This window comes from Equus quagga, chromosome 3 (assembly GCF_021613505.1).
Source record: "Equus quagga isolate Etosha38 chromosome 3, UCLA_HA_Equagga_1.0, whole genome shotgun sequence".
NCBI classification, from domain to species: Eukaryota; Metazoa; Chordata; class Mammalia; order Perissodactyla; family Equidae; genus Equus; species Equus quagga.
The window spans coordinates 20,102,109-20,174,197 of record NC_060269.1 but is presented as its reverse complement, the minus strand read 5'-3'; the positions used below and the strand labels follow the sequence as shown (position 1 = coordinate 20,174,197).

Below are 72,089 nucleotides of genomic sequence, written 5' to 3'. Positions count from 1 at the left end.
GCCATGCTGTGGTAGTGATCCATATATGAAATAGAGAAGGATTGGCACAGATGTTAGCTCAGGGCAAATCTTTCTCAAACAAGAAGAGGAAGATTGGCAACAGATTTTAGCTCAGGGCAAATCTTCATCAGAAAAAAAAAAAAAAGAGTTTTACAGCAACATATAGCATTGGGATCCAGGTTTCTACATCTCATTTCTCTTTGCAATTGGTATGACCCCTGTGTAAACTAACTGGCTCAATTGTTTCAAGCTGTCATTTCAAGCTTCTGTGAGCTGCAGCACATCTTATTCAAATAAAATCTTAGTGCTAGCAAGTAACACCTAAAACGCTGACTTTCTCTGGCTGGCATGGGTGTGCAAGTCCCTAGTCCCCTTTGCCTTTCATTCTCATCACCCTGCGGGATTCTGCAGAGCCTCAAGGTTGGAATACCACTGGGTTAGAGCACATTCTAATGAAGCCCAAATGGTAACTGTCACACCATCGAGCCAGGTTTTGCCACAAGCCATGCGATATCCTGGTAAGCAGTGTGACAATGATTATGTGGGCCAAATGCGGAGAAGACTTCCAGGGTTCAGAGTTCCACTCCGCCACTCACTAGCTGAGACTCATTGGGCAATTTACTTAACCTCTCTGTGCCTAAGCTTTCTCCTCTGTAAGACAAAGATCATAAAGATCCCTGCTTCTTTGTTTATTAAGATGTTTAAATGAATAGGCAGAGAGAGTTGTAAGAATGCCTAGCTGACCCAGAGATGTGGTAAATACATACTTGCTACTATTATCTTCCAAAATCATACACTGTTTCCAAAGAAGACCTGGGGGCAAAATGTAAGTGACTCAGAACAGTCTCACTGTCAGAAAACACAGCCTGTGTCAGCAGTCAGCAGTCAGCCCTGTCCTCCTCAGGCATGAGGTGTCACAGCCTGTCCCTTTGCAGACTATGTCTTGCAGGACAGGGAATGGTAACTCAGGGCCCTAAAAGGAGACATTGGCTTCATCCCAAAGAGTAACTGACTCCACAAAGAAACTTACCTCCCAAAGTTTACTACAGATTTACTTAAAGTGAAAGACTATACACAGTGCACAGCTTTTCAATGGAAACGGATTGGGCCATTTGATTACACTTGTAAATCTAAGGTTAATTGGGAACTGAGCATTGCAAGTCTAGGAAATAGGATACCTGGCATGTTTGTATACTTCTGAATCTGTCCTGTTTATAGCTACAAACATATGCCATTAATTTATGATTTTCCTTCTACAGGATTCACCAGGGTAACATAAATAGAGATTAGTCATTAAACCCAGAAGGAATTGGAGAGTGGGACATAAAATTTAAAGAAGGTTATACACTGAGAAAAAAAAAATGATATTAAAAGTAAAGGCAACAGAAAATTAGCTGCTAAATCTTCAGAATAATGCATTTTTACAGGTTGTTTTTAATAATACTCACTCTATTGTACTTTAATCTGTAGTCCTCCAAGCTAAACTGAGTAATTCCCTAGAGAAGAAGGGGAGAAGCCTTTCCAAGTAGTGTAAATAGCTCTTTCAAATGAAAAAAAAATCCGAATCTTTTCTTTCCAGAGTTTGTATTTTCTTTATTGCTTTTTCCTCACCAAACCTGCAGGGAACATAGAGGGTGTACATACTGACTACTTCCTGAGTGCCTACTTTCCTGACTAAACCCTGGAATGAGATCGGACCTGAGGTTCTTCAGGCTTAGCTGAGTCAGACTCCTTCCTGGCCAGTGCAGGAAATGGAGGAATAGCTTTGTCAGCATCTTCACGTCCATGCCTCCAAATAATTGGTGATGATACAGGTCTCACTTCCTTACCCTCAATTCCAAAATCCAAAATGCCCTGCAACCAAAAGGTTTTTCCACAAATTTGCCACAAAAATTTGTTTGGTGGCAAAATCTGACCTCCTTGACATGGAGCCTAGTAGAGTCATTATTCATCTCACTTACAGTGAGGATGCATCCCTTTTGTGGTGGAACTATGACTGAACTTGTTTATGGGGTGTGGACTCAGACCCCACTAGACATATTATACAATATATGGGATATATACCTCTTTACCTTTCTAAAGTCTGAAAAATTTTGAATTCCAAAACATATCTGGCCCTGTGAGTTTAGATAAAGGATGGAAGTTCTGTCCTAAGTATTCTGAGGTGGGAAGAGGTCTGAAAAGAAAGAACACATTCTGACTCTGCAGGAGGAAATGTGAACCACAAATCCAGAAAGGTGGTGTGCTTCAGAACGATGGAAACTCAAAGGGAGCTGTCAGTGTTACCTATCTCAGCAGGAGGAGCAGGAAACCAGTGCAGTAAGTGACAGAAATCAGTCAGCAGCCACACTCGTTGACTGACTGCCCATCATTGCCCACCAGTACAGCCTGAGGCCCAGGTGAGCACAGAACAGAGGATATTGCCACACCTATCCACTGAGAATCCTCATCTCCAGACCTGCTAGTGCTTTTGCCAGCATTTTTCTCATTTTTCACTCTCTTTCACCATCTCTCTACTCTAAGCAATTCCTCTTCTGTTCTTACAAATTCTGTACTAATCACCACTCAGAATTCACTGGTGATGGTAAGTTTAGGAAATCTAAAAAGACCAGAATTCGTTTCATTCTGCTTATACTTGCTTCATTTTTTATTCTGGATTCAGACTGCCTGGGTTCAAATCACGGCTCTGTCACTTCCTCGCTAGGTAACTATAGATGAATTATTTAATCTCCTTGTGCCTTAGTTTCCTCATCCATAAAATAGGGGTAATAGTACCTAACTCACACAGTTGTTGAGAGGATTAAATTAGCTAATACTATGTGAAACACTTAGGACAGTGCTTTGCACGTTGTGAGTGCTCCATAAGTGGAAGCTACTATTATTTCTGTATGTGTTTGCGACTGTCTTCTAAATGAGATTCATACACTGATAATACGTTTTTTCTTATAGAATTCCTTACAACCAATTTCCTAAGATGTACCAAAAGGACATTTGGTGGTCAGTAATTATTTGCCAGAGATGAAGACAAAGGAGAAGACACAACAAAAATAGATGCAAGATCAAAACCTCAGCCTGAAAGACTGAAGCCACAACCTGCCTTCATTGCATGCTGACTGTAACATTTTGATGGTGTGCACAGTTTTTCTCGCTCCTTTTTCCTCCTCTTCCTAATTTGTTTTGAAATCTAAGAAATAAAATGAAAGAGGGTAATAAAGCATTTGATATACAAATTTCAAAATAAAACCATCAGCCAGGAACAAATCTTTGAGGATGTACTTCATATTATATTCACACTTTTGTTTTCAGGTAACCCATCCCTTAAATATTAATGCAAACAATGTTAATCATGTTGTCTAGGCTGAGAATGCACTAAGAATAATTAATTCTGCATTAAACTGAACCCCTATTACTTAGGCATTGTAACTAGAAATCTTTCCGACGATACCCTTCCCCGACATCCCACAAAACTGCTCCCTTCAGAGTTAGACCTTGGAGTAGATGCTCCTTGATCTTCCCTAAGACATCAAAAGAAACATCCGTCCCACCTGGCATGTGGATCATCTCCACCAGTAGATTCATAATTTTCAGGTTTATATTCAGTGCCTCCCACCCTGAGTGCATGGCTGTACTAGAGAGACTGGGAACCCCACATACTCACCCACTCCTCTCTCACCTCCAGCTCTGACTATGAAATTAATGTTGGGGCTGCTATGACTTTTTCTCTAGAATCAGCCCTAACGGGATCAACCCATATTTGTCTCAGTCGAATTCACCTCCACCCTATTTTATTTATCAAAAAAGTGTTCACCAAAAAGGATGTCCAACTTAAGGTGAAAAAAATATATATCACAGCTAAATGTGGGTTTAAAGCTGAAGAGACTTGAGATTGAAAAACTGCCAGTTCTTACTGTTCACTTACTCACAGGAGGGTTTACAGCTCCTGAAATCATGCCAGGACTTTGAAAATGAAAGCTTGCAGTTATAAAACGATGGCTCATGACAGCAAAGATCAGTCATGTGATAGGCCAAGCGTTTTCCGTCACTGCCTTCCTCAATCAGACAGAGCTCAGAAACAGAGGTTAATCGGTCAGATAGCATCCACAGAGGCTGAGGGCAGCAGAATCCGGCTGCAGCAATTAATCATTTAATTGCTTTCTGATTCACTTTAAATGTCTTTTAAAAAGAAATTAAAGAAAAACATTATTGAAAGGACATTTTAGACTATTTAATAAAGATCCAATATACCCTTTGTGAACCAGAAAATGGATGGATCTCTAGGCCAACTCTGTTCAATGTTTTCTTGGGCAACATTTTCTTATATGGAGGAAGAAGGGACACAGCCTCTGCTCCAGGCAGGAGGAAAAGCATGTATAAAAGCTCTTAGAAAAGAAAGCATGGGTGTAAATAAAAATAGTTTTTGCTTGTTAGGCTGTTTGTTTTTTTGGCTAAAGAGCAGGATCTGTGAGAGGGGTTGACAGGAAAGCCTAGAAACATAGTAGAGTAAATTTTTGAGGGTCTTGAATGCCAAGGTAAAAGAGCCTGGACTTGATCTATTAGGCAATGGAAGCCAATGAAGATTTTTGAGCAGAAAAACAGCATGAGTAGGGAATAGCATGAACTGCAGGGTCCATCAGCCCTGGGTTATGACCCTCACTAGCTGTTATGAGCACATTGTAACCTTTTTGGCGCCTCCCAAGCTATACAAAGGGAGTGATAATACCATTCCCAGGGTTATTGCAACATTAGAAATAACACGTATACTACCACACTCTCACCCCAGTGAGTGTGTGTTATGTAACACATATATGTAACACATTCACCCCAGGGCTTGGCGCAGAAAAAGCACATATTAAATGGCATTAGCTGTTACTACTGCTGTGCTCTGGGTAGGAAGGTCAAAGGGGAAGAGATGGGAGGCAGGAGACCAGAGAGGTCCAAGTAAGAGGTAGAGAGGCTGGACTAGGCAGAGTACATATAAGCAAGGAGAGTGGCAAAGAGAAAGTAGCATAGAATGCAAGGGACACTACAAAGGGAAAATCCAAAGAAATGGAGACTAAAAACATTAACTTGTCCAAAGCCATTTGATGATGACTGGACATGACCAAGGGAGGAGAAGAAGCCACAGAGACTCCAAGAAGCAGGCTGAGATAAGTACCACATAAGTCAGAGAGACACAAACTTCTATGAGGATCCAAAATAAATAATAAACGTATATAAATGCCAAACACTGCACCTGAATTTCTAGAACGACTACAGAAATAACCAAAACCATATTCCTTTCTGCAATGATCCCATCTGAATTCTTAATAATAAGAGCTGCCCTGAGAACAATTTTCAGATCCACAGGGCTAGAAGATTTGGGCCATCACATTACTCAGTGTCGTACACCAGGCAATGTCCTCTTCCCAGACACCATCACCATGGCTCACCTCTTCACGTCACCACCGCCACAGACGTCTCCACCATTTCCTTAGGCACCTCCTCCAGCTTCATTGTCATCACTCACTTTATGATCCTCTCAACACAAATACCCGCTGATATTCTCCTCAGGCTGGAACTGCCTTCCCCACAAGACTCGCCTGTTTGGACAACAGGTAGAGAAATACCTGGCACTTCAGAACAGCTGCGCAGCACCTAATAACTCACTGCACCTGACATTTTCATTACACACTGAAGTTTCTTCAGGAAGGAGCCTTAATGATTTTGTACTACTCTGCTCAGTGGGGATTAAGACTACTTGCTTACACATAGGGTCCGCAGTCCCTCGTCCAGCACAAGCTTCTGTCCTTGTCTGGGTCAGTGTGGGTTTCAGCCGTGTCAGCTCCATGTAATTCACAAAGGAATCAACCCACAGAAACTTCCCAGCTGCGCATGTGCCTGCCAGAACACCTAGGGGAAACTTTATGCATGTATAAATAGACTTTAATATTGCAGTATACCTTTTGGGATGTATGTCTAATTTGTTAGAACACGCAGAAAAGCTGACAAGCCACTTTGTGCCTTCTCGGAGGCCTTTGCTTTGCGCTGGCTGCCCTGGAGAAGCACAGGATTGCACTGTCTCCCCACTCACCATCCTCTGAACTCTCCCAACAGGAGCGCTCTCACCTGAGCTCTGGAGCACTTAGACATTCTAGTTAGAAGACTAAGAGGGGGTTGTGTTCCTGCCATCACTTTCCTCTCCTTCCAGTAAAGTTGTTTTTCTTGACATCTCTGAGAAAACACTGAATAAGATTCAACTTTATTTTATCATTAACTTCAGAACAAATGTCATGCTGACTTACCTCTGGTTAATGACGTAAATCCTGTGCAACCTGACTGGCTCCAGAATAACAACGTTCAACATCCAGTGTTTTGTAGGTAAAAACGTTTTATGCTTTACAAAGGGAAGTGGGGCTTGGGGAGGGGGTTGATAACAATGTGAGATGAAAGGATGTTTAGTAGTCAACTCATCATAGATAGGAAATGGTCCTTCTGGATTCTTCACAATATTCTTAATCTGGGGCACTTGGCACTAAATGGGGTCTTTACATGGCTGATTCTCTGGTGACATGCAAGTGTTTCTCTTTCCAAGTTACTCTTGTTCAGAGGACTGGAGACTGATACCTCTGGTTAAGGTTTCTACTCTTTTATCTCTTGTACCTGAGTGATATTAATGGTAAACATCTACTGTTCATTGAGCGCTACCATTTCTATTTTACTCCTTTGTCACCACCACTCTGAGATAAGGTACCATTATTACTCCCATTTTACAGATGAAGAAACTGAGCCTTAGAGAGTTTAGATAACTTACCCAAGGCCAGACAGCTGGAAACTGGGAAAACTAGAATTCTAATACCGGTCTCTTTTATGTGAGAGTTGGAGGTAAAAGTCATTATTACTCACTGGAACAAGAGCATCTACAAATGATATTACAAGAGCACTTACTGGAAAATTCTAGCTTGATACCCACAATAAAGAAAAATAAAAGCCTCAGTACTTACTGCTATAAGTTTGCCTCCACACATACTTATGAACATATAATAACCTTAACCACTTCAGGAAAAAATGCACCAACTCTGTGATATTTACTGACTTCTTACTCTATAAAAGATGCACAGCTAATTAATCACGAAATGGGGGAGGCTGGATGTTGAGAAGAGTAAGATATCAATTTCTCAGGGTACCTATAATCTAGCTGGGCAGACATGCCCTAAACACAAGCATTTGGTAATGCTTTTAGGTAATGTCAGAAAAGGGATTGCAAAACTAGATGAGATTCATTACTAGCTTCACAACACAGAGCAGAAGTCCTAGGGTGAGCCAGGCGACGGAGACTTCTCTCCAAGCAGGAGGATTTGGGGAAGACTAGATCAGAGAGATGGGACTTACGGTGGGAACTGACGGAGGGGTAGCACTTGTTGAGGCTGGAGATTGCTGGGAAGTGGGAGGGGCATCCAGGAGAAGTGAGCAGGAATCCCTGGAGTGGGTGAGAGGTCTCCACAGTCCTGCGTCATTCACTACACAGTGCTCGATTGGAATGCAATGTGAGCCCAGACAGTTAAAGCACAGTGACACACTGTTATAGACTGAATTTTGTCCCCCTAAAATTCACATGCTGAAGCCCTACCTCCAAAGTGACTATATTTGGAGATAGGGCCTTAAAAGAGGCAATTCAGATTAGATAAGTTTATAAGGGTGGGCCCCTAACCCCATGTCCTTATAAGAAGAGGAAGAGATACTAGAGATGCTCAAGCACAGAGGAAGGACCCCGTGAGGACAGGGCAAGAGGGCGCCATCTGTGAGCCAAGGCGAGAGGCCTCAGGAGAAACCAAACCCTCCGACACCTCGATCTTGGACTTTCAGCCTCTGGCACTATGAGGAAATAAATTTGTGTTGTTTAAGCCCCCCGGTCTGTGGAGTTTTGTTATGGCAGCTCTAGTAGACTAATACACATACCTTCAGCTATTTCACATATAACTTCCCTGTCCTGGCTGGACCTGCCACCCCTCTCCTATGCTATCCTTGATCCTAACTGTCTTAGAGAGCTTGAAACCTGGAGTAGCAGGTTCCTAAACCAGTGGGCTATTCCATTTGGTTATCATGAAGACCTCTGTTGGAATGCTTGGCCTCAGAAACAAGCCGAAGATGATCTAAGGCAGTGCATTTCAAATTCCCTATGGTGAAAGACCAGTTTTCCCCCATTCCTTTGCCAACAGATACATGAACCTACTGTGCATGTTGAGCAGACAGCAACAGCCACAAGCAGCTCACTGTGCAATTTTAACAACATCCTGTTCAACAGTGTCCTCTGTTCAGTGCATGGATATGGCAGCCAAGCAGTGGTGTGCTGGTAAATGTTCAGCACCTGGTTCTGAGGGTAAGGGGAGGGGTCTCCTGATTTGTAGCATTTGCTCATTTATGTGATAAAAATACCTCCCACCATGGTTGATTTCAAGCTAGCAACATGAAGTCGAGTAAGGCACAGAGATGGGAAGAAATGCCCACAATCGGCTCTCTCCAGCCAGCACCACCCACCTCCGGCACATCACAGTGGCAATGTCCAATTACTACAAAGTTTCTAAATACTTCCTGTCATTTTTGTACTCACCTCCTTGCAGAAGGCAGATCACACTTCGCATAACCCTGACCTAGTTACTAATCTCTCTAGTGTAAGAATCCCCAAAGAGGTCTCCTAAAGTCCATTAGCTCACTATTTCAAATACTGGACTCACAAAGTTCTAAGAAAACATTTTCAGAAAGGGGTTTACCCAAAATTAGCTATGACAAAAAGGCAGGAGCTCAGCTCTTGCCTTCTCTCCCTCCTTTTTTCTTCTCTTCTAGAAATATTATCTCAAAGACCTCCCGATCTCCTCTTTTATTTTCTCCCTTCTCTTGACCTCCCTTTCCTAAAGGATTGTTCTTCCATTTCCTTTGCCTCTCTTCAACATCATAGTCAAGCACAACCTTTCCATGGTCCACTCTCTTCCTCCTACAACTCAGCTTTATTGTGGGATGGGATCCTAGTCTTTGTTATAAGGCGCAACGAAAGAATAAACTCACTCAGGCAACTCAAGGGTACAACTCAAAGCAGCCAGAAGATTTAAAAGGCCTGCAGGATTAAAGGCAGATAATGGAGAGTTACATTAGCCTTCTTTATCCTTGCTTTCCCAGAGCCAATTCAGCTTTGTTCTTTTTTTTTTTTTTTCAAACACAGAGCCAGCCATTAGTAGAAAAGCCAAAGACTGTGGCACACAGAAAAAGGATAAATGGCGATTGGAGTGGGAGTGACCAGCACTGAAGTCCAGACAAGAGGTAATTAGGGCTGACCTTGGGAGGTGGCCATGAGAATAGAAAGAAAAACACAGATACAAGCCATAAAGCCATATTTTGAAGTAAAATCAACAAGATTGGATCACTGATTAGAGATGGAACAGCAAGGGCAAGGGAAGAAGATGGCGCAAAGTTTTCAACACTGACTGCAGCCAAATGAGTCATCCTGGAGCTCAGCTCCAATTGAATTACTCAAATCAGAAAAAGCCTTCAATGGCTTCAAGCCCACTACACACAAAATAAAGTCTAAATTCCTATATAAGGACTGCCACTATTTTGCACCAAGTTATCAGCAAGCTGGATTGATTCATTCACTCAACAAACATTTATTGAACAATTACTATATATTATGCTGGATCTGGGAATCAAAAATGGGAAAAAGTCAGCATTCCTGACTTTGAGGAGTTCAGAGCCTAAAGGGGGTAAACTTTCAAATAAATCAATGCGCATATGCTCAAGCTCTATTCACAATGTTCTCTTCATCTGAAATCCCTTTTATTTACTGAGTGCCTATTACATGCCAGAGTCTGTTCTTGGCCCTGGAGACCCAGTCAAGTTATTTCCATTCATTTCTCAATCAGACCTATAGATATATTGATTTGGGATTGTCTGCATAACGAGCTGAAGCCAAAGGATACCTCTAAGGGGAAAGACTGAAGAAGAAGAGAACCAACACCAGACTCTTGGACTAATGCCTACAGTTCAAGGATTGGGAAAAGGGAGAAAAGCCAGAGTGGCCAGAGGAGTTACCGGAGAGGGAAGAGAAAAACAAGCGTCACAGAAGCTGGGGGTGGAGAGTTTCCAGAATAAAGGAGAATCTGAACTGTGTTCAGTGCAGCTGAAAGGCCAAGAGAGAGAAGGCTGAGAAAGGCACCGCACAGCCAGTCAATCCAGGTGATACATGGCAAGAGTCATGAACAGGCCGAGGGAAGGAAGTTGGTGGAGAGGGACAGATTAAAGACTCACAACTGAGCAACAGAGTGCCTTATACAGACTCTGAAGCAGGAACTGGCAGGGCACAGAATTCATGGGCACAGGTGGAAAGGCTGGCCTTAGAGAGAGGAGAGACCAGAGAACAGGAAAGGACAGATGAATACGCAGAGACATGGGGTAAAGCGAGGTCACAGAGGCCCCAGGGGAGTTGAAGTGGACAATCTCATGTTTGAATCCCAGATACACCACTTACTTTCTGAATCATATCAGGCAAGTTGCTCAAGCTCTGTGATCCTTAGTCTCTTCATCTAGAAGATGGATATAAGAATGCCCTTCTCATACAGTTGTTGCAAGAACACACTGAGAAAATATATGTGCTACCAGTTTCCCCTTGCCTAACCAGTCTAAGGTACATATGGGGCGGTCACATAATAAAGTCTACTGGCCCTTGCTCCTATCTTCTCACACAGGACGGCGGCCTTCTGCAAAGCACTCTAGAAAAAGTGCTCACAAGTGAGTCCCTGTCACTGAACTCCAGTGGGTCAGCCAAGCCTTTGGTGTCCCCAGACTGCTGAGCTGAAGTCCTGGAACAAACGAGACCCCACATCCAAGCGTGCTGCTTCGTACCACAGAGTTCTGCTGAAGCAGCCTTTCCAGCTTTTACTTAGAGCCTTTCCCTGACCCATCCTCCACTGGTCTCAGCCAGGGCCTGGACAGAAACCTGAGTGACAAGCACTATGCTATACCTACCATTATCCCTACTCTCTCATGACCGGCTTTGAGTCAGGCTCGGGGAGTCTCTTTACCCTTCATATGAGCATGTTTTTGGTGGGCCCACCCCATTAATTTGCTAGACACCTCCTGTTACATATCAGTCTCAATCTAGATTACAACAGACCCTGGCACACAGCAGGGGCTCAATAAAAGTCAGTTCCCTTTCTCCCTTAATTCAGCACCATGGTTTTATTTATACTTCTGATTGGGATGTCCCTTCTCCCACCCTCAGTCACATCTGGGTTTGACCCAGGTGCACAAAAACTTGGTTATACTGTATTGTGGTGACCTGGTAAATGTTTACCAACCAGCTCTCTGGAAGAATAAGCCTGATTTTGTAGTGTTTGCCAATTTTCATGGTGTAAACACTCCCACAATGGCCGATTTCAATCTATCAACATGACATCAACCACCTTGCAAAACTCCTGAAACTGTAACAATCAGTTCTCCCAAGCTGGTATTAGCTGTCTCCAGCACACCACTCGACAGGTTACCTGGAAGTCTTGGCTAGTGGCGTATTGAAGCAGCTCTGAAGTTTACGCCCATTTAATAAAGCCCCGTATATGTCCAGCTACTGCTTTGTAAAGACAACATCCCACCCCAACTGGATGAATTGCAAAGGTACCAAGATCTCATTTAGAAATCCTCACTATTTTCATGTGATTTGAGAAAGGATTGTATTTAAATGGCGTTTTGGCATTTGGAGGGAAACAGACACGCCCTGTCGGGTGAAATCTCAGGGATGATCAGTGAACAAAAACACTGTCACCAAGTAAGTAAACAGTGACAAGTTTATAAGATGCTGTTGGCAGTAGCTGGATTTCTCAGCGCTGAACACTTGAGCTGGGCATGGTGGGAGCGGCTGGTTAGCCATTTGTCAGGCAAAGTCAAAACAGCCCTCCAGCTACAGCACAGACGGCAGTCTGCAGCTCGTCAGCATTTTATTTATGACTCTTAATTAGCAAGCAAAAAAGGAGGGAAGAAGTTCCCAGTTTGGGATATACATACTTATACATACATATTTTGCCCAGAAATTATCTTTGTCAAAATAATTTAAATCCTTACAACCCTGGGATGTAGATATTATAATTTACATTTTATAGACAGGAAATTCCATCCTGCAAGGTAAGTATAATTATCCTGATTTTACCCATGTAGGTTCAGAGAAGCCAAGTGATTTTTCCAAGGTAACACAGCTAGAACATGGGGGAGCTGGGACTGACAATCTTCAAACGCTAATGCAAAAGGCTCTTTCAAACACACCATGGTTGGCTCTTACCTGGCACGTCATAGTAATAGTCCATTGACTTTGGTTAAAAGAGAGTTGACTACCAAATTCATTACACTTGTGAGTAAACTTCTCGTTCTTATGGTTAGAATTAATTCTTCGGAGGGAGGGGAGTTATTGAGCCAGTGAGGAACAAAAGATGACTGAGTAAGCAAGGTCAACTCTCTGCCTACTTTGGAAGAACTTGGGGTCTGGCACTGCAACCCACAGAGTCTAAGCAGGCAAAGGGTAGGGAATAAAAAGTGGATCCCATGAGTCCAAAGTGACTCTGCTCTATGGTGAATGAGTCTTTGAGCTGCAGAGCCTTCGAGTGCTTGTGAGGTGTAGGAAGCATCAGACACATGAGCAGGCCTGGCAACTCTAAACATGTCAGATTGCTTACGCCAACCATCTCCTTCCAGATGGCACTTAGAAAGGGTTGCATCAATTACTTCTGATCACTGATTTGACCAAAAAACAGGAGATATTTATATAAGATAGAAAAGAACATTTTTATTGACATAAATCTTCATTATTGCAGGTTTTTGTTTTTTAAGTCCTGTGAAATCCAAAGGACAAAGTGTGTCTATTTATTCTCAAGGATTCCAAGCCTCACTAAAGAATGAACAGGAAGGCCACAGCTTCCAAACCCTCTGAGGAGGTGTGGTTGGCATTGTGGAGACGGCCAGTATTTCTGGTTCTCTCCTCCTGCAGGGACGTGAAAAGATCGCACTTCTTCATCCCCCTGAAGGTAAGCAAGACCATGCAACTTTGGCCAATGAAGTACGATCAGACGTAATGTGTGTCACTTCTTGGTAGAAGAATTAGTTAAGAACTAGTGCACAGTTATCCATGCTCGTTTCCTGTGCTGTAGCGATCCCAGCAGCACACACCGAGATGACAGACTGTCTGCCATTTGGGTCCCAGAGCCACTCTGTCAGGTAGAATCTCCACTGAGTTTTGGAAGCTGTTCTTACCACAGCATAATTTCACCTATGCTAATAGGAGAGGAAAATAGTCTGGTGGATGAAGAAGTTAACTAAGAGGAAAAGTGAAAAGTAGGAAGTCAAAGGCTGAAGACTCCTGGACACTTCTAATCCCACAAGAAACATGGGACTCTGAGTGCCAGAAAACTCAGTATGTAGGGTACCATTCTTCCTAAAGTGAGCAAGAGAAGGTAGAAGTGGGAAAGTTGATCAAAATGAATCTATACTTCCAGGTTTACAATCGGATGACTGGAAAGGATCTAGAACGTAGTAAGAAATCTCCGGAGCTGAACATGAAATTGAGGTTGAGTCAAGTCAACTTAACAAATATCCATTGAGTGCCTACTCGTTGTACACTGTGTTCGACATTGCAGGAGATGCTTAGGAGTATAGAAGCCCCTTCTTTCAAGGAACTTACAATCTAATCAGTGAGCTCAGACATAACATCAGGAAACATCAAATAATAGATTTTTTTAACTTCAGATAATGATAAATGTGATGCCACAAAGCAGTGCAATTAGTGACCAAATTCACTGTATAGAAATCCCTATAGATGTGCTGAAGGGACTCAGCCACCGCTAAAAACCTAACCATAGCTCGCACCCTGCTTCATCCTCACACCCAGTTAACATACTCCCACCACTGCCTTATGGCTGAAACTGGTTACAAGTGGAAGAGATGGAGGGGATGTTCAGGCTTTCAAGGCAAATAGCAGAAGGAGAAAAAGCTCCTCAAGTTCTTTGTGACTCAACTGGAAGTAACCAAATGCAAATAAGCTGCCTAGTTTTGATACGTGCCCTCGGTGTAAGAGTAAAAGGACTAGAGGAAGGCCAAGACTAAGAAACTGCAGCAGCTATCTGGCCATCATATCCCATGGGCCCCCCTCGCGCCTGCTCCAGATGGCTTGGCTATAATAACCAAAGACGCTGCCAACTGACTGGCAACAGGTAAGTTGCTCATTGCTGCATATGTTATGGCACCTAGAGGTAGAACTTGAGAATCTGTTTTTGGATTAAAATATAAGTCAGATCTTATTAAGTAAAACTTGATTACGACAAGGAGACTAGTATCTAATCCAACCACTCCCCTCCCCCGTCCTGGCCCAAACAAACCTGTGCTGTGCAAAATTGCATGACATCATGGTTCAAATGAAGGTTCTGTTCCCTTTTCTCCAAGTCTCTGGAATCATTGAAGGTTGAGTGTAAATTACTACCCTTAAGTGTGTTCTCCAAGCTGCATGATTGAATTCTTGCAAAGAAGCAAAGAGGTGAAGAGTTCTTCTCTTCCTAGGGTTTGAGCAACCCACCAGGGCAGCAGTACTCTGCCACCAGGACATCCAGCATCATGGAGCCTCAGAGAACACTGCTGCTCCTTCTTTTGCATGGAGAAAGGGGCAAAATGTCAGTCAGCGCCTTCCACACCCGCAGCCCTTCTGAAGGGTATAGCCGTGCTCACCGTCCAGGCTGGGGAGCACCCTGAGCAAGTCTTTAATAAGGGTGACTCAAGGACTGCCAATCATAGTCTGGTTCATCCCCTGCGAGGTGGTCTAGCCTCCAAAGCTCTGCCCAGACAGGGACTATGTGATTATGTGATTAACTGAACTAATGAGTCTCTCTCTCCTATCCTTCTCTTTCTCTCTCTCCCCTTCTCTTTCTGGATATCGAATGGGAGATACAGGGAAGATAATCATTGAGTTGTGAGTGGAAACAAAGGTTGAAAAGATATAAATAGAGAGCACATGCCATATAGGAAAGCTATGGGACAGAGGGTATGAGAGTGCCGAAGTCAAGATTAAGCTAAAGAAATTAACTGATGAAAAGATGCACAGAGCTAAAAGCTGGGCCAAGTTGGTGGCAGCAATTGTGGTGGACACAGAGGCCAAGTCCTTATGACAAATAGAGGTGGGGTAGGAACTCCCATGGCTGAACTGTGCTGGACTCCCAGTTCCAGCTTCCTCATGGCCTCCTGAAGACTAGTTACCCATGAGTCCTGTCTCCCGTATCCTGGGGATAAACCCTATCCTCAAAGTTGCCTCAGTGTTCCAGCTCTTGCCCTCAAACCACCTAATACACATGTAGAGGGCTAGGTTCTCCAGATACCTGGACCCTGGCCAGGCTAGACTAGCCCTGATGCTCCCTCATCCAAGTCACCAGATGCTTTTCAGCACAGGCATTTGACACTTAACATGTCAGGCTACATTGGCACTTATTTGTGCAGGTTTTGATGCTGTCTCAACAGCTATTTTTTCTATGGAGTATTTTTAGTATGAGATGGGGGAGGGGGCTGGGAGTATAGTTAGGGAAGAAGAGAACTGTCGTAGGTGGGGACAGTGTCGCATTCTCAATGCTTGTTAAGTGTCTTGCACACATACATGCTCCAAAAGACGATTGTCGATGGTGCTGTCTTAATCCCACCTTCCTGTGTTTATAAAGACAAGTACAGACAACTGAAAATGGGGTTCCAGGGGATCCCTGGTGACTGAAACTCTTCCTCCCTTAGGGAGTCAACCAGAGAACACACAAGTGTACCCATGTGGTCTTCATAGAAAGATATCACATAGGGCAGAAGATTTCAGGAAGAAAAAAGGAAAAAAAGAAATCTTTTCAAATCCATTTAAAACAATCCGTGCAGCTGTTTCCTGAACTCTCCAGAAGAACTGAGATGCAAAATGCTATATCTCCTCTCCATCACTCCCCCCACCCCCACCCTGCAAACTGGCTTTCAGGTGACGCAATGATGAGACCTCTGCGGTGAGCTCTGTCTGGAGGGATGCAGCCAGCTAACAAAGCATGGGGTGCTGCCACCTCTTGGATGTTCGTAGCCAAAGCAAGGCTCTGTCCCAGAAAGGATGTATTTCGGTGATATTATGAAATGTTAACGGGCAATCTGTTCTGAAATAATTGCTCAGTGTGTTGGCCTCCTTTTCCATTTTAGAAATTCAAAGGCATTGCAGGCCAAAAGCAGTGCCAGCCTGTTAGTGGTACCTACATTGATTAAATCTAGCCCATCACAACCACAGCTACACAAAAGCTCTTTTTCTCAATTAATAAAACGCAATTAATGGTATCATTGAAAAACTCCTGCCACTTCAATTTAGAGCTATGTACAGCTTCAATTTAGAGCTGGGGGCAAATTTTAGGATATGCTTTTTTTAGCTAACATGATTAACAGCACCTAATTTCTGGGATACACCCAAATTTCTGCAGGGAAGAAAGAACGTTTACCAGAAACACATACAATAATGACAGCTTCCTTCCCCTTCTTTCCCTACACACACACACACAGGCTCACACATATGCAACTCAATTCAGTTCCAGTTATTTGGTGGTCACACTGTCTCCCTTGCCTGTGGGAAACCTGATATGTCCACGCTGGAGATATCCAGGGTGCTCTGAAGTAGGATACAAAGTCTAAGTCCTTTATTGCATGATGGCTCTTTTGAAATATTTATATTGATCAGCCCAGTTCCTGAGAGGAAATACCTTGTTTCTCTTATTCTCCCAGGTATAGGTCATTTGAGCTGTTGGGTTGTCATTTTTTTAATCTCCTCATTTCCCTAAGGATGGTGAGAGGATGATTTAAACGGCAACATTAGCTGCTTTAGGCTAAATTTTCAAAGCTACACCAGGGGAGTTAAAAGCGCAAATCCTGTTATTGTTACCGGATTAATGCACAGAAGTCCCAGAATGCCACTTTGGAAATGTAGCCAAGGAATATTATTTTAATGTACTGTATGTTATTTTTAGACTCAACCATAGCCCAATTATCAGCTGGCATATCAAAAATGAAACAAGACAGATAGCTGTCTTTAATCCAAAATTCTAATGAGGTTTTTGATGTTTGTGTTTTCTCATCACTTAGAAATCTGGATATTTGGAGAAAAAAGTAAAAGAAACTACAACGGCTACCTCCTACCTGCTCTGTTGCTATAGAGGCTGCTACTTAGAGTACTGGTTCTATAGAATATTTTATCACAGTTTTTTTTTTTTTCCTTGGAGAGGCAGGTGGTAGGAAAGGAGGTATTAAATCATTGAGACCTCTTGACCACACCATAAAAAGCTGCAAATCAACCACAGCATACTAATGATTTCAAGGCAGCAAGTCAGGGTTCCTGCCACCAGTCATTTCTATTTCTGCTTTTACACATCTTAGATTGTTGTTTAAAAATAACTATCTGCAAAAGGTCTTCCAGTTGGAGTAACTTTGCTTCCAAGTTGCCCTGTGGGCATCAACCAACATTTATTGATTCTCTAGACGCCTGCTGTTGGGTTTTATTAAACTGGGCCTGTCTTTCCTTTTGACCTCCGGGTAATTGCATGGATCAGGAATGACCACTTCACTGTGTCTTGGCTACATCTAGTCTGCTAGATGATGGTCCCCAGAAGAACTCTTGCCTTTCCGTTAATCAAGAAATCCTCTACACCAGTCGTCCCTCTCACTGATTTTAAAATCCCAGAGCATCTTCTGCTATCTCAGAAGGTATTGCATCTTTCTAAAAGGAACAAGCACGCTTGCACAGACCTGTTTTTGTGTGGGGCACAGTGGTGGGCCGTATCCCCACTTCCGTAAACTCCAGGATTTCACTTGGTCAGTAAAGACAGTTTCACTTGGAACTCTCTCTGTCTTTGGCCACCAAGGACTCGCAGATCCCAGAGCCATCTCAGCAAAGAGAACCAAACCCCTTTGGCACCACAGTGACCACCAGGCCTGACCTTGCTTTTCGGAGCAGATGTGAGGGGAATTAAATGAGTAATGTTCTAAGAAGCACTCAGCACAGTGCTTGGCACACTGTAGGCTCCTCTGAGTTAAGGAAGGCACAGCACCAACAATTTTTAAAATTCATCTTTTATATTTATGTGCATTTTTCAATTTACAAAATTATTTTTACACATTATTTCATCAGCAATACAGTGATGAGCCTCATTAATGCCTGCGGTGTGTACTTGATGTGCATTTAATGTGGAGCTGACTCAAGTTACATGTCGGCTTTTCCAGTGTCGTTTGTACAAAGAGGTTGGGCTATAAATAGGACTGAAATGAAATTCTGCACTTCAGTTTCTGGGGCGTTATTCACATCATAACTACTATTCATGTGTGTTTCATCATCTCTGAAATGGAAGTGATTGGAGCCTAGACACTCAAAAACCAGAAGAGCGCTCCCAGTTGTATATCTGAAAATTTTAAAATAGATTAATTAATAATTCTTATGAATATTTGCTATTGGTATAACAATAAATTAAGCACTATGCTATATATACTTTATGAATAGTTCCTCCTCTCAAGCAACACTCATTTAAGAACTACCAGGATAGTTGTGTACACCTATACTTTATCAAGAATAAAAACTTACCAGCACCTAACACAGTAGCACACCTCACACTTTATAATTCCACATATTCATGGAATAAATACGTAAATGAATGAACACTGTGAATCACTAAAGATGAATTTCAGTGTCAGTTGGTGCAAGTAGAGAGATCTGAGAACTCATTGCCCCATCTGTAAAATGAGAGTACTAGCACTGCATTGGAGAATTATTATGAGGATAAAGTGAGACAATGTATGTGTAAGACTATGCTAGGCAGCCTTCCAAAATAGCTCTCAATGATCCTCGCCTCCTGGTTTTCATGACCTGTGTAATCCCCTGCCCTTAAGTGTGAACTGGTGATGTGCTTCTAACTAACAGAATATGGCAGAGGTGGTGGGATGTCACTTCTGTGATTAGGTTACAAAGACTATCACTTCCATCTTGCTAGTGTTCTCTCTCTTGCTGGCACTCTCTCTTGCTCTCTTGCCTCTGAGATGCTCAGATGGCAAGGGACTGAGGTAGATCTCTGACCAAAAGCTTGTGAGGAACTGAGGCTTTAGTTCAACAGCACATGGGATTCTAAATCCTGCCCAAAACCACGAGTGAAAGCAAATTCTCCCCTAGTCAAGCCTTGAGATGACCACATGCCTAAGTAGCACCTTGACTGTGGCCTTGTGAGAGACCCTAAAGCTGAGGACCCAGTCAAGCCACACAAGGACTCCGGACCCACAGAAACTGGGAGATAATTAATGTTGTTTTAAGGCAATTTTGGTTTTTGGGTAATTCGTTATGCTGCAGCAATAGGTAACTAATACTAGGCCCTATCACACCATGGCTTTTTTAAAGTATTCACTTTATAGAAGCCATTTTATTATATAGCAGGGTTGTAAATTAAAGTGAGCTTGTCTACAGGACTAGAGTTTTTACAGCTAGCAAAGAGAATCACAGAGTTGCCCTTACTAAGGAGAAGAGCTAACTAGTTAGACAGTGGAAGGGAATGATTGGGATCTGTTCTGCTGATAATCTATCTCCTCAGCAAACACCAAGACTAGATCTGAATTGCAACCAGTTCCAAACAGCAGTGATGAAAGAATGACTCCAATTACACAACTGGTGGGCAAAGACGCAGTTAAATTCATCACTGCTGAGCAGGGGTTGAAATGGCAGTGGTCTCCTATAACCACTTCCATAAAACATTGGGAAACACGGTTGTTTAGTGTGAACCCGGGCCTTGCAGAAATTAAATGATTCCCTCAGCAGTCCTATTTTGAACTGTTCTCATCGCCTGCTGTAGACAGTTGGCTCTTAATCCATTTTATAGAAGCACTTTCTGTTCCTTGGATAAAAGGAAGTACATAAATTTCAAGTGCCATATTACCATACATGCTTGGTTCTGTTTGGGCACAAGCACGTTGTTCTTGTCATAAATTCTGACTCAGAATGGGTGCTCAGGATTTACCATCTCACTCTTTATAGTTACAAGATCGACTAAACTGATTACAAGAAGAAATATGTAAGCTTTGAAACTTCACACCAGTGATGTGGCTCAGTAGCTTATACAAGTGGCAAATAACAGTCAGCCAAAAGAAGAAAATTTCAGGAGAGACAAGGCTCCTAAAAACACAGGGTCGGTTGTGTTCAGAACTCAGGAGCAGTTGGTTCTCTTTGAAGCCTGGAATACTTTCTCTACTCCCTGTTGTTGGACTACGGTCCTTGGAAGCATGGGTTTATCGCCGTGTAGTTCTCCCTCCATCACACTGGAGTTTCTAAGGCCCTTCTCTTCTCCGGGGGGTAGCACCCCTAGTAAGTGAGGGGCAGTCATTCTGGGGAATGGAATTTTCTCAAATCCTCTACATCTTCAGCTACAGATTGTGTGTGTGTGTGTGTGTGTGTGTGTGTGTGTGTATGAATATGTTGGTTTGGATTGGTCGTTTTAGCTACTCAAGAGGGATCTTGAGCCCCACTACACGCTTCTTTTTGCACTAGTCCAAGACTTGAGGCAGGATAGCACAGTCACTCATATTGAAGGCTGTGTAGGTAGAACACAGGGTGCAAACCCCAGCCTCACTGTTTACTAATGCGAGGCCTTGAACAAATTATTTAAATCCTCTAACCCTCAGTTTCCTTATACAAAAAATAGAAACGATACTACCTCTCTCATAAGGTTGAGGTGAAGATGAAATGTGATAATCCATATAAAGCATTTAGCATTGTGCCTAACACATAGTAAATACAGTGTAAATGTTAATGTTTATAGTATTATTGGGTTTTTTGTTGCTAATCTTCTTTTCATGTGTCAAACTGTTAGCTCTTTGAGGACAAAGAATGTAGGGATTTTAGGCATGGATTTTCACATAGTTGGATATTTGTGAGTGAGTTTACCTAGGCTGAAAAAAATCCCTGCCAAGCAGTGTTGAGAATGTCCTCTTTTCTATTCAATCTACCATCCCTCCCTTGGTGATCTCATCCCCTTATGACTAAAAGCCATCTGCTTGCTGACAACTCCCAAATCTAATATTTTCAGCCCAGATCTCTTCTTGAACTCCAAATTCTGGTATCTAACTGCCTACTTGACATCTTCATTAGGATGTCTAGTGAATATCTCAAACTCAACACATCCAAAATGGAACTCTCAACCTTCCCCCCAAAACCTGCCCCACTGTAGTTTATAAGTTGGTGGTAATTCTATTCATTCAGACGCTCAAGCCAAAATTCTTGGAGTCATTCTTGCATCCTGTTTTCTTTTCATAACCTATGTTCAATTCATCAGGAAGTCCTATTGGTTCTACCTTCAGACTATATCTAGAATCTAACCACTTTCCACCACTGTCACTGTCGCCTCCTGGTCTAAGTCATCATCATCTCTCACCTCCAATAGTCTTCTTTCAGAAATAAAACTATTTTGAAATAGTTTTAACTATATATTCTGAACCTTTTGAGAGTAAGTCCTATCATCCCAAGGTATTCTGTAATGTGCATTTTCCAAAAACAAGAACACTCTCCTATACAACCAGCATACAACTCTTTGAATTAGGAAATCAGCATTGATACAACATGACCATCCAATCTCATTCAGATTTCTCTAATTGTTCCAAGAATGTCTTTCTTTCCTCTGTGATCCAGGGTCCTCTTAAGAACATGTGTAGCATTTAGCTATTATGATTCTTTAGAGTCCTTCCATCTGGAACAATTCCTGAGTCTTTCCCCCTCTTTCATGTACTAGACACTCTGTAGGATGTGTGATACATTCTGTAGGATAACCTCTGTCTTAGTTCATTCAGGTTGCTATAACAAAATACCACAGACTGAGTAGCTTAAAAACAACAAACATTTATTTCTCATAGCTCTGGAGGTTAGGAAGACCAAGATCAAGGCACCAGCATGGTTGTGTTTTGCTGGGGGCTATCTTCCTGGTTCATATCCATAGCCTTCTTGCTGTGTCCTCACATGATAGAAGGGAGGTAGGGATCTCTCTGGAGCCTCTTTTATAAGGCACTAACCCCATTCATGAGGGTTCTATCCTCATGACTTAAACACTTTCCAAAGGTCCCGCCTTGTAACACCATCACATTGGGCATTAAGATTCTAGCATCTGAATTTGGGGGACACTCAAAAATTCAGGCCACAGCAACCTCCAGCATGGAATGTCTGATGTTTCCCCATGATGAGACTCAGGCAATTCACTCTTGGCAAGAATTCCACAGAAAAATTGCCTTACTTTTTCTCAGTGTATCTCATCAAAAGACACAAAGTCAATCCATCCCACCAATGGTGATGTTAACCTTAATCACCTGATCATGTTGATGTCTGCCAGATTTCTCCACTTAAATTCACCATTTTTTTTCCATTGTAAATGATTAATATTTTATGGGGAGCTATTCGTATATTATGTCAAAATACTGTGTTCCTTATGAAATCTTCACCAGTCAGCCTTAGCTGATTGACAGCTTCAACCAAAATCAACCACATCTGTGACGGTTACCACATGGAGATTTTCTATTTCCATTATTCCTTCTACATTATTAACATGCATTCTAAGCCAATTTTTTTAGACAAGCTTTCCCTTTTCATTTATTTATTTATACCAGTATGTACTCAGGGATTCTTATTTTATTCAATGGGTTGTAATCCATTAATACCATTTCTTATGCTAAGATTGTCCCTGATTTGGCCAATAGGAGCCCCTGTTTCCTTTTGAAATGTCCTCATTATTCAGTGAGTATTTCCTTATTTTACAGCATAAGAAGATGTTCTAGGTTCACTGATACTTTCCAGCCCCCACCCTGGAATCAGCCATTGGCCATTTCTCCAAGGACCCCTGGCTTCTCTTAGTGCAGGATGGTACTTAGAAACCAACATCTGGGTAGATAATTGTATTCATTGTTACTAGGGTGCCATTGTTTGTAAGGCTTCTCAGTGGACATAGTTAGGAGATACGTATATGTATATTCATGGACACATGCATTTATATCTATAATGAGAGACTGAGAGAGTTCATTCTGATACCTCCAATTCCAAAACCACACTTTAGAGTTCCTTCTAGCCTTTCCCCTTTCTGTGCTTGTAAATTTCTTCTACAACAGTGAGAAACTTAGCTTCCATTATCCTCATTATATTTATTTATATGTGCAATTAATTTACTAATTTGCTCAATATAATCAACCCCCCACCATGCTGGCTGTCTCTTATGCCTACCACCTCTACACCGCCTCCTCTCTGCAGTATTCTCAGCTGCTGGCCCACCAGCATCTACCTCCCCAACCTCAGCCCACGCCTCTGCATGACTCTCCAACTCCCCTTACTGCCCCCCCGTTTTCAGCTGCCATGTTGTCTCCTCCATGTGGAAGGGAACAGGAAGGAGGCAGGGATGATATAGCACCCTCAACCCCCTGGGTTATCCTCACTCGAGAGAGTGATTCTGATAAAATATAAGTCTAATCATGTCAATCCTCTGTTCAAAACCCTCCATTACACTTCATTTCTCTCAGAGTAAAAACTAAAGCTCCGATGATGGCCTAGAAGGTCCAACATGATCTGGGACTTTTTGCTTCTCTGAGTTCATCTCCTCCCATTTTCCCTTTCACTCACTCTGCTTCAGCTACAGTGTCCTTGCTGTTCCTCAAACATGCCTGACATGCTCCTGCTGTGGGGCCCTTGTACTTGCTCTCCTTTCTACCTAGAATACTTCTGGCCATATAGCTGCAGCACTAATGGATTTACCTCCTTTAAGTCTTTGCTCAAATGTTATCTCATAGGGCAGTTAGCCCTACCCTAACTATCCTTCTAGAAAATGAATCCTTCCAAACACATTGGATCTTCCTTTTCCTTTATTTTCCAACTCTGTATTTTTCATTGCACTTACCATCTTCCAACATGCTGTATAATTTACTTAAGCATTATGTTTATCATGTATTATCCATCCCCCTCCTTTTTATTCCCCCAACTAGAACATAAGATCCTTTGGAACAGGGGTTTTATCTTCTACTGATGCACTCCAAGCACCTAGAAGGGTATTTGGCACATAATTACTGAATAACTGAATTAACATGAGCATTATTATCTCCTTTTTATGGATGAAGAAACTGAGTCTCAGAAAAGCCAAAATAATTGTTCCAAGATTCCGAGCTTAAAATAAATTGCCCAGGTCTCATACTATTAAGTCACTGCTGAAATTCTATCCAAAATTGTGTAATTTATAAACCAATTGGCATTTTAATAAATATTGGTTAATTCGATTGACTAACTCAGAATGGGCACCTCTAAGGTGCCTAACTTAGAACCAAAAAACTTTCTAAGAACTATGATAAGAGGACTTACTGTGTATTAGATATTAGTATTTCCTCAAAAAGAAAAAGTTAGTTTTGTCACATGTTAAGGAGCAGAGTCAGAAAGAGGTTCTTGAGAAGTTGGCGAAATCACAGAGTCACTGAGATCATCAAAATGATTTATTCTGTACTTTCTAATTCTACTTCCCTTATTGAATCAGGCCAGAACTCCTGCTAATGGAGAACTTCCCTAAGAATAAATGACTTTCCATCTCCCCTCATAAAGAAAGAAAATCCTAGAATAAATTGGTTTTATACACAAAGATGTTCATTATGGCATTGTTTATTATAGTAAAATAGTAAAAGTAACCAAATGTCTACCATGTGGGAACAGTGAAGTAAACTGTGATATATGCTTTTGTCAAGAACTGGATTTGTACTTGTGGTCCTCCAACCAAACTCAATGTCAAATCTACTCAAATTAAACTATAATGACCAATAACATTTATTGAGTATTTACTATGTGGCAGGCAACGTTTCAAATAATTTATATGTGTTATCTCTTTTAACCCTCAAGAACTCTATGAGACAGGTACTATTATTAACACTATTTTACAGATGAGGAATCTGGGGCTCAGGAAGGCTAAGAATCAGGGAGTAGACTACTGAGAGAAGTGACCTTTCCATCATGCTAGAAACTAGGTAAAGACAGACACCTGGGCTCTCCCTCTGCTTCCTCACTTTATCAGTCTGGGTCCCATCAGGAGAAAGAAGACACGTGGTGATTTGAGCAAGAATGTTTAACAAAAAGAACTACTAATCATATCAAGAGATTGGAGTAAAAAGGAACTGGCTACTAAGAAGTAAAGAGAACTCTAAAGAATATGGGAATAAGGAGCAGCCACTACCTCCCAGGGCTGAGATAGAGTGCCCACAGAATGCTTCTAGCCTCTCCTCAACCAGGGCTAAAATTCAGACCTCACTGGAGAGGTCACAGTCAAAGCTCAACGAATGGCAGAGAAATTGCTATGGTGCCATGTTGGTGAAACTTGCTGGAAATCTGCTATCTGGGACTTGCTGGAAATCCATTCTCTAGGGTGTTGGGAAAGCTGTTCACAGTGATGACTCACTGGAGGCATGCCACCACAAAATCACCAGGAAGAGGGGCAAGAATAAGCTGCTGGGCACTGGGTGCTGCTGCCTACCATGCACGGCAGAAGCCAGGTGCTGGAGAAGTCACATGCACTCTAGGAGTCTGTTTAGGGAGCAAAATTCTTTCCTCCTGAAATGTCTTTCAGGCACTTTCTACTGCCAAAGCTTAACACGGTATCATCTGGCAAACAAAAAATGTTTAAAAGGCCCATATACATTTTCTTGGAGCAGGCAATGAAGAGTGAATTGTAACTGTAAGGCAATAAATTGATAACTGACACATCCTCTAAGACAAGAGCATCACTTATTCATGCTAAGTTTGGTTCCAGGAAAGGTTGGTGTTGTAATGATTATCTTCGGCAAAAGTGCATAGTTTGTTGGTGTAATTTCTTCCAACGATACAAGGGCTGGTGAGAGAGCTGTGGAGCCTTCCAGATCCAGAGACCTATTATGGAGAGTATCAGCTGAAGCCATGTGCCTCATCTGGATCAGTGCAGAGCAAGAGAAGCTATGTGGGATACACTACATCTATCTGTTCCCACCCTCTGAGGACACCTTTTTTGTCCATAAGATTTTATATTCCTGCCCAAGTAATTTGGCAACATAATCAAAGCTGACTTTACGTGTACATTGCCATCTCCTCTACCAAGCTATGTCCTACCTGAAATGCTACAGCATTCCATAGAATGTTATGCAATCATCAAATATGTTATTAAAAAGACTTCACAGTAAAATGGAAAAACATTCGTGTTATAATTCAAGTGAAAAAACTAGTGTGCAATATTGTAAGATATGAAAAAAAGCAAAACTGCATAAGAAACAGCAGAAGGAAACACTCCCAAACTCAGTCATTGTCTCTAGGTAGTATCGGAGTAATTTTCTTCTTTTTCCTATTATTTTTCTATATTGTACAAATTATACTACAGTGAGCATGTACTTATAACTTTGGACAAAACAATTTATCTAACAACGACAAATATATATATGTATGTGTCCTGAAGTCTTAAACCGAGCCAAGGCTTGGGATCCAGAATTTGACAAATAGAGCTTTCTAGACAGTATTGGAACCACTTCTCTCTAGTTTACCCAAGCCAAGGCAACTGGGACCCAATAGTGGTCTGGACAACTGAGGTTAGATAGATCATCTGCCCCAGATGAGGTGGAAAAGGGCAATATATTTACAAAAAAAAAATGAATTCCACTTCTTGAACCTTAAGAGTTACTGAGACCTGGGGCCAGCCCTGTGGCGGAGCGTTTAAGTTCGCACGCTCCACTTCAGTGGCCCAGGGTTTCGCCAGTTCGGATCCTGGGTGGGGACATGGCACCGCTCATCAAGCCATGCTGAAGCGGTGTCCCACATGCCACAACTAGAGGGACCCACAACTAAAAATACGCAGCTGTGTACTGGGGGGCTTTGGGGAGAAAAAGGAAAAATAAAATCATTAAAAAGAAACGAGTTACTGAGACCTATTCAGATATCACAATAGGATATAAGAGAAAACCAAATATAAAGAATTAACCAGCCAAAGATAGGAATTCAGCCATATCTAAGCAAATACAGAATTTGAAATGTCAGCAACTTTCTTGTTAAAGAACTAGACAAGCCAATCTCCTTATAATTCTAATAGCAGTTTTAGGGAATTTTCTAAACACTGAACTCTCAGTTTAGGCCCCTATTCCCTGGAAATTTTTATTTAAATGTCTCCTTACAAATCAGTAATTTCCCCTACACCATGACCCCTGCTACATATTAAGAACTCTGCAACTCTAAACTCTAGGACACCCTCATAATTCTCCTGCAAAAACCTTGGCAGCCACACTTCCCTTCCAATTCCATAATAACTTGTAAAAAGAAAAAAAAAAACTGGAAAAGAGGGAAGAAATTCAAATAGCAAATAGTAAGGATTATAAAATAATGGAATAAGCATCAACCGTTCCTTACCTGTGGATGCTCCTTGCCCAGCCCACAACTGGGAACAGACAATCTGAAAACAGACCATCCAAATGAAACCTGCTGGGAGGCAGTGGATGACTTCATGACATCTGAGGATCTCTTCCAGCTCTGGGACTCCATTATTCAGCAGAGGTCTGGTGTATAAAGAACATACTAGAAAGAAGCACTCAGCCTACAACAGAATGAAAAAACGAAGAAAAGTTGAGGCTGTGAAGGAAGAGAAATACTAACTAGGGTGATCCTAGTTTGCCAAGGAATGTCTGGTTTTACATTAGAAGTTCTACATCCCCAGAAGCCCCATGATCATGGGCAAACCAGAATAGCCGGTGACCCTGCTACTTGGATCTGACAAAGATTATCTTCTTTGAGTTTCCATGCAAATAAAAAGTTTTAACTAACTAAACCTCATCAACTCCTTGCCAGAGAGATAATTATTTACCTCACTTTCAACTAATGACACTGATTTCTGCCCCTTCCACTCAGCTCTGTTTAAGCACCCACACAGGGACTGGACTCTGTGGGTCCCTCCCACTGGAGTCAGGAGCAGCTGTATGTAGTGAAAGCCTTGTCCTGCTGGAAACGTTCAGGAAAGATGCTTATTCTTTCCTTTACTGACTCTAAAATGGCAAGCCCTCCAGGAGAAAGGGCCCCCTCTGTGTGGGTTCTCTGACTACAGAAGAAATGTATTCCTGAAATCCTAATAAACTCAGAGGCCCACGTGGTTCAGTTTTTGATTAGCACTCTCTTCAGGAAGCACAATGTAACAACCCGAATAATTTAATAATCAATCCTATTATTTATTTGTTTCTTCTTAAAAGGCAATAAAGAGTATCCAGATACATGATTTACACAGTACTTTCCTCTTTTCTCTGCTTCCTTTCATCTACTTCCTTCTGATGTTTTAATGTCTCTGCCACCCTCTGTGATCCCCAGAAAACCTCCTCCTCCACCCCCAGCCTGTGTGGTTTTCTTTCCATCTTCTCCTCCCTCTACTGTCATCATACTAGCCCATCTCCCAGAAAGACAAGGCTTTTCCATAAAGAGGCGGGAGGACAGGAGAAATTGGGTTGGTATTTACGGGATTCTCTTTGGCAGGCTAGGAAAGATCGGAAGTTTGACAACATTTCCATGTTAACTATTTTTGTTCCATGGCACTCCTAATGTTGGTAAGTGTCTGACACATACTCATAGCATGTTGGTGCTGGAGAAAGAATAGAATTCATGAGCCCAATCCCCTAATTTTAACAGATGGGACAGCTAACAGAGACATTAAATGATTTGTCCAAGGTCCCCAAGTGTCCTTCCCACTGCTCTATGCTATATGCACTTAAATCCTGTGACTTGTGGTTATCAAAAAATAATAATAATTGTCAATGCCCTCCAGCCAGAGGCCACCAGAAACACATCTGTAGTTGAATAAATTGGGATTATTGCATGCTGCAGTAAGGGAGAACACACGTAGTGAGAAACCATGGGGTGTTCTGTAAGAAAGTGTGAAAAAGGACTTATTATAGACTTTGGGCTCTGTTAGGTGATTTGGGGGAGGATTGAAGGAAGCGAGATTTGCTCTGGATTGGGTGCTATCAGGAAGTGGGAGTACTTCTATAACTGAGTGTCTTAATAAGTCTTATCAAGAAAGAGGGAAGGCTAGAGCCAAGCAAACACTATAATTCGTAAAGAGTCAGCAGTCACTCATATGAGCCAGAATAAAGAAATGTTTGGTCACGTTTGTGGATTGGACAATGTCCCTATTTTGTCTGTGTCCAAACATGGTTACACAGTGGTCTTGTTTTGTTGGGGTTTTTTTTCCTGAACCCTCCATGATCACAGAGTGGCCCTGCCTGATGTTGACATTTTGTGGAATTGCTTATGTTCAACAGGAGAGCACCGAGACCTCTCTGTGCCAGTCTAGCTCCTAGACGTTAGGGACTGCTTTTCTCTTTCTCATAATAATAAAACTACCATGTAATGAGTGGGGGGTTTTTTTGAGGAGGAGGAGGAGGATTATCCCTGAGCTAACATCCACCACCAATCCTCCTCTTTTTGCTGAGGAAGATTGGCCCTGAGCTAACATCCAAGCCCATCTTCCTCTATTTTATATGTGGGACGTCTACCACAGCATGGCTTGATAAGTGGTATGCATAGATCTGCGCCCAGGATTTGAGCCTGTGAACCCTAGGCCACCAAAGCGGAACCCACAAACTTAAACACTACGCAATGGGGCCGGCTCGTAATGAGCGCTTTTAATGTGCCAGGAAAGTTTTAATCTTCATCACCATCCCAAGAGGTAGGTACTATTATAACTCTAATTTTCACATGAAGAGACAAAGGCTTAGTGAGGTTGTCCGATTGCCTAGTTCACAGAGCTAGTAAATGACAGAGCTGGGCCTCAAAACTAGGCAGGCTCTCTCCAGGGCCTGTACTCTGATCTGCTATCTGGTTCTGCTAAGTATAACCTGGAGTATTGGAGGGGAGGGGGCTGCTAATCCGTGGAGATGTAGGACATTTTTGCAGGAAATACAATGGGGAGAATAAAGGGTTCCGGACAGCAGTCTGCACTGAATGACTGGATCATGAGACACTCAGGATGGAAGAAGAGAAAATGTGGTAAAAACCAGCTGTGACATTTTGACCATAAAATCTTCGTTGGGAACAGTCTAATAAAAGGAAAGCTGACTTATTGTTCCTTAACTGAAGAATGACTTTTATGATTTAGAATATTATTTTAAACTTTACTCTTTGTTTTCAGTATGAATTTAAATCGACTGACAAGAGAAGGAAAGATCAGCAGCAACTCCTCTGGCACAGTCAGTCAGAGCATCTCCATGTAGTCAAACGGTAAAGCAAAATTGTTCAGAGCTGTGTGATGGAAGCTGCAGGCACCTGGCAGTATCAACGACTTAATCATAATGATTAGGGGAGAAATATGGTTATTAATAGCCTGATAAATGCATTCATTTTTCAGAATCCCCTTATGGAGAGAAATGACAGAATAAAACTCAAATTAACAGACAAAGGCCCCCATTCCACTGTTCCACACACCCGCAGCTCCTCCTGACTTCAGTGGGTGTTCTGGGCACAGAGAAAGAACAGGAGCAGGATATTGATCTATTTCTAGTATTCGAAAGAATTCTTCTCTCTGTATATTTCAAGGCAGCCAAGATCCTAATGTTACAGCAGTGCTACATTCTGTGCTCACCTTAACAGATCCAAGTAACAGCACTGAGATGCAATAGACACTCTTTTCCCAAACTAAAGAAAAACAGAGTTCTCTCAGGTGTGGGGTGGGAGGTGCTAGGGAGGTGGTTTGATAAAAAGAGAGAAAAATGGGAATGGAAAAGTTGCTCTTCAGCTACCGCAGCTTTTCACCAAGCTGTTCTTATCACACATTCACACTTTCAGGTATCGTTCAACAACCTAATGTACCTCTACTATGTCCAGCACTGTGCTAGGCTCTAGGAATAAGAAGTCCATTAAGACTTGTACCCTGCCATCAAAAACTCTACTTAGGTTGTCTCTCTAATTTTTCTTTACACCACATCTTGGGTAGTACTTGATAGATGTTTCCTACTGATGACAATTATAATGATAGTATTGACAATGATGACAACAAAAAACACAGCTGTCCACAAGTCTAAGTGGCAAACATTAAAAGAGTTGTCCCAAAGAAACTTTCATTCATCCAAAAAGTAATTATGGAGCAACTATTTTGTAGTTGAGATGTTGCTCTGGGCTCCGTGAGAGGTATAGAAAAGGCTTCCACTCCCAGGAAGGCCTGGTGATCTTACAAGCTCACTCTGGAATGGCTAAAAATTCCCACGTTGGCCTTTGGTTTCTCCAGACCTCAGAAATGACTGATGGACAGTCAATTTGGCCCCGCTGCCTCAGTTTCCATTACACCTGTAGGACAGGTTGAAAATTGGCCCATGGAAGTAGCATATGGGACAAATAACAATAAAGTTAAGTAAATTCCACTCATTCTCTGGGCAGCAATACCAGGGAAAGCACTGGACATCCCACATTTTCAAGGCCATGCATTCAAGACAAGTTTACTTCTGTGCCCACAGCAGGACAGCAGCACATGAAAGCCACATGAGCTTATGCTTGCAAGTTATCTTCAACAGCACAAGGCCTTAAGAAAGATATGCCTGTATGGGAAATCACCTGACTATGCCATTAATTGAAACAACCCATTTCATTTCAAAGTGTCAGTGAGCATTGTGTTGGCAGAGCATTGCAGGGTGAAGTGACAAGAATGTGGATTATTTCCCAGATTTTTTCTAGGAGCAAATAGCAATCACTGGCTATGGGATGGATTATTTGCAGATGCACATGGCTTCTTCTGCCCCAAGAAAAAGGACAACACCCCCGCCCACCTCCCCACCCTTGTTTTTCCTCAGCTTCCACCCCACCCCCAATGCCACATCCTTGCAAAGACATCTGCTTTTCTGGATTCCCGGAGAGTCCACCTCATGCAAACTTCCCAGCATCTTTAGCCATGCCCTGGATTCTACATCTGATTCACTTTTCCTGTTCCAGATAAGCACTGCATCTTCACATTTGCTATTGTGATCACTGTTGAACCACAAAGACAAGGATGGATGAGGATAAAGATACGCTTCTCAGCACAACATACAGAAGGAATGGTCCTGGATTAAATCAGGGTTCTTAACCTCAATAATAAGGAAAAGCACATGGATCTCTGCTGACTGAGATCAGAACCTTAGCAAGCCTCTTCTCTCAATAAAACACAGAGAACAAGGAAAGAAATTGACATTTAACGAATACTTACTATTTGCCTGGCCCTCTGTTAGGTGCTTAATATTATCTTTTTATCTTTATATCATTATGGCAAGTTTGGTATTATTATTCTCAATAAATCCTAAAAAACATTCCAGAGGCTGAAAGAAGGTAAAGAACTTGTCCAAGGTCCCCCAACTAGTAAGTGAAAGAACTGAGCTTTGAGCCCAAGTCTGTCTGATGCCATTGCTGTCACTACATCCCTTAGTCTTTCATGCTGAAAATGTACAAAGAGGGGTCATGAAGGTGAGAGACCCTCCCCCGGGATCATAGTTTACAAAGTCAACAAGTCATACTTATCTCTCCTATAAACCTGACAGAGGAGCAAATGGATTCTAACCCCTTAGATGATCTAAATACATTTGTGATTTTCATTAAAGCAAAATAGCAATTATGTACTTGAAATATTTATAAAATAAGTCAACTACATTTGAGGGAAAATGTAAAAGCATTGCAATTAAACAGATCTGCACACACTGCAGGGTGTTTTTCTAACAAAAGGAGTAAGGAATAATGCTGCTAATAAAAACAATGATGATCTTGTTTAAATGTTCTAATAACTCATTCAGCACTGTTCTGAGTGGAACTGTATATTAGTAATTTCAAATAAAGTCTTTGATGAAAGATTAAATATATCTTCTGCTCATTCTCCTCTGCAAAGCTAGTGATTCAAGTGGCTAATTTGTTCCCTTTCTTCTGGTAAAATGTTTTAAGTAATCTATAAATGTTTTTCTCCTTCTATTCATATTGTAAGAGGAACCAAGTGAATAATAATGACTAAAAATAGTGAGTTATACTGATGCATTGGAACATAATTGGTGCTCCCACCATCACTACCACCACTAGACACACACACACAAACACGCACACACACATTAAATTCTCATTTGGGCTTCTAATAAAAATGGGCAGAATCTCACATGTCAAAACAAATATTCATTCAGAAAACCACATTAAACAGGAGTTAACCTAAGACAATTTCCTGGTCACCTTTGAAAAAATTATCATGCTAATTAATAAGGAGTAGAGTTTTTGTTTTCAGAAAGGGGGGGATCTAAAGGTGCACAATATCATACATATTTAGCTCTTCCAGCAGAAATAAAGGTGTGCTGATTAAATTCTAAACTGAAAATTTTCTCTTTGACACTTTGAACTTAATATGCAGTATCTGTGGTGCTTCTACGCGAGTGTGGGACACACAGGCCAATTCCTTTTAGTCTCTTTGGGCATGAAGGACACACAGTAATAGATCAAAACAGTTGCATGCATTGAAATGTTTCTCCTAAATGAACAAACCTACATTTAGCCAACATATCGGATTGGTCATTAATGAAAAAAAAAAAAAAAACCTGTTTAGAGGACAATATTGGATGTAAAGAGCTTTGTTTGCAGAGCTGTGCTGAAATTCTCTAATGCAAAGCAAACCAGCCATAGTACTCAACACACTTTCTATTCACAGCCTCCACAATTCCTATGGGCACCCTGAAGGAAGAGATAATACCGTATTATTTCTTATTTTCTCAGTTTATAGTACTAGGCATTCAATAAATATCTGTTGAATGGAATGAACGAATCTATCAATCAACATTCGGTCTGAACTAATTTCTACATTGGTAAGCATAGTTCTAATGTTTTCTTCATCAGGTATGACCTGAAAAACATCCTAATTTCAAAAAACAGGTCAAGTCTTGTTTCTGGAGCCTACAAAGCCAATTATGACTTAAAACATGTTGATTCAGGTCCCCCCAGAAATGAGTACCAAGGCAGGTCACATTTTCTCTGAGGATAAGATTCAAGCTTGTCAAAGCCAAGTCTCTGGCCTTGGCCCAAGCCCATTCCAGTCCAGGAACATAGAATTCCTGAGGAGGAAAACTACAATGACGAGAAGCACAAGAATCCCAGGTAATCTACTTACTCCAAATTAAGGTGAAATGAAAACCTGAACTCTCGAAAGATATGCAAACCCATCTGGAGGCACAACATTATCCACAAATGGGGTGTCAAGCAGGTCTGCACAAAACAGTCATCTCTCTTACTGGATGACCAAACCAACTAAAGACCCTAGTCCTTTAGAATAAAAAGGGTCTTTGGGGGGAGTGGCATTAGAGGTGTAAATGTACAGTCTCCTGATAAAAGAGACTGTTTGATTTCAGTCGGTTTGTGGAACTCTTAGATCAGGACTTTTCCTCTACCTCCAGCATGAGGGCCTCTCTGCTTTCCAAGCTTACCTGTTCCTGGACTTGCCTTGGCATCTTTCCACCTATTAGCCATTTCCCTTGTAACTGCTCAACCTCAGTCCTGACCACATCTCTAATACTGACTCCTGCACCTTCATCTCAGTCATCTAGTCCATTTTAGGTCCACAGACCTGGACCTCAGAGCTCAGCCCAAGAAAGAACACATCACTGAAGACAGGGTTGAGATAAGGTGCCGTGTGGGTGATTCAAGAGCAGAAGAGAGATAGAAATGTTTTGATATGTCCTCCAGAAGCTTACAAAAGCTGTGAACATCTAGATTTGCAATTTTACATTATTCACTGTAGTTTTATACTTTGGGTTGAAAAGGTTTCAGCACGTTGGATAGGAGTGGAAGAAGGGACAATCAGGGGCCTATCATGTCAGCCCAACACAGACATGCACACACACACACACACACACACACACACACACCCCACTTGGATATGAGAAGTGTGGTCACGTGATTTAAGCCTCATCTGAAACTTGTCAGTCTCTTTCAATGTTTTATCTTCAGGTCCCTATGACCTTAATACTGCATGAGATCAACATACTATTTTGAAATAATCCTTTATTTTAGAGTGATTGAGTATCCTTTTTTTTATTCACTGAGATTAAAATTCAGTTCATCCTGAAAAAAAATCAGTTCATCAGAGAAACAGAGAGTAGAGCGATGATTACCAAGGTGCTGGGAGTAGGGGAAATGGGAGATATTGGTCAAAGAATACAAACTTCCAGTCATAAGATTGACATGTTCTGGAGATATAATGTACAGCATGGTGATTATAGCTGGTAATGCTATATCACATACTTAAAAGTTGCTAAGACAGTAGATCTTAAGTGTTCTCGGCACAAAAAAGAAATGATAATTATGCGACGGGATGCAGGTGTCAGCTAAGACCACGTGGTAATTGCTATACAATATATAAGTGTAACAAATCAATACATTGTACACCTTAAACTTACACAACATGTCAATTATATCTCAATAAAATTGGGATAAAAACAGTTCATATTATAGCCACATATATTTAGGTTACTCATAAAAATTTCCCAAGGGTAAGAACTTGTACCAGCAGCATGTTAGAGTGGAAGGGAAGAGGGTCCTGGATCTGAGTTGCTGGGCTGGTTTATCACACATTAGCTATGATCTTAATCAAGTTATTTGACCTCTCTGAATTCGAGTTGTGAGGTTTAATTGATATGATATAGGAAAAGTACTTTGTACATCAAAAAGTACTTTTTTAATGGGCCAGCCTGGTGACGTAGTAGTTAAGTTCTGCACTCCGCTTTGGTTGCCCAGGGTTCGCCAGCTTGGATTCCATGTGGGGACCTATGCATGACTTATAAAACCATGCTGTGGCAGGCATGCCACATATAAAGTAGAAGAAGATGGGCATGGATGTTAGCTCATGGTCAATCTTCCCCAGCAAAAAAAAAAAAAGGAGGATTGGCAGTGGATTTTAGTTCAGGGCTAATCTTCCTCAAAAAAAAAAGTACTTTTTAAAAATAGTGTTATTATTGTTGTGGTGTGAATTCAGCAAGATAAATAACCCAAAGCTAAATTTCTTATTACTGACACATAATTCACCCGAGCTTTCACTTTCATCAGGAAAGAACTGCAGACTGGCATGAGGGATGTTTAAAGTTCTGTTTAGAAAAGAAATAAGGGAGGGAAGAGGTAGCCCCAGGAAGCTGGCACAGTGTCTACGGATGGTAGAACATGGTAAAGGAAGGTGGCTCACTCTCCTGCATCAAGGATGGCCTCCAGTGTGGAAGGCCAAACAAAAAGGGAGGAAAATGAGGGCTAACAAGATTGGGTGAGAAGATATTAAAAGATCACAGTTGAGTTAAACTAAGTCAAAACTGTAAGCTAGATACATTGTAATGCAAGGTACTGGAAGGACCTGTAGGTTTGAGCTCAGAATCATTATCAACAACCTTTGAGGAACTACAGTTTGCAGGAGGAAGACCAGAATACTGAAAACAGAATACTGCCACAATTTTCAAAGAAGGGCTTTTTCCGGAAATGATGATCTACTGAGCTTGACATAAGTCCTCAGAAAACCCTACAATGGATCACTTTAAATGACTTTTTAACATAAATAATTATGTTACAGAACAGTGTAAATATTATCAACCTTGACACTGTGAAAGCAAATTATAGCTGAGAGGAGCTAGAAGTTGAAGGAGGTGTACTCAAAAAAAAAAGACAGAGGGTGGGGATATCACTTACAAAGTGAATGGTCAAGAGATTATGTCAATAGCTGATTGATTGAGAGAGGTTTAAGAACATTATTTTGAGACACAAAAGCAACCTTAGAAGAACTAAAAATAGTGATATAATCATACAGTCATGTACCACATGACAATGTTTCGGTCAACAATGGACTGCATATACACTGGTGGTCCCATCAGATTAGTGCCATACAGCCTAGGTGTGTAGTACTCTACACCATCTAGGTTTGTGTAAGTGCACTCTACGAAGTTCACACAATGACAAAATCGCCTAACAATGCATGTCTCAGAATGTATCCTCATCGCTAAGCCAAGCATAACAAAGAGAAAGAAAAATGGGGGTGGCGAATGAGCTAAATTCCCACCTACCATAGCAGGATATCAATACAAAGTGTCTACAGCAGATGAATCAAGAATTCATAGTAAGCATGTTTTTAGAGATATGGAGGTTACTGCCAAAAGAACTAAACACAGAAATGGTTAAATGTAGGGACTTCTGAGAAGTGAGGAGAGTGACAGAGTAATAATACTTTTCAGTATAAGCCCTTCCACACTATTTACTTTCTTAAGCCACTTTCATAGATTACTTACATTTTTTTAAAAATTGTTTTTAAAATGATACACGAGCAGTTTAGAAAAAGCTGCTATTAATCTCTAGGACTTCGTATAAGCTCACCAAGAACAACTCATCCACACTAGCTTGGATAGGATAGGAGGTTGATAGAAATATATCTTATTTCTTTCCACCTCACGCAGTACACAGAATGTAATACCCATTCAGCAATTATCTCTTGAATGAACGAATGAATGCCATCTTTGTTTCAGTTTCGAATGAAGTTTTTGTGTGTACAATGAAGGAATTCGGGAGGAGGATGATTTATTTGAGTGCATGTGGCTGAGTCTTTCCAATCCAAGAGCCTTGAAGTCAGGCATTGGCCATAATTCTAGATGTCTCCCAGTGACCACCAGCAGCTCTGAATCAGTTACCAAAACCTGCCAGCAACCACATTCAGCACTGGTGGCAGGGACTTCATCCTTCCTGTGCCCAGGTATGACTGTAGCTCCACAAAAAAGTATCCCAGCACCAAGGGGTAATTTTCTCTCCCTACCTGTTAGGTGTATTTAACAGCCACGCAACCTCCAAAAGGATGCTTGGAGTGAGTCTTTTAAACAGCATGAAAACATTATTTTGTGTTGAGCTTGCTTTTAAATACTGTGGCTCACTGTTTGTAATTTAGTGATTAATCTGTCTTTGAGTTTCTTTGCTGCCAAAACATCTTGAAGGTAGGTCTCCATAGCTGAAATGGACCACTCAGTTAAGTTGAGAGAGAAAACACTGCATTCAAATTCAGAGAAGAGTGAATTAATTTTCCAGGTCTAGCTGGCTCTTGAATACATAACTTTGCTTAAGAAAATTCCCTAACATCTGGTTCGTTTTTTTTTTTTTTTTTTGGCGTAAGGACAAGCATAGTGGGAGGAAAGTATGCCATCTGTCCTGAGAGTAGCTAATTCATTCCTCATAAGGCTAGGTGGAAACCATAATTTTACAAGTCCACAGAAGAAAGTTTTAGAAATAATCAAGGAAATAACCTTAAATATACCTTTGTTTAATACAGGACAATGTGTTCACTTTTAACTTTAAGTTTTTCTTACTTCTAAATATGACACCTTCAGTTTGAATTTAATACGGTAGTATACGATTGCAAGAAAACGTAAGACCTGAGTCACTTGTTAAATGGATTTTGAGAGATGGACAAGATTTCACCAGATAGAACCTGGAATGGGAAATTGTTCCAGGACAAGAATAATGTGAAGGCTTAAAAATAAATAAATAAAAAGTAATTTCTCATGGCTATGTCATAACGTCACTTTGGAAGCAAAATTAAGTTAACTACAAACGACTCCACTCAAATAGCTCTTCCCTCGCCTATAGCCTCCCTTACCATCCTTCCCGCCACTATCCTCCTCCAGGGGCCCACCCCTGCTCCATGAAACAAACACACCGCATCACACCGGAAAACTGTGACTCCAAGATAGGGAGCCCAGCTTGACAGGAGCAAGGCTGAATGGCCCTCTAAAGCCAGACTCAGAAAGTTCTGACATTTGAGTCTTAATGTCATTTAATGATAAATGATCCTTTCCCCACAATTTGCCACTGTTGTTAAACAAGGGTCTTAACAGGGCCCTCCCACATGCACTCTACCTTTGTAATTAGTACATCTGGTCTCTGTGCATATATTTCATGGGTGACTCACATTTAAGCTAAGTGATAGGTAACCAAATTACAAGGCTATAAATACATCAAGTGTTGCCTGGAAAAAAAGCCTGAGTGGTTTATGAAGTCAGCAGTATTCTGACAACTGATCCTTACAACAGGGCTTAGTTTTCTTTCCCTTCCTCCTCCTCCCCACTTAGGTAATTTGATATTATATATGTCTCCAAGTATAAATCACAAGTGAATTATTGGAAAAAGGTAAGTGGGGCCTGAAAGATTTTAATTATAGCAACATTTTTTATTTATAAGAAGTCTTAGCTGGACAATCTCCAAATAATCTACATCTACCCAGAACATTTGGAAACAGGAAAGAATTCTTGGTATGTAAAGCAAATCTGGCCATGCACCAATTGACTTCTTCTCTTGATATTATCATTTTGTTTTTTCTGTCCAAGTGAGTGTTAGCTACTGAATCCTAGAAAGAAATCCATTGGGTAGGATTTCCCAAAGTGTGGAATACCAGGTTTCACATGTCAAAAGGACCAAAATTGACAGGAAAACATCATAACAATGAAGACAACCAACGCTGAATGGAAATTTACAGTTAACACTTCGCCAATTTCTATTCTCTAGTTTACCCTCCACTCCAACAACAGAGCTATTTTATTTAAATTTTAAAAATTGTCCTTCTGCTGCCTAAAAACTTCTATTAACATGAAAGCTAAGCATTTAATCTGAACTCCTCCTACATTATTATTTGTCCTGATATAGTTCTGACTCATCCTTGAAAGCAAGAACTATGTTTTACCCATCTTTGTACCCCAACTACCTACTGCAGAGTCTAACACAAAATCGTCAAATGTTTGTGTTGAACTATAAACTAAACCTTATTAAAAAAGATGCCTAAATCCAAGTGTGTGTGTGTGTGTGATATTTATATAAAGCTTCTGTGAACTCTTGCTGTTCACAGCTTAAAATCTAACCTCCTCAATGTGACATAGGGAACTTTTCTCAATATGACTCCAATCTTCCCTTCGAGCATAATCCCCTGCTCCTCCACCTCAGCACCATATCTGTGCTCAGCTTCTCCGATGTCAGGGCAAAGGTTTGCTCTCCTCCTAGGCACATTGCCTAGACATTTATGGAATAAGATCTCACTTAATGGAAATTGAGTCTTGAGGCGTTCCCATAAAGGTCAGAAGCAAAGACAAGAGTGAGTTGTGGAATGCAGGGAACAAAAGCCAGAAAATAAAGACATTGTAAAAGAATGGAAGAAGAAATTTAGGCTAAAATATTTTTTTTTTCTAAAGACTAAAACATGACTGTGGCTAATGTTGACCTATTCATGGGAAAAGGGAGAAAGGGATGGATTTTGCTTTGGGAGATAAAGAATTAGAAAGTTGGTCTGAAGTATATTGTAATATCTAGAACAGAACTAGTTTCACAAATATAAGCATAGTTTTGTATGCAGTATCTCATGAAGTAAGTTATTTTATTGGTGATGGTGAGTCACCACAAAATCAACACCATTGTCTCATCCTCCATGTTTGTTATTGCCATTTTCACAAAGAGCTCAATCTCAGTTGACCCCACTACCTGTGGGGTATACCTGTTGCTCAAGTCAATAGCAGCCTTCCTACCTGGAGCTGGCACTCTGTACACCCAGATCCTCGCACTGCTGGAGTCAGCTCAGAACATCACATGGATACGGAAGCACTGCTCAACCACTAGGGGCCAGGGCTGCAGGACCCCTGCAGACTTACAGACTTGAGATGCTGAGAAACCTCACTTCCCCGGGTTGAATGAGATCATCAGAAGTCAATATTTCCAAAGAGTTTTGCAGGTGATTCGTCAGGCCTTATCACAGCAACTTCACCAAAGAAACAGAAGCCTAAAATGGCCAAATGACTTGCTAGGAACATGTGCCAAATCAACGGGAAAAAGGCATTTCCCTCATTCAATTTAGTGCTTTGTCTTCAGAACCATATTGTCTCTCCTTTTAAAATGTCTGTGCTCCATGGGGTAAAAAGTTTTCTTAGAAACATGGAATGGTGCATTTCCTAATTGAAGAATGTCTCCATTTCAGTGGATTGCCCTCTCTTAAATCTTTTCTTGTGAAAGTTAGAATGAACTCCTCTTTATCACTAGGTTGGCTTGGCCCAATGAGACCTGCTGCCCCAAGGGAATTGTCTCTGCTTATAACAGAGACCTGCTGTAGAAGAGCAGTTCTCTCCTGCAGAGAAAGCCGAACCAAGACCAGAAGAAGAGCTAGATGCAAAGCCTAGTCCAGATTTGTCTTTGAGGCAAATTGCATTTCTCTCTCTAGCTGCATCCTAGAATTGCAGGGGTTGGGGAAGGGAATGACATAAATGTTATCTATAAGATCACTGAATTTTTTAGCTAAATGAAGAAACTAAGGCCCAAGGAGGTGACATGACTTGCCTGAGATAACACAGAAAATTATCAGAAGAGCTCTAAGTAGAATTCAGAGTCCTATCACTTGATTTATTAAAAGAGGAAGCAGAGTAGAGTGTGGTCTCTGAAGCCAGACTCCCAGCCTGAATACTGGTTCTGTGGCTGACCAGCTGTGTGACCTTGGGCAGGTTTCTTAAAATCTGTGCTCTTTCCAAATCTGTAAAACACGAGTGATCGATCCTCCTATGGGATTTTTATAAGGTTTAAATGAGTGACTAGGTGATCAGTGTTTGGAATAGCAATTATTCTAACCTAGAAAGTAATTATTGTTAGCTTCTTTTTAGCTTAGAATCCTTTCCAAACTTTTCAAACAGCAAACCAAAAAACTGACTACAGAAGGGGGGAAAATGCCATGGAGCTGGAAAACGAGTTCTTCATATGAAGTCCTTGCCATCCCAGTCTCCTTCATCCCTCGTGATGCTTTAAGGCAGGCTACTGTATCGTTCCCTGTGTCCAGGTCTTTGCCAACTAGAGCTAAACACTTCTTTTTTTAACTTTTTAAAATTATGATCCTAGAATGCATTCTCCCAGTGACAGCATTACTGGTCATGCAAGTCTGTACAAAGTTCTCTTTTACCCAGTATGGTGAGGAATTAGCCAGTGAAGTCATACAGTTCCTCTCTGTCATCTCACCAAGTCTATCCACCTCAGGATGTGACAACTCGATGTCAGTTGTATGCCCTGATCGCACTTTGGGCTAGGAAGGGAAGCAGCCACTCCGGGAACGACTGTGGGCAAAGGAGAGTGAGTAAAGCTCCCTCCTCTGAGGACTCCTCATTACAGCTTAGGAGCCCTGAGAAGGCACACACATGAACAAAAAAGGTCTTAGAAGGAGACGGCGAATTCCTGCAGTGACCTCAGGAAGGAAGTGTCTGGGTATTTCTAACATTGCGCATTAGGGAGTTGGGGTGGTGCTGGTTTAGCATTTGGGAAATGCTAACGAGTAACTGAAAGAAATAGGAGATGAGGAGGCAAAATGAACAAAATGCCAGATACGTCCACGTGCCAATGAGGAAGACATGAGGAGGTGAAGTGTGAGGAGAAGTCTGTCACAGTGGCCAATAAACCATGAGGGCCAAATGTTTGGCTTGAATAACTCAGAATCTGCTCCCTGCCTCTAGCAGGGCTTGGCAGTGAGTCAGCAAATCCAGCAACAGAATTTCTTTTTCAGGAGCACAGACAGTCCATTTACATACGCGCACACACACACAGAATCTCTTGTAGATATATTCTTTATCAGAAAGGAGAAAAATATAGCATTTCTTATTAGATTTCCAAAACCATGTATAACTTTGAAAACTATCAGGACCTATTCTCCAAGAAATACAAAGATTTATTTAAGCATCATTTTGAATATTCTCTTAAGAATACGCCACACGTCTTACGGCAACTACTTCTAAACCGACCCCCCTTTGTTAAAAGCAAAACAAAAACACAAGGATATAACCAAACTGTTAACACAAAAACTATATCTGGTTGTGAGATTACAAGGTAATTTTCCTTTCCTTTTCTTTGTTTGTTTGTATTTTCTAATTTGTTGCAATAAACGTGTATTATTTTTTAATATTTAAAAGATATGTTAAAAATAACAGTGTGAGTAAAAGCAAAAAATTTCCAATGAGCAGCCTTGCTGTTTTATGATTTTCCCTCAAATGACACCTCATGGAACTAGGAAGTAGCAACTACAATATCCTCTAGAAAGGGCAAGGCCCCCAGGGAAGGGCAAAGATACTTCAGAACACAGGGGAATCACAAAGACGATTTCAAGGCCTTGCCAGGAATGCTGAAGCCTGTGCAGTGACTGTTAAAGATACATTTTAAGGCACTGAGGAGCCTCAGCAGGACATCAGTACCTCCCAGGCATGTGAGCAGCAGAAGCCCTCAAACTATTGCTGGTCCCAGGTAGGCCTTGTGCAACTCAGTTGGAATTTTCCCTTTTGCAAGGGTATTCCCATTTTTCACAGGGCACGTGAGTTGAAGTGCTAATTAATTGGATGTGGATGGAGGAGACGTCCATGTAATTGAAGCTAGTGCTATCTGATAATGCCATTTTCAAAGCGAAGGCCATTTGGTTCTAGGTATCAGGCAGACTACAAAACAACCGTGCACTCTGAAATCTCTTCTGTCCCACGAATAGGAAAATGTCCTTAAAAGGCCCATTGGAGAGGCTCACTTTGGTTTCAAGTGACATCCTCCTCACTTCTATCTGGTGTCCTTGACATTGAGGAACCCACAATATCAGAAACCCTGACCCTTCCTTTAAAAAATGCAGCTGCTGCCAAACAAACCATCCCAGGATTGGCTCTGACTATTGGCATTCAATTCAGAATCATCCGTTCCCACAAACTACAAGTATTGGACACACGCTGGAGATCACACCAGCTTCGGTTGTCATGTTACAGGGTCTTTAGTGTGCCAGAGGTAACCGGTAACCTCACATTGTCCAGTCATTTCAATAGCCATGTCCCCAACCTAGGGAGCTCGGGACAAGTGGAAGCAGAAGGAATTCAGGCAGGAGAAGCACTGGTCCCTAAGGAAGGAATAGAGGTTGGGGTAGGAGACCACAGTCCAATGGACAGTATGTGAAATGAAAAGGCACATTTGGGCTCACATCATGTCATATCTCAGGGTCAGTTGTCATGAACAGATAGGAGACAACAGCTGGACTTCAGTAGAGGTTTACCTGTGACCAAGCCCTGACCTGCATCCCATTTCTAGTAATTAGATCTCTATCAGAAATGCCTACCTGGTATTCGAGTTCATCTAAGGCCTTAATTATCTCCAAAAGTTTTACAGCTATACTCCTGAATTCTGGCCCTGAAGTGTAGCTCCTGTCTCCAGCTGGCAGCCCCCTTATGTTGCGTGCCAGCTTTTGTCCTGCATCTCAACTTTTCTGACAGACTCCATATTATGGCTCCACTACATATAGCAAGCAACAGGGTGAGGAAGAGGCATCTACACCTGTGCTTGAGTCCCAAATACCAGCTGTGTGACCTTGGGCAAGTTATTTTTATAAACTTCAGCTTCTTATCCATAAAACGGGAACAATAAGCGTTTCTTCATACTAGGGTTATTGTGTGGATTAAATGAGATAATGGATGCAAAATAGAATGCCTACCACATGGTAAGTGCTCAATAAATTTTAGCAATGATAATGACAATGATGAAAAAGGATGAGGAAAACCTGATGGGGGATGGATCTTCTTAACATTGGCCACAAGCCTGGGACTCAGCCATACCACAGTGGTTTCCAGGGGTGATTTTGCCTCCAGGGGACATTTGGCAATGTCTAGAGATTTTGCTGGTTGCATTAACTGGGGGGCCAGGGGGAGCCATGAGAGTGTGCTACTGACATCTAGTGGGTAGAAGCCAGGGATGCTGCTAACTGTCCTACAATGCACAGCACAGCCGCCTACAACAAAGAATTATCTGGTCCAAATGTCAATAGCGCCAAGGTTGAGAAACCCTGCCCTGCCAGTATTGGCTTCTCCCTTCCCTGCTGTCAATGTGCCCCTAGCTGGTGGCTGTGCCTGGTCTCTAAGACCTAACCCTTCCCAGGACTGGCCTAGCCTACTGTCTCTTGAACTCCTGAGCCCCCACTCTGTGGGATTCTTTGTCAAATGGCCACGAGGCTTTTGAGTCCATAACAGCAGGGATGGAGAGAATGACTGGGCCTTCCCCCTGACCAGCAACAGGCGAGAAACTGCTTCCTGCAGGGCCATGGCAGAGAGCCACATGAAAACAAGCACAGCAGCTAGTCGAGCGTTCCACCCAAACTGGCTCCACACCAGGCCCAGACCATGAGTCACCACCACATGCTGCCGCCTCTCTCCATGACCTTTCTTTATCCCTTCATTAGCTATAAATCTTCAGGAGCAAAACAGCAGGGAACAGACTGGGAAGGCCCTGGCAGAATATCATGCCTGGCAAATGCCCAAATCAAAATTCAGAGTTAAGTACCCGGGCCCTGAATGAATGCCAATCACGTCAAACCAAGGCTCCCCCGAGCCATCCCTGTGAACCAGAGAAGTGGACAAATGGAACCTCCTCTCTTGACATAATTTAAATCATGTGGCAGCACTGAAGCATCCTCTCCAGGAGAAAGAACAGATGTGTTTAGCAATACCCAGATGGCTGGGGACAAATTGAAGGACCTGTGTAATGTTTGCCCATAATTCATGCTTGCGCCAAACCACACTGCACCCCTAAAGAAATCTTCCTTGTGTCCCTGATTCCTCTTACGTCAAATGGAATTAATATTGTCTTCCATGCTGTGTCGTGAGAAACAATTAACATGGGTTATTAAATAGTACTTTGGCTCAAAACAAAACAAAACTAGCTTTTTTGCTTCTGCCTTTTTGGAAGCAAATCATCATGCTGGGGAAAAGGCCAGCGGACAGGGCATCTGCCTTCTGCAGAGGAATTTACTCCTCCCAGTCTCACTGCAGTCATCTTTCTCAAGGTGTGGTCTTCTAACGACCTGCATCAGAAGCTGAGAAAGCCTGAAAACAAGCAGATTCCTGGGCCACAGACAACCTACTGGATTTTTGTGGATGAGGCTGGAAGTTACCCTTTAAACAAGCTCCCCACTCGACTTTTACACCCACTAAAGTTTGAGAACCTCATAACAATGAATAAACCCTGGGACAGCATAGCCGTGGTCACTATTTCCAGTAGTAAAAAGAAAGACTAGGTTCTTCATCTTATTTTCTGGGCTGATGTTGCCCCATCTTATGCAAGTGGAATTCCTGAACAAGATGGGACAGATCCAGAATGACTCAATAACTAAACTATCCAACCTCACACTTATGTTTATAACACTGACAGCAACAAATTGCCATTTGCCCTTCTTAGTTTTGTAGTTTCCCTCAACATTCTTGAAGTTTAAAAGGACTGAGTGTTTCCCCTTTGCTGTTGGACACCTACCACCCTGAGCAAATTCCCATCTCTATCACTTGTTACCAGGGAACGAAACATAAATAAATAGACCTGACCCACAAACAATCAGTCCCTCCTCCCCTCCACTCTACAATTGTTTTGAGTATTTGGTATGTGTTCCAAACATTTATATTCATGGTCCTTACAACAATCTTGTGAAGAATTATCTCCATTTTATAGATGAGGGAACCAAACCACCAAAAGGCTATATGAGTAACAGGACTGCTCTTTGACTAAGCTTTCTGACTTCAAACGCAATGCTCTTAACAGCTCAGATTGAACAAACCAACGCTCTAAGCTGCTCTGATTCTTACTGTCTCTAGGAAATTATAACTCTGAAATAGCTATCAATTGAGTTTAGTTGTGTAGAGTTTAAAATCCTCTGACCATACCATTAGCAAGCATGTCCACACAGACCAACCAAAGTGGAATTATGACTACTAGACCATTCAATTTCATCAATTATGTTATGTAACTTCACAAACTTCTGAGCTAATAACAGCTAACATTTGTTAAGCACTTGTTGCTACAAAGAATTGTTCTAAATGCTTTAAGTATTCAACGTGTTGAATCCTCCCAACCATCCTTTGAGGTTGGTACTTCCACTCTTCTCTCTTCACAGCTGAGAAAACTGCAGCACAGAAATATTTAGTAAGATGTCTAAGGTCACAGAGCTAGTGAATGACTAGGCTGGGAAATATACCCAGATAATAAGGCTCCAGAACCAATGTCTTAACCAACCTACTTTACTGTGTATTCCAGTATTAACACAATGAGAGCCACATCAATGCAGACAATAGGGAGGAAAAAAGTCTGCTTTTCCTAAAGATCTTGCTAGCACTCCAGAGAATTCATATTGTTTTGAACCATGGTTTCTGAAATGTTATAGAAAACAGAGATCCATAAAATGCTAGCTCCAAAATGGTGTGAGATTCTGTCATAAATAAAGTCCTAGAAAGATTTCAGTTCTGCAATGTGCTTTCAACAAAGGGCAGGGAGAACTTTGTTATGATTATTACAATCTAATTTAAAGCTGAAGCCAGACGGGAAGGAAAAAAAATTGAAAATAAACTCTCTCCTAAAGCTGTCGGCCTGGCTGTGGCCTCCAACTGCTTTAGTCACTAAAACCTTGTATGTAATGGTCACTTTTATAACAAACACTAAGAAAGGAATACAAAGCCCTAAATCAGAGTTTATTTCCAAAGAACGGAAAGAAATGTATTGGAGCGCTAAGGAAGGCCACAGAGAGAAGGTGCTGCCATGCTGCCCTTCCTGGCAGTGATTCTGATGCAAGTGTCAAGCAAGACCTCCAGTTTCAAGCTGTAATCCAACCGCCTTATTTCTGCTTGAAGGGAACCTCAGCTGTTCGTGCAGAGTCCAAGTCATTCCCAACACCCCCAGCAATAGCAGCTTCTGTCTATTCAGCCAGCCCAGACCTAGAGCGTCTACATTCACGCTTCAGAATGACCATCTTTCCTGGTCAGCATACATTCTACATGGTGTTCTTGCCACAGGAAGTAAATATCGGGTCGCCCAAGTGAAAGTCTCCCATAAACCTCATTAACAAAGTACCAGAGCATTCATCTGCTAAGCCCCAAGGATGTGGTTTGTCTCTGACTATGTAAGACATCTTTTAAATTCTTCTGCTCAGAACATTCCAGGGATACTATTATGGTCTGTCACTAATTGCAGAACCAACAGACCAAATGCTAAGACCATATTTGGCCAGAAGATGTTTAGATGTTTTCTAATATTTATAAGGTAGTGCGATCAAACTAAAATCCGGTAAATATAACCCCAGCAAATGAGCAAATGCTTCCTTATCCTTAAATCCCAGCTCCAGTGTTCCCTCATCCCTGACTCACCCAGGTCAAGTGAGTCTCTCCCTCTTCTGATTTCCCGTGACATTGTGTTTATACCTCAATATGGCACTGAACGTGTTGTGTTCCAATTATCCTTTTTACATCTGTCTCCCTTACTATCTTTACTATAGCTCCTGGAGGGCACGGCCTGGTGCCTTATCATCCTAATGTTCTTAGCACTTAGCAGAATTGGCAAGTAGGGACTCAATAAATATTCATTGAAGAAAAGAATATGATCTAAGATGGAGGGGGGCCCATCAGTTTGATTCAAAATGATCATATTAATTAATTAACCTGGTGGTACTGGGTCAATATTTCTGTGGCTCCATTTTCCAACTTTGCCCAGCTCTCATTCTGCTTCTCTTCAAATGTGATCCTTAGATCAGACACTGGATCAGTTTCCCTAAAACTGATGTAATAAATACATAAGCATATAGGCTTGCGATAAATTGACATACTATTCACTGGATTTCTCGGAGGAAGAAAATAACTAACTAGTGTGTGGATGCTTCCGTTTTCCATTAGCAAATTGGGTATAATGAATCTGAGACTGTGTCCTTTCTCCTTAGAGGACAAGCTTGGGTGGCCATTCCCATACAGTCTACAGGAAACCTAAAGTAGGAGGGATCATTTGCTCCCCCCAGTCATTACCCCCAACCCTGCACTAATACCTTCAGCCCCTTCCATCACAAGGGCATTGAGACTCTACTCCCAGGTTACAGAGGCCAAAAAGTCCCTTATCCTGGGGCAAGAGAAGCCTGGGTAAAGGCAGGAACAAAAGAACAAAGCTCTGACCTTTGTGCCAACATACCTGAGTATATTCCTGAGGTAAGGCCACATTCCAGACTTCTCTTCTCTTCTACCACACAGCATTAATCACTCTTTATTTCCTAGATGACAGAGAAGATTTATTAACATGTGAGAATTCCCCAACCCACCCGCAAGCAGAAGAATTGTCTTTGTCAGCCTAGTTCATAAATCTTTTATAATACAGAATCAGGGAATGGGTAGTGGGAAAGGAGTCCAGAGAGCTGTGAAAAAAACTCTAACCAGAGAAGCTTGGCCAGTATCTACAGGATAAAGACCTGGGGGGAGAGGGGCACAAGGGGGTAAATCCAGTTGTCTGTGGATATGTTGGGAGGTAGTGAGTGAAAGAGAATTAAAAAAGGAAAGAAGAAAGATTTTATGATATGTGGTTGGTGGATAAGAACAAGTTCCCCTTTAAAGTGCTTTGAGAGACTCAAGTAAAGATTGAAATCACTTTTAAATTATTTTGGGCCTCAGCGAGGCTTATTTATAGAGAATTCCATGCAGCGATTGGACCATCTGGGCTCTCAGCTTGTTTTAGAGTTATACCTACCAGTACCTAATGCAGTTAACACCTTTCCAGTTTGGGAAATTTGTCTATGGTGAGAACCATTTTACCATGCTCTTTCTAATATAATCCATGAGGGACCAACTTTAATCCACAAAGGATAATTAGACTTGTTTACAAGGAAGATATAAAACTAACTTTTATGTTCTGTACCTACTATTGGGCAGGCACTGTGAAAACTGCTTTAAATGTTTGCTCCTTTACTTAGTAATGAATTTATTTTTTTTAATCCTCTTTTCAGAAAGGCTAAAAAGTAGCTTAGAGAAGTACTTAAAACATAACATAAATGAAAAGTGAGAGCAAATTAAAAAAAAATAGTGAGTGTGTAAATGGAGCCATGTATGAGGTCAAAAACGCATGCCATGTGTACACCTTTGATGCTGATGGAGCACACATTTGGTTCCAGGCTTTCTAGCAGCTAGTTCAAAGAAGGAAAACCAGTCAGTTATACAAATTACCAAGCCCATAAGCACAGCAAGAGAAGAGAAACTATTCTTGGTATTAAGACCAGATAAGAATTTCTTCAATGGAGAAGAACAATCTCCATTGATGGACAAACACCTTCCTCCACAGCATCCTTAAATAGAGTTCCAAGGGGCTGGCCCAGTGGCACAGTGGGTAAGTCTGCGTACTCTGCTTCAGCAACCCGGGGTTTGCAGGCCCAGATCCCAGGTGCAACCTAGCACCTTTCGTCAAGCCGCACTGTGGCAGCATCCCACATAAAATAGAGGAAGATTGGCACAGATGTTAGCTCAGGGCCAATCTTCCTCACACAAAAAACAGAGTTTCAAATACAAGTTTTCAAAGACTATTTCTTATTTGATGTTGCATAGAAGCTGACGACTTTATGACTAACTAAAAGCAAGTCTACACAGAGCAGGGTTATTGCATAGCACTGTGAAGTAGATATTATTCTCCAGCCTTGCAGATATGGAAATTAAGACCCAAAGAGGTTAACTGATTCGCCCACAAACACACTCAACGAGGTGCAGACTCAGATCTTGGGGTTTTGTACAGGGTCATCTGACTCCAAGGCCCAAGCTCTTTGTGCTACCTACACCACGCCAGCAATGCTAAACCGCATGGAAGGACTCCTCTTTATCAGAAGTCATTTTCCTCCAAAGTCGTGATGATACACACGTATTTCCTTCTCAAAAACATGGAAAACAGATTTTCTCAGGAGGGAGTATTACAAGCCTCTGTTATAAGAGAAAGGCCCTCCTCAACTTTGGGGTGGTCTCTATCCCAGCATGAGTGTTTATTTAAGTATTCATTTAAGTATAACTGAAGTAGGTGGCACCCGTGGATAAAATGCCTGAGTACGGACCTGCGGAAGAGGCTGACCCATGTTGGTGGTCACAAAGATCTTGTTATGCTGCAGGTGTCTTTCCAGGTGTCCTCCCACAACGAGCAGGTGAAGGTATCTCTGGGAACATTTCTCTCTCCTATAGGATGGGATGACAGGAAGAGATGCTCACGAGAAGAGAAACAGGAAGAGGAGAGTGAGAAGGAGGCTGAGTCACATTGAAAGGATCTCAGTAACACTCAGGCAGCAGGAATGTGTTGCCCAGATTCAAGCAGCTGAGGACCCACGGGCCCAAAAGGCCAGAGGAGCAAGATGAAACAGCTGCATGCAGGACAGAAACAGCTGGACAGCAGTCCTCAAATCAGAATAATACAAGAGCTTTCCAGAATCACGTTCCCAGCCCCGCCCCAGACTACTGAATGAGATTCCCAGACCCCCAGGGATTCTGTTGGGCAGAAAATTTGAAAACCTTTGAGCTTGGATTTGAAGTGAAGATCAGTTCTTTAAATTCACAAATATTTATTAAGGGCCTTGTATGTGCCAGACTTCAAGCCAGACGCAGGAAAGAGGCATGAGCAAAAATACAAGACCTGGTTCTCAGATCTTACAGTTCAGGGAAGGAGACAGACATTAGGTAAATAAACACACACTTATAAACCTACACCTTTCTCTCCGCTAGAATCAAGTCTGTTGGCCCACAGCTGAATGTACTGAATTTCCCAAGGCTCAGGAAACTCGCTTGGTTCTGAGAAGTATGAGGAGCTACATTTCAAAAAGGCATAACCTGAAAGGAGAAAAGCACCCTCTTGTGGCCCTCTGGGTGGTGGCAACTGAAAGAACCCCCAGTTGTAAGAGGTAGGAGGTTGCCCTGGGCAGGTGACCTGAAGGGGGCAGCCCTAAAGCAGCCAGGAGCGTCAGTGGGCCTTGTTTTGCTTTAGTGGTAAATCTCTCTTCAGCGTTGAATCAGCCACTTCGTGAGAAGACGTGTTCCCTTGTGTCCATTGCTAAGTGGTTTTACTTCTGGACACCTGGGCTCTTTGGTGTGGAGTCAAGTGACACATTTTACATCCAGGCATCGATCTGAGTGCATTTCCACTCTCCCCACAACTCCATCATGCAGCAGGGCCTGGAACAGGGAGGCCTTCAATGAATATGCAGTGAATAACTGGATGAACTGCACCATCCCAGCCAGCCCAACATTGCCTGCTGTGTGGGATCTTGGGAAGACTGGACAAATTATCACAGTGGTTGAGTCCCTGATTTCTCTGAAAATAAATGACTTCTTAAAATGTAAAATACAATCTATGTTCCTCCTCAGAGTCTCTATGAAAAGGATAATATTCACAAGGGGTATACTTTGTTCTTGGAGCTAAGCCTGGTATAGTTTAATTTGTAGGAGAGTAACATGTAAATTTATGATAATAAATTATATGATTTAAATGAAATTATAAAAATAAGAGTCGCTCACTCATATTCAACTTTCATGAGTGCTGACACTTCTTGAAGAATATGGAGGTCTGATTTGTATTCAGGCCTGAATACCAGCGTGAACCACAAGAGTCCAGGGACTGCTGGTTTCAAGTGTGTAGATCTGAAGCCCAGTCAAGCACCGGCACAGTATATTTAGCATTTCTAGCACGTCTCCACTCAAGAAGCTATGAGGAAATCAGCTCAGTACAGGGCTCCGGGTTATGAGATGGCGCTGACACAATCACTCCACGCCATTTCTCAAAGGTCACTAGGCAACAAGGCCAGAACAGTAAGGAGGAGAAAAGGAGTACATTAGAGGGTATGGTGGAAGAATTAGAAGGGCAAAGAGAGCGAGAAAAGCACAGAATGAAAAAAAAGAACTATTTGCTACAGTACTTAATCCACAGAATCCAAAAGTAAACAAACCAGCCAGTTGCCTCTGAAGGAGGGAATTGATTTTTAAGACATGTTGATTCTGCCTCTAACTCTGAAGCTTGTGAAATACTCTACTGAATTAAGAAATACCAGAGGCTGAGAAGTACTTCTGGCCAAAGAGTGAATCCATCCAACTTGAAAAGACCAGCACACAGGAGGAGAGAGGGTAGGCTAAATGACCCATCCTTGCATCGTCATATGCCCTCACTGATACCACTCTGGAGCCCAGAGCCTCCTCTGTCCACCACGTCTGGCTGAGCTCAAGGCATCAGCTTTAACACCTGTATGTGTGGGATGTTTGCAAGGGAGCTAACGCTGACCAGAAAAACAGTTTCAGTCACCTTCAGAGAAGTTGTATCAAATCCTCATTATTCATAATTTTGGAACCCTATCTCTGAAGTTTGCTGCATGCAATAATCCTACATTACTCCCAACAACCATCCACATAAAATATATGGGAGGATGTTTAAAAGTATTAGCTTTGGGGGTTGGCCTGAAGCTTAGTAGTTAAGTTCACACACTCCACTTTGGGGGCCCAGGATTCACAGGTTTGGATCCCAGGCGTGGACATATGCACTGCTCATCAAGCCATGCTGTGGTGGCACCCCACATACAAAATGGAGGAAGATTGCCACAGACGTTAGCTCAGCGACAATCTTCCTCAAGCAAAAAGAGGAAGTTTGGCAACAGATGTTAGCTCAGGGCCAGTCTTCCTCACCAAAAAAAGAAAAAAAAAAGGTATTAGCTTTGGAGTCAAATACTCAAGGGTTTGAATTCTGGGTTTGTCAAATAGTAGCTGTATAAACTTGGGCAAGTTTATTTACCTCTCTGAGCTTCCATTTCCTCAGCGTTAAAATGCACATAATTATAGTATCTACCTCAAAGGACTATAGTAAGAACCAAGTGATATGACATATGTAAATCTGTTAGCAAATGCCTGGAAAATAATAAGCTTTCAATAATTTTTTTAAAGTTTCTTACCTGAGTCCAAAGATCAAATGGCTTCCCTGAGTGACAAAGAGGCAACCCAGCACCATTTGCTCTGCATTATCATGAATGGGTTTCAATTACTAATTGTATGACATATTATTTATCCTCTCATCTAGTCTATTAGTAAATGAGCTAAACTTCAAAAGAGCCTTGTTTCATCCCTCATAACATTTCAACCTTTTTGGAGAAATAGTTATTAATCATCATTCTCTGTTCATAAACAGTCAGTTAGGCTCACATCCAAATATCAAGTGTTCAGACCTGCAAACGTTGAAGTAATTTTGCCAATAAATTTCATGAGTTTCCTCATAAAGTGTTTCAATTAACTCCATTTTGCTAGATGTGATCTTAATCCTTAAATCAGCAATTAATCTTAGCTAGTGGTGTTTTGGTTTTCTCTTTAATCAAAATTAAAATATCCTTGAGGACAAGACTGCGGCTTCTACTTCCTTTATACCCCACCCAATATTTGCCAGAATATTAAGCCTAAGTAGACGTTTAGTATCTGTCTGATCAGGTACATCCTCGGTACCACTGAACATGACTATGATAACCTCTAGTGCAGGAAAACAAAACAAACTGAGTCTCTTTCTCAAACTAAAGTCTAGGACTACAAAATCATAAGAAATTTGTTTCTGGGGCTGGCCTGGTGGTGCAGTTAAGTGAGCACGTTCTGCTTCTCCGCAGCGGGGGGTTCACCGGTTCGGATCCCAGGTGCAGACATGGCACCGCTTGGCAAAAGCCATGCTGTGGTAGGCATCCCACATATAAAGTAGAGGAAGATGGACACGGATGTTAGCTCAGGGCCAGTCTTCCTCAGCAAACAGGAGGAGGATTGGCGGTAGTTAGCTCAGGGCTAATCTTCCTCAAAAAAAAAAAAAAGAAAGAAATTTGTTTCAATCAAAGCGACCACTTTGAAGCCACTGTGATAACCTCAGACTACACAGATAAGAGTGAACCGGCCTCCTTGAGTCCCACCGGCCTCCTTGAGTCCCCAGTCCCACCATTTTCACCAGTCCGTTTACTGAGAGAACCTTCATACTGTTAAAAACAGAGTGATAAAAACCAAATAATCTAAATTTCCTCAGCCTGTTGGTACACATGGGATATCACTAGATTCAGATAGTGAAAGACCTCAACAACACCACCCTTCCCCAGCCTTTCCAGTTATGTGGTAGCCATCACTGTGTGGTCGTGAACTATCACCCTATGACCCTTTTCTCTGTGCACTCTTCACACCACACTTAAAGTCACAGAACACAGCCCCTTGCCAGTCTATGGAAATCCTAATTCCTTGCCTAGGATTCTGTGCCTAATGTTCACAAATCTATAAAGTCACCAGATGCCAGAATGGTACCACGTTCCCTTCAGTGCTCACTTGACCACGGCCCACAAAGGTCCTCACAGTGCTGGAAAGAATGCCACAGTTCTGGGTGTCTTCACTTAGCAAGTCCACAGATGTCATAGTATTGTGGTTAGACACATGTGCTCCAGAATCAGACCACCTAGGAGGGAATCCTAGCTCTAAAACTCAGCTAACTCTGTGAACATGGGTAAATTACTGAACCTTTCTGAACCTCAGTTTCCTTACCTGTAAAATAGGGATAATACTATTATCTCAAAGATTTATTATAAAGAGTGAATGAGATAACATGTATAAAGCAGCCAGTATAGTATCTAGCACATAGTAAACACTCCATAAATGTTCGCTATTGTTATACCCTGAGAATGACTGGCTGCCATATCCAGCAGGAAACTCTAAAAGTAAATCCTTTTTTTGCCAGACACTCTTCTGGACCATATCACATAGTTTAATACTCACCAGAGCCATTGAAGTAAATATTGTTCTGTTTTTATAGGCTCATAGAAGTTATTCACCCAAAGTTAATTTGTCTCCATAAAATAGCCAGTAGCTGCCCAAAGCCCCTGTTTTCTCCACTAAGTCATGGTGATTCTCATGCTTCAGAAGACTTGAGACTTTTTCATTGGTGCCATAGTTATATTGAAATTAGCAACACATTCACAGGTTTGATCTGCAGTCCAGATAATTGCCTAATTCCTGCCTATTTCAGCTTCTGCCCACAGTTCATATAGACACAGCCATCTACACAACTGCTAGATTGTCACCTTTGAAGTTTTATTTATTTTGAAGTCAACAAAGATAAGTCTTTACAAAAGTAACCAGAAATGACCCTCAGGCACTGATGACTTCCCAGCAGGAGCCCAGCCCCTAATTTATCTCAAATACTTTGCACCCATGGCTCTTCCAAGCCTCTTTGCAAGGAAAGGTTCTAAATCAAGTAATCTTTTCTGAGCATTGACTTCCTGACTGGAGTTGGGGGCTTCCTTCTTTGCAAGAGAGAGGAAAAGGCCCGGGATGAGGTCTGAGCTGCTTCTTTCAGCCTCTGGCATGGGACACTCATTAGTGCTGGGAATGTAGAGAATTCTGGTCCATCACTCAAAGCTCCACCTACTCTCAGCTCTGTGCTTAATTACCACCCTCCTCTGCACCAGCTTTCGAGTGCTTACCCATCAAGAAGTGCCACCTTTGATACTTCAGGAGGTTAACTCCCAGCAAGACCTTTCCTGAATCTTCACACATGTCTCCACAGAAAGGCACATTGGGAGGGTGCTCTGGGAGACTCCCTTAGAATCCTGTCTTCCAATTTCTGTATTCTCTTAATGGCAAGGTATAAAGTTTTCACCCATTCTCATTTCTGAAGTCATAATCTATCATACAATTGACAAATAAAACTGGCAAGTAATAGGATATATTGGAGTATATAAGGAAGCCATTTTGTGTAAACCTAATTCGGCCTGACCTTGTCTTTCCAAAAGGGCCTGACCACAGCCGTTGAGCATGCAGTGTATATCTGCTTTAGATATTCCCTATGGCAAGAACAAAGGCCCTTGAGATAAAGGTGCAACTTCCCTCCCCCTCCCAACATTGGCATTCCCTTAAGGATTAAGCATCTTTCCTTAGGCTAGAAACTGATTGCTGCACTCACCTGTGACCACCCAGCTCGAGACAATAGACTGGCTGCCTCCTGCTACGCCCACCAAGATAGCAGACCCACTACCTGCTGTGTCCATCAAGCACTGTGCCGACAGAGCAATCTTGTGACTATTGTGGGAAGGACATTTCAATCATATGTGAAACATCCTGTATGGGGGTATATAACCACTCTGTACACCTCACTTCTTTGGTGCCCTTTCTTCCTTCGGGAAGAAAGGCCCCAGGCCATGGTCCTCACATTTTATCTCAGAATAAATTCACCCAAATTTTCATTTATAGATTGGTTATGGATTATTTTCGTCGACACAATAGATGTGTACATTTGATGTGGAAGTATCTCCTTTTTTTTCCTCAAAGATTGTTATTATTACAATGATGCATTTACATTTGCAAACTGCTTAGAAGTCAGTAAAAGCAAAATAAAGACAATACCTTCCTCTGAGTCCCCTTGGTATTTTGTATGTTTCTCTATTATTATTTTTAAACCATTTGTTTTAATATCTGTCTCCCCTACTAGTCTCTAAAGCCTTAAAACCATTTGCTTTCATATCTATCTCCCCTACTAGTCTCTAACTACCTTAAGGGATGGAACTTGGTTTTGTTCATCTTTGTAGTCTCAGCAAAATGCTGAGTTCCTGAAATATAGCAGAAATATATCAACAAATGTTTGGATGGATGGATGGTTGGTTGGATGGATGGATGGATGGATGGATGGATGGATGGATGGATGGATGGGTGGACGGATGGATGGATGGGTGGACAGATGGATGGGCGGTTGGGTGGATGGCTGGATGGATGGACAGATAGACTGATGTAATCCTCACAGACTTTGTGAACAAGCAGGTGTTTGAGCAAATCTAACATGAATTTCTCTTTTTACAGTGTCATCTTTTCACTGGACTACAAGCTTAGAGACTATAGAGATGAAAATACCATCAACCAATTTCTCCCATTCCTTTTCCACTTTGTGGTTCTCCTTGCCATCAAAAGGGCACAAAAAGAGTCCCAGGCTCCTCCATCCAACCATTTTCTTTACAGATAAGCAAGTTTCTTCAAGAGGATATGTTTAGTCAGTTTCAGGTTTAGGGGCTTTTAAAATGCCATCTCATTTCAACCTTGCAGACCATTGCAATACTGGTATTAACAACAATAAAAATAGCTAACATTTATTGAGAGGCACTCCATGCCAAGAACTGTGTTATGGCTTTACAAATATTGTCTCATTTAATCCTCATGATAGACCTATGAGGCTCAGACAGGTTAAGTAGCCTGCCTAAGATGACATAGTGAATAAGTGGCAGAGCCAGAATTTGAACTCAGACAGTCTAAGTTCAGACCTCTACTTGTTTAATCTGATCTCTGATAAAATCACTCACATTTTTCTTATATAGCTATTTTGAGGGTTTTATTCTTACCGATGAACTGCTTTCATTCTATCACAGATGTGAAGTATTTCAAGTATGTCGATGCAAATCTACAAACAGGACATATTTAGGAAATAATTTTATATCTAAATTAATCCCACAAAAGGAGAGAGACTTCTATTATGAAGAATCTTTGAAATGAGAGCTCAGATGGGAACTGGAACAGGAAAGCACATGGAAACCCAACGTGCTGATTGTCTTTGCTGCTGCACTGGCCAGCAGTTGTCCCTCCGAGGGAGCAGTGAAGTCGCAGGGGATCATCCACTCTGTGTAAGATAACACATCTTGATTAAATTTTTAAAAGGAAGAAAAGGAAAGTGTAGCCTCCGTCCTGCCTACTTGAAGGTCACAGCATATGCAGGAAGCTGTGTTTTACTGGCTGTTGAAACATAATATTATAACTTGTGCCTACTTAGAAATCAACTTTGAGAGGGGAATTTGTATCTATGAATTCCTGGTAGCTGGCTTTATTAACATCTTGGGACATTAATGTTGCCTCTAACCTAATTATTCATGCTATTTTCAACCACAGATTGTGTCACCACCAACTCAGTCCAAAGACTAAAATAAAAAAAATCCTAGGAAAATTCCAGAGGCATACTCATCAAAGAGGGATATGACCTTCAAAAGGCTTACTGAAATGCTTGCTCAAAATCCCAGCATTCTCTGCTACTCACATGCACAACAGAGCATTCCCAACTCTGACTATGTTTGCAGTCTCAAATTCTTTACTCACCCCACCTGCTTGGCAAAAGACTTTCTCTACTGGGACGTGCCACAACTTGTAGAAAGAGCTCCATCTAATTAGAAACACTGCATTGACAGTGGTCACGAATAAGTTGTGCCAGGTGTTCACATGTCATGAATACCAGCCGTGTTTGGTTATTTATAACACAAAGTCAGGGCAATGGAATGCCAAGTCTTACGGGCTGCTTCTCTGGTCACTATGTGCATTTTAATTCATATCACAGACTAATTAAAGGCACTAGAAAGTGTAACCTTTACCTCAAATTTTCAAAAAGGAGAGAAAGAAGAAGGAATCTAAAGCGTATTGAATACCTACCAAAGGCCAGGCCTTCTGCTGTGAGCTTTACTTATATTACCTTTTTAATACCCACCACAATCACACGAAGGAGGTATTATTGTTCCCATCTGACAGATAAGGAAACATAACCTCTGAAGGATTAAATATCCTGCCCAGGTAAGTAGTAAAGCCAGGATGGGAACCAGGACTGTGTAAACCCAAATTCCATGTTTCTTTTCACCACCAGATCAAAATTTCCCCCACACTGCCTAGTCCAGGACCAGAAGCACTAGAATAGTGGTTTAAATGGTACAGATTCCACAGTCGGGCTTCATTCTGCTCCATCGCTTTCTAACTGTGTGACCTCATCAAGTTACTTAGCCTCTCTAACCCTCAACTTCTTCATCTTCAAAAAATAGGGACCATTACAATCCTACCTCATAAATTTTAAATATTTGACAATAAACTCTTATTTAAATTTTATTTATTGAAATATATATTTGAAAAATAGATATTTGACAATAATTATGACATTATAAATTATGGCCATTTTCCACAAAGCCTCTTCAGCCATTAAATAGAATAATAATAATAATAGCTAATATTTATTGACTACTTACTACAGGCCAGGCACTATACTGAGGGTTTTACATGAATTATCTCCTTTAATTCTAATAATAATCCAATTAAATAATAATAACTAACTTATTGAGCATTACTATATACCAAGATCCGTTCTAAACCCTTTACTCATACTAACTAGTGAGTAACTGAGGCAGGTAATATTGTTGTCCCCATTTTGCAAATAAGAAAATGGACGCTCAGAGAGGATAAGTAAACGCCCATGGTCACACAGCTAGGAAAAGATAAAACCATGTTAAGAATTCAGACAGCCAGACTTAGGAGTTCACGGTCTAAACCTCAACTCCCATGTTCCTGGACCTGGGCTGGGCAATACAAGAAATGTCTGATGCAGTACCTGTGCTTAAAGAGCTCCCAAATGTATTGAAGCTGTAGGACCTATAGACTTAACAAGTGAGGATGCTGTAACATTCTGCAGCCAAATGTTCAAAATATGCAAAATACACACTAGCGGCATTGGAAGATAAATCAGAGAGTGGGGTTGATGACCTGTGGGTTCCAGGCAAGCCTTTCTAGAGAATATGTGGCTTTCACTGAGCCTTGCGGGATAGGGGTTAGTCAGGAGGAGAGATGGGGGAAAGCATCTCAGGAGGGAGACTCAGCAAGTGCAGAGATGTAGATGTGAACTGTGTTTGGAGAAGAATAAGGAGACTGGCCTGATGAAAGATGGGTTTCATACAGACATGAAATAAGGACAGATTACAGAAAACCCTTGACAACAGCCTGAAAAATGGGACATCACGTGTAAGGGGTAATAGGAAGCATTAGATTCTTGAGGAGGAGAGTTACCTGACAAGAGTGCAGTGTGCAGCATGGCTTAGTGTGGGGAGCCTGGAGAGAGACAGGGAGGAAGCTCTGGGAGATGCCCCAGTATGAGGTGGTAATAGCCCTCCCTCACTAAAGTGACAGCAGCAGGAAAGAGAAGGAAGAGCCCAAGTAGAGATACTGTGAAGACAGAATCAACGGGGCTTAATGGAAGATTGATGCAGGAGACATTTAGAAGAGAACAGGTCTATGATGTCAGTCACTGTCATATCCCCAAACCAGCCTCTGCTAATGACTGATCAACACAATGTAGATGCTGAAAACATATTTGTTAAATAAATGAGTCATCTATTCATTTTGCACATGAGGAAAGAAATCCTGAAGGTTATGTGAATTAACCAAAGTTATGTAAGTGTGAGCAACAGAATCTAAACTAAACCCCCAAATCCTGACAACTATTCTAGAGCTTTTTCTACTATAACTTGTTCTTACTTTGGAAAATCTTGGGAACTATAACATTGGTGATACTGATAATAGATACTGAGATTTTGGGAGAGATTACTGGGGTTCTGGGATAATGTTAATTTGATTTTGGATATGTAAACACTGATGTGATGACAGAACTTCTAATTAGAAATGTCCCATAAGAGGTTTTCAATCAAGGACTAGAGTAAAAGTGAGAATTAATGACTAGACATAGATATATTTGAGAATCATAAACATAGAACCATTAGATGAATAAATATAAGAAATATATTTTTGTAATATCATGAATAAGAAATGTTTTTGGTTTCCCATTACTTTAATTAAATATTTTTTAGTCTGCTGAAGAATTGTTGAACAAGCAACGCACTTAACTGCAATCAGTATGTTAATGTCGTTGGAATCACTTCATTTGCTCATGTTAATCTTGATCTGCCTGCATACACAATAATTCAGGACTGCCGCATTGGCCAGGCTATCCTGGCGCCCTTTGAAAGCATTGCCAGGCTCCAGATCTGTCTCCGTGGGTCCTGTTGCTATTTTTATTCTGTACTTTAGTTAGGTCTTGCCAACTACTATTTCCAAAGGCAAAGCAAAACGTCTTAAAACTTTTCTGAGATTTACAGAATATGCCCATGCCATAAGTGAAGCAAAACCTTTGGATATCTTTGCTGCCTCATCGTTCATGAGTCAGCCTACATATCCTGTAATCTGAGAAGTTTTACCTAAATAAACCCAACCTGTGATCCTCATGCCCACCCCCATTAAGCAGTCATTCCTTTCCCTCCATTCCTTCAGTACTCTAAACATATTTAGTTAGAGTATATGGCATGTTGTCTTGTGTATATCTCTGCTGCTGTGTGTATCTCTTCAACTAGTGAATGTGGGTGTTCATAAAAGTAAGCCTTTTAATCTTCCTCATCTTGATGACATCATTGCTGGCACATAGCAGAAATTCAACTCTTTTTGGTTGAAATCTTTAAATCTCTGGGCATCTGAAGAGTCAGGGTAATCAAGGTTGATCTAGTAGTTCATGGGAAGAAGAAACCATGTCCACACAGATTCATTACAGCAAGAGGGAGACATTCTTTCCCAATCACAGAAACCCACATAAGGGCAAACAGTTAGGGAGTAGGAATGAGCACAGTGTGTGTGGAGGGAGAAAATTGATCTTATTGGAGCAGAACAGCAGAAGTTGCATAGGAAAGAGAGATAAAGTTGGGTATGTTGGGTGGGATCAAACAAACCTGGCAGCTTAAAATAACACAAATCTATTACCTTAGAGTTCTAGAGGCCAGAAGTCAGAAACGGGTCTCACTAGGCTAAAACCAAAGTTGTGTTTCTTTCTGAAAGTGCTAGAAGAGAATCCCTTTTCTTGCCTTTTCCAGCTTCTAGAGGCTGCCAGCGTTCTTTGGCTCATGACCCTCTTCTAACTTCAAAGCCAGTAATGATTGGTCTTTCTCACATCACTACACTCTGACACTTTCTTATGCCTCCTTCTTTCACTTTTAAGGACCCTGTGAGTACCTTGGGCCCACCCAGATAATCCAGGATAATCTCCCCATTTTGAGGTCAGCTGATTAGCTATATTAATTTCATGTGAACCTTAATTCCCCTTTGCCATGTAGCCTAACATATTCACAAGTTCCAAGGATTAGGACATGACACCATGGTGGCCACTGTTCTGTCTACCAGACTCAGTATGGAACAGGAAGCTTCTATCCAGCTCTTAAACCATAAATGCCGTGACAAAAGCATAGGGCTCCAGACTGAGCTGCCCTGAACCACTCTCTCCAAAACCTTGCGCAACTGAGTCATGATGAGGACTTTTTTTTCACCTTTGTGCACAATGAATTTTTTTTAAAATAGCAGATATACATTAGGCACTTTACTCGCATTCGTATAGACAGATAACAAGAACATTCGAATCCTGTTCTACATATAGATGATGCTGGGCCTAAGAAATGGCCCAGCTGTCTTTAGGTGGGATGCCCATATGCATAATATTTTGAATGATTTTAACTTATTTAATGGCTTCTGAGTTCCTATTGATCTGACGGGCAGTGATTCCCATGACACTGATAGGGCTGTGTTATTCTCTTGCTTTTGCATAATACTAATTAGTAATGACAATACAACTATCTTGAATGTAGTTATCATCTTTCTTAGAACTCAAAGAGTTTCACAGAATTTAACCTTTTTCTTGCAAAAATATGCCTATGGGTTTACCAGCTGCAGTATCACTATTCAAGGTTAAAATAAGAAATAATTTTCCAACATCAGTGAAAGGTATAAGGAAATTTATAAATACAATGATCTGATTGAGAAAATAGTCAAACTATTTGTTTTCATATATGCAAATTGTAAATTCAAAAATGCTTGAGGGAAGATTTCTGAGGTTGACTATTTGTATCTTCAAAGCACAGGTGACCACCTCTGCATTCATTTATTCACTCTTTTAACAAGTGTTTCATGTAAATTCTCAGGTACCAGACATCATTCTAGGTATACAGCTTCAACAAAGACAAGACAAAATCATTGTCTTCAAGGAGCCTACTGCTAGTAGGAGACAGACTATACACTGTTAGCAAATATAAGCAAATCATCTTTCAGGTAGTGAAAACTGCTCTGAATAAAAAGAAAAAAATAGCACAGGATAGAAAGAAAGAGAGAGAGAGGAGGGATGTTATTTTAGTTGGCGTGGTCAGGAAGGCCTGAGCAGATATTTGAATAAGGAGCAAGCCATGTGAAGAAATGAAAAAAGGGTGAAAATGCTAATTTGATTCAACAAACAAGTATTAATTAAGCATAGACTACAGGCCAGGAATCCTTTATGATGCTGAGGAGAAAGCAAGTATAAAGACAAGACAAGCCTGAGGAGATCAAGAAACAACAACAAAAAGTATATGTACCATTTTGTTAATAAATGTCTTTACCAAAGACATTTACCTTTACTAAACACATTGACAAGTAAAATAATTACCAATATCACAAAATCCTAGTGCTAGAGGTCAGTCTAACTACCTGTCTTCCTAGATCTATGGTTTTAAAATGTTTGCAATAGGATCACTTATTTAAACAAAGTCTCATGTGGAATTCCAACACATCAAACAAATAAAAGTGATCTGTTGTGTTGAAGGATTTGTGGATGTCTGTAGCCCGAACTATTCTGCCTTCCTGAAAAGTCCCTGCCCCTGTTTTGTAGTGATATTAATTTCTTAGTTTTGATCATTGTACCACTGTTGTATAAAATGTTAACCTTAGGAGAAGCTGGGTAAAGGACATATGAGAACTCTACATACCAGTTTTGCAACTCTTTGTAAGTCTGCAATTATTCCAAACTAAAAAGTTGAAAGAAAAACAATCCCACTACCATCACCACCAGGCAGACAACTTAGGGTCTGGGGGACATCCCGTTAAGCCATTAACCCTGCTGACTAGCCATGCCTTGCTGATTTAGCCTACTTATAAGAGACCTTCAGAAAAGGGCAGTTCCTTTCTGGGTAGGCTTTTCTGGTTTTTAACCATCCTCAATACCAGAAAATTCTTTCTTGACTTTTTAAACCCTTCATGCTCTGGGATAAACCCACTTTTTCAAGCTTTGTCATCAAAAGAGAATTAAATTGCTTTCTCAAAATAATATTTTGCGATATATTTATAGACCGCATAATTTTGCATTAACCTTCTTTCTACAAATTAATAGTAATGCCTTCATCTTTTCTCACAGGTCTTCTTTTTCCACATTTGAATCATTCAGGGGATTCTCCACTTTAAGCTCTTTTGGCCTTCTTAAACTATGGTGTCCACAGCTTATCATTGGACTTTAAAAAAATAAATAAATAGAAATAAAATTATAAGAGGAGCCAGTGAGTGTCAAATACCTTGGGTAAGGGGAGTGTATCATCACTCAGACTTTATATACAATACTCCTATTTGGATATTATTGCTGTAACAACCTCACTACATTACCATATTTTGTTTTTTCTTACACATTTTTTCACACTACTATGACAGTCGTTAAGCCAAGTGCCCCAGGCATTTGCTCCTAACCAATGAACAGTCAGACTGGGAACTTCAAGTCTTTCAGCAAGGCACAACTGCCAAAAAGTCTCTCTTGCCAGGAGACATATTCCCAGCATTATATAAAGTAGAAATTCGTTCTGAAATCATTCACCTGGTATCATTAAACAATGAGATAAGTAAACCGAATGAGTCTGTGACCTTGTTTGTTGGACCTCTCCATGCTTTTGTTGCCTGCCTGAAAAGTGAGGATAAGCGTGTTTACCAACTTTGCACGGGTGTTGTAAGAGTTGATTAATGCTTATAAGGCACCATCTGATGAGAGGCTCTGTGCAGTACCACCCAAGTCATACAGGCTGTGGAATGTCTGGGTCCCTCAAGGGCACTCCCGCAAAGCTCAGTACCATAACTGTAGGTGATTTGCTGTGGCCCATCACTAGTTTGTGACCCAACTGTACTTTCAGACCTGCACACCGAGCACCAGTAAGGCTATTGCCCAAAGCTGAAAAGCAGTTTTTCTAATGCTGCAGGCTCATGCACAAGGCACCAAAATAGCACTAGAAATACTATACCCATATTGCTTTATCCTAGACATCTGACACTTGTAAAGCTGATGCCAAATTTCTTGTCACATATGTGTCTGGAAGCCTTCGTGCTGAGAAGCATTTCTTATCTTCTGACATTTCAGAGAGCTGCATGGAGCTAGACAAGCACAGACCCTCCTTCAAAAAGGCATGAGGCAAATGCAAGCATTCTTTTCGGGTGACCTCCATGGCTCTCATTGGAGAAGATCCAAGACACTGTTCAGCGTATCTGTAATCCTTAGGATATTCCAAATGTTTGAATGTGCTTCTTCCAGTGAGTAAGAGCTGAACTGCCCTGGCTCTCCAAGGTCATCTGGAAATGATATGCCCATTAGCCAAATGAGGAAATGCTACTGCAGGCAAACCAACCATAAGATCAAACGATCCTCAGGGGTCCAGGGGCCCAGATACTCTGTCTCTGGTGACTCAGGCCACCTCCATCTATTAAAATCAGGCTTCAGTTGACTCTAATTACTGTTGTGACTGACAGAAACTAAACAGAAGCTAAACTAGGATTTTTGCACATGATACAATAGTAGATAATTTCTAGTGATTCCTTTCTCTTCTGATCTTGCCTACACAACCTGCCTGACAAAGTAGGTGCCATAGAGACCCCAACCCCAACCAGCAAGGAACAGGGTTTCCAGTAGGAGAGTCCCTAAAGCAACATATGTTAGAAAAACCTGGTTTTAAACGCAAATTCCTGGGCCCTAGACAGACCTTTGAATCAGAAACTCTGGCAAATGAGGTCCAAGCATCTGTATTTTTAACAAATTCCCCAGATGATCTTTTTTTAACTTTTCATTTTCCCCGATAATTTTAATACACACTACATTTTTTAAAAGGCTGACAGAATTTTCAAGTAAATTAAAATTCACAAAACCATCAGCTTGTTAGGAGTTTCTGGCCACAGGCTTATATCTAGTGGTCATTGATTCATCCACCCTATAGACACCCACAAGCAAACTATGACTGCACTCAAGAGGAAGGAATGTGTTTCATGACTTCTTCCTTCTCCAAGCCTCATTGTTAATGCTCCTCTTTTGGAATAATAACCACAGCCATATGATGCTTCTGGCATCAGTTGCCTTGTATTGTTTAACTTTTTGTATTAGTTTTCTATCGCTACCATAACAGATTACCACAAACTTGGCAAAAATCCATTACCTTACAGTTCTGTAGGTTAGAAGTCTAACAGAGGTCTTATTAGGCTAAAATCAAGGTGTCAGTAGGGCTGGTTCCTTTCTGGAAGCTCTACGTGAGAATCCATTTCCTTCCCTTTTCCAACTTCTAACTGCACACAGTTCTTGGCTCATGGCCCTCTTCCTCCATCTTCAAAGCCAGTAACGCTGCATCTCTCTGATTATTCTTCAAATTTCCTGCTGACTCCTCTTCTGTCTCCCATTTCACTTTTAAGGAACCTTCTGATTACATTGGGACCACTCAGATAATACAGTATAATCTTCCTACTTTAACCATCTTAATATGTGATTAAATCTGCAAAGTCCCTTTTGCCATATAAGGTAACATTTTCACAGGTTTCAGGGATTAAGATGTGGACATCTTTGGGGGGTCGTTATTCCGCATACCATAATTTGCATCTGTAATATGAAGGATGTCTTCATTTGGGTTCCCCTAAAAGCAGATCCTGAGACTAGGAATTAAGTATGAGTGCCAGGAAGCCTAGTAAAGGAGTAGGGAAGCCAGGCAGTAAGAGAGGAAAGCAAATAAGTGAGTTAATGAACAGGACATCGCTACAGGCAATGGACCGAATTCGTCGAAGGACTGTGTAGAACACACCTCAGAACAGTCCCAGCAAGGGGCAAAGAAACTGTGGCATTTATCTACCAATTCCCATCATTCATTAGTTAGGGGTCACATTAACTCCCTGGCACTTCCGGCACTTCCTGCTTAACTCTAGAAGTGCTCCACAGCTAGAGGATGTCCTTGGCAGGGACACACAAGAGGCCATAAGCTGCTTGTATCTAAGGCGCCTCCAGAGTGGACCAAGGGGCTAACAGCATCTGAATCAAGGGGCTTGGTCTTTAAGGGTAGTGTGGCATTATGCATCAAAAGTTCAAATGCTCTGGGGGCCGGCCCCACGGCCGAGTGCTTAAGTTCGCACGTTCTGCTTCAGCAGCCCAGCGTTTCGCCGGTTCGGATCCCGGGCAAGGACATGGTGCCACTCATCAGGCCACGCTGAGGCAGTGTCCCACATAGCACAACCGGAGTCACTCACAACTAGAATATACAGCTATGTACTGGGGGGCTTTGGGGAGAAGAAGGAAAAAAAAAAGAAGAAGATTAGCAACAGATGTTAGCTCAGGTGCCAATCTTTAAAAAAAAAAAAAGTTCAAATGCTCATATCCTTTGACCCAGCAATTCCACCTCCAGGGAATTTAAGTTAAGGGAATAATGGAACACACATGCAATGATTGTTTATAATATTATAAAGAATTGGAAATAATTTAAATTTCCATTAATAGAGGATTAGTTAAATAAATTATAGTGATACTACTGAATGTTCTACTATAATTAAATATAATGATGTCCATCTACATTTACTGATAGAGAAACCAGTTCTTGACATACTTCTGAGTGAAAAAAAAGCAGGTTACAAATAGTAAATATATTATAAATCCATTTATATAAAATTATGTATGTATTATACGTGTGTGTATGCCTAGCAAGATGGTTGGAAGAATGCCCATCAAAACTCTAACAGGAGTTATTTCTAGGAAGCAGAATTTCTCATCTTTTATAGTTTATTCTTCATATTTCTATGTATTACAAAAAATTATAATAAATGTTTTACTTACTAATCAACCTATTACAAAGATGTTTTGACATTTAAAAAAAGAATTCAAGTTTGTCCTAAAAGATAAGCTTCTTTTAGGTCTAATATGATAACGTTCAATGTGCTCTTACATACTTCTCCATTTTAAAACTGCATGAGGCTAGGGACCATGCATTACACAGAATACTTAGGGAGTATTTTGAACACAGCAGGTGCTTAATAAATATTTATTCTTTAATTGATTTTCATCAGTATGAAATTCAGTAAAACAACACACTGAACAAACTGGGTCATGGTGAAATTTTCACACTGCAGGGAGTGAGCTGAGAAGCCTAGTGTGGCCTTATCAGGCAGGGGCCTGCCACAGCAGGCAAGAGCAGGCCTGTCACTACATGGACACACCCACCTCATCCCAGAGATGCTATCATCTCAGGCAGAAGTGAAAACCTGTATGAATACAGCCTTACAATTTTACAGCACAAACGAGACACGTGGAATCTGTGAGAAATTAACTGAACAATTTGTCCCCTGATACTCCAGGCCTTCCTCAGAAACAGCACTGTACTTTCAGTTATGCACAACAGTAGAGCTAACAGGAAGTTCAGAGAGAAAGAACAAGCGTGAGAACAGGCCATGGTGTGCCCACAGTACAACAGGAACAAGAATATTTAAACGTGAGACTTCACAGTCTTCCTTCCAGACCCCATTTCCCCTTTTTATGTCTAAAGGGAAAAATTTCTCACCTGTCCAGTTTGCTCTTGGAGTCTCCTTTGTTGCTCAGAACCTGAATAATGAGCAGATAAAGAGAAAATAGAAAAATGCATGAGTCCCAGTTGATTTATATACTAAAGAGCTGAGAGAGGTGACAAGAGGAGGAAGGAGAGAGAGAGCCCAGAGAATCACGTGAAATGGTACCAGTGAGAGTTTGTGGCGTTGGGAGGTGTCAGTTGGAGATTCAGAGCTTTGGGGAGCACTTGATGTCCATTTGGAAGGGAATGACAGTGAAGTAGAGAGGTTTTAAGATGCTTTTTCCATATTAAGAATGCATACCCAGGCCATCCCCAGTGGCCTAATGCTTAAGTTCGGTGCACTCCACTTAAGCAGGCTGGCTTTGGTTCCTGGGTGCAGACCTACACAACTCATCTCTCAGTGGCCATGCAGTGGCGTGGCTCACATACAAAAAGAAGAAGATTAGGGGCCAGCCCAGTGGTGGAGTGGTCAAGTTTGCACATTCTGTTTTGGCAGGCCCGGGTTCGCCAGTTCAGATCCCGGGTGGGAACCTACGCACCACTTATCAAAACATGCTGTGGCAGACATCCCATATATAAAGTAGAGGAAGATGGGCATAGATGTTAGCTCAGGGCCAGTCTTCTTCAGCAAAAAAAGAGGAAGATGGACAGCAGATGTTAGCTCAGGGCAAATCTTCCTCAGTCAAAAAAAAGAAAAAAAGAATGCCTACTCCATACTAAAATCTATTGAACTGTATGCTTTAAATGGATGAATTATATGGTATGCAAACTGTATCTCAATAAAGGTTTTTTTTTTAAAAAAAGAATACCCTCCCAGGAAAATGCACAGCCCACTTTGGTAGTTTATTGAGAAACTAAAAAAAATATTTTAAGAACTCTAATTACTTTTTGGGTACCAAACCATTTCTTTGAATTCATTCTTATACAGAAACTGAGCCATGTGGAACTTCAATTACGTTTGGGTGACAATAGATTAGAGAAAGGATCCTTAAAGATCCTCTAATCCAAGCTCTCCTTTCAAAGATGAGGAAATGAAGCTGGGAGGTTAAGTAAGTTTTCATTGTCACACAATAGTAAAGCTGGGAACTACAGAGGTCTGAAATCTACCACCCACCCCCATCTAACGCTTTTCCTGCTATTGTTTACAGAAAGAAACAATTCAAGGATAAGTATAATTAGAACACATAATTATTATGCCCATGGCTGAATCCAGTGTTTCAGGCCTTTAGAACAAATCAGTCAGACTGCCATCAATCCAATCAGCTGCACACCATCGCCCAGCTAACAACCTAGGATGGAGAGGCAGCCTTTCCGGCCCAAGCCTGGAGAATAATCAGTCCTCACAATGGCAATGTTGCCTTCATCGTCCTTTGAAGAGCAACAGGAAAATAACAATAGCTACCATTTATTTGGGTACTTATCTGTGCCTCAACTTGGGCAGGGCAGTCAGAGCCCTATGACATTGCAATTTGGAGAGTTCAATTTTTAAATAGGAATTTTAAAACTACTAGATGTCACTAATGTAAATAACGCCCATCTGTGAATCACATCAGAAATTTATGAAGTTAATTATGGGATCGCATCTCTGATGCTCTCCGAGGATGGCTCTGGCACCTGCTACGCGCTAGGCGCCAGTCTAGACATTTTACATATGGCATCTCTTTTAATCCCCACAATAATTCCATTACATAAGTATTAATCACCCCATTTTGAAAATCAAAAAAACTGAAAACATAATGGAAGCAGGATCAAACAAGTAAGAGACAAGTATCCTTAGGGTTCAAGGAGGGTAGTCTTCATGATATGATTTAAGGCTGTACCAAAAGAGTTCCCTTTTATCCCAAAAGAGTCACCCTAGTGTCTGTCATTCCATCATTAGCTTCATTCATTGTGACTTAAATACCCTTAATAGTCACCTATGAAATTAAAAGTAACCTGTGGATTGGTCAGAGTAGAAAATGCTATGCTACAAAACAAATTGGAATCTCAGTGGCCTGACATAAAAAAAGTATTTCTTGCTCATGCAAAGTCTGAAGCAGATGTTTGGAGTCCCTCGAGGGGACCAGGGATGAGATAAGGAGAGCATGGAAGATGGATGGTACAGGATGTTTTAGATTAGCAGCACACAGATCATTCAGGCCTACGGGTAGAGTACATCATTTCCACCCATGTTCTGCTGGCCAGAACTCAGTCACATGACCAACTCACCTGCAGAGGCAGCTGGGAAAGTAGGGAAGTAGAGGGATGGGTGAGCACTATAATCCCCGCCACACTCCTACAAGAGTTATAGCTTTGGTTCCTGTCTGTCAGAACATTAGTTAACAAGAGTTAGTAACAACAATAGACACGAATAGTATATAAGGAGTCTCTTATTTAGGACAGGATCAGAAAGGAAGAGATGGAAAAGGACAGTGACAGAGACAAATGTACATATGTGATAACTTTGTTGGGTTTTGCCTGACTCAAAAGATCCATGTACTAAACTGCACTGTTTCTCCAGCTCATTGCTCATGCTTCCAATGGCTTTGACTGTATGATGAATTAGACCTTACATTTTTCAAGCATAAGTTTTCTCAGAAATAAAGCTATTTGTTCATTTTATTCATAGAGGCAAATAGGTACTTTGGGAGATACAACTAAATAAACAAATATTTTCCTGACAAGTTGACTGTAACAGATACCAATAAGTTGACATATTTTCCTATTTATTTCTACCCTAAAACTCAACAACAACAAAACAATGAACTGGTCCCAAAAGGAAACAATAAATCAAATTTGGGGATGCATAAAATTTTAAAA

The 72,089-nt window shown here is 41.3% G+C and overlaps 2 long non-coding RNA genes across 2 annotated transcripts; one reads left to right on the top strand and one right to left on the bottom strand.

Annotated features, from left to right (window-relative positions):
* The first annotated feature begins 11,882 nt into the window (after positions 1-11,882).
* LOC124237381 (uncharacterized) lies at positions 11,883-30,276 on the top strand. Its single transcript, XR_006887994.1, has 3 exons — positions 11,883-12,141; positions 12,825-13,034; positions 30,198-30,276. It is a non-coding gene; the product is annotated as an uncharacterized LOC124237381 (long non-coding RNA).
* LOC124237380 (uncharacterized) lies at positions 27,443-51,032 on the bottom strand. Its single transcript, XR_006887993.1, has 3 exons — positions 50,913-51,032; positions 49,022-49,100; positions 27,443-27,620 (listed from the first exon to the last, which is right to left on the bottom strand). It is a non-coding gene; the product is annotated as an uncharacterized LOC124237380 (long non-coding RNA).
* Positions 51,033-72,089: the final 21,057 nt, after the last annotated feature.